We start from the raw sequence: 60,948 nt of genomic DNA, 5'->3' as shown, positions 1-60,948 counted from the left end.
TCTCCCACTTTCTTAGTGTTACCGAATACTTTCTATCCCAAGCAGAAGAGAAAACGTAATTTTGCTCTAGACGTGTGGTCTAGCAGTGGGGAGACTGAAAACCAGCAGGGTGTTCACAATAATAAACACGGAGACAGCATGACGCTGTTTACTGTAACAACTTGCTTTTCTGTGCTCTTCGTTTTCTCCATCCTTGGGCAGCATCAGCCCAAGGGCTCTTTGCTTGTGCCATGGATGCAATAGATTTCTGTGAAGTGCTTGGGAAGAGAAAAGGGTAGTGACAATACAAATGAGTCCAGTGGTTATGCTCTGGACCCATCCAGTGGTTGTGTTGCAGATCACCTCAAGAAGGAATTGAGTTCCTGGCTGTTGGTCTGGGTATAAGGGCTCTACAGCCATAAGCTGATGACCACAAAACAACAGATCTCAGTGGCTGATGTGATTCTGGGTGTCCATCTGCTGTGAGTGGTAGTGTAGCAAATGGAGAAGATTTATTCCTTTTTAGCTCCTCAATTAGAGAATGGCCATGGGGCAAAGATAATGTTGGGATTCTTAAATGAGGAATGTGTTAGATAGAAAACACCATGTCTTCGTTGTATACATAATCTCTGTTGAGAAATTATTATGTATTTGAATTATGCTTTGTAGTTTCTAAAACCCAATTCACAGTCAGTGTTTTGATAATTAGAGTTAAAACTCCACCCTTGATGTTTCATATTTCTTCTGTTTTACATTACATTGTACTACGTGTAAAAATCCTTGTTAATGTTTTTTTCCATAGGAAGAAAAAAATCGTTCTGTTTCTGTTATTTTAAAAGCTCATTTCAATGGGGTGGGTAGAAAATCTTGTGAAAGGTTGATAGTAGTTTAAGACTGATAACCACTCCACCCCTTCCACCTCTTCAGTGAAGATAAAATAAGCCCGACAGGAAGAGGGTTCGGACAAGGTCTGTATCTGATAGGAGTCTTCTGAGCAGACTGCTGTGAAAGAAGACCAGCAGATTGCTTCCTGGGAGCCTCTCCCTGCCCTCAAGACCTGGTTTGTACAGCAGTGCCCAGGCTGGGAGAACAAGGTTGTGCAGGCAGGACTACTGTAACTCCTCTATTTTTTTTAGCCTGTGTAAGCTACATTAGAGAGATAATTACACGTTATCATATCAGATTCAGGGACCTACGTGAGTCTGTCCAGACACCCAGCAATCAAGCATCCCTAAAAGCTGTCTGTAGATGGGTGCTAAGATTTCACCAGGCTGTTGTGAGTACTGTACCCCACATGCTGCTGGGAATCTTCTCTGAACAAAGGACACATCTATAGGGATATGAATATTTCTATATAGAACATATAATATACGAATATATAGCATAATATATATTTATGCTTATTAAATAATTTTAATATCTTTATTATAGAGTGTATATATATATATATATATACATATTAATGAGATACTTGAATACTACAGACATTCACTGCAATAGGAGGATTAAGCCACATCAATTTCTTTTTGCTGTGAAGCGCTGAAGAAGATCACATTTTAACTTGAGTATTCTCAGACCTCCCCCTTTTTACCTGCAAGTACCTGTCCCCTGAGTTAAATCCTCACCAGAAAGAAACATATCCTGTTGGCCATCATATCCCAAACAGAATCTAAACTGCAGCAAAGAGCACATCATCACAAACACTGTGACCAGCACTCCAGGCAGCAAGGCTTGAGAAACACAAACACCTTTGGAAAAGCGAGACCAGAACACCACCAGCAGCCACGCTCTCAGCAAGCGGCAGCATCCCTTGTTTCCCAAGGCAGACTTAAAAAAATTAAAGAGGGAATAAAATTCACAGCTAGACTTCACAGCGAAAACTACAGACTTGGCAGCAGCACTGGCAGCCCAGAATATCACAGCTTTTCCTGATGAGTTTTTTGTTGCTTGTACTCCGTCTTTGCGCAGCAGAGGCCGCGGCTCTGTCATCTCTCCTCTTCCGAACTTTCCTTTGTACCATAGAGATGCAAAACTGTCTGTTCCTTTCGAGGCGTTAAGTGGTGAAACTGAGCAAAGACTGGGTGCCCGGGGCGTGCTGAGCTCCGTCCGTCCTGCCGAGACCCCGCTCTGCTCCAGCGCTGCCCGCTCCGTCCCGGGCACGGCGGCCGCGGTGGAAAAGCGGCCGCGGTGGAAAAGCGGCTGCCTCTCAGCAAACCCGACCCTACTCGCATTCCCAGCCCCTTACGGCTACACCCCCACAAACACTGCTGCCGCTCTGGGGGGCTCCTCTTATCTATGAGACGTGTCAATCTGCCTCTGTTCTTAATGAGAGGCTGGATGTGCAGGGCGGCTCGGGTGGGAAGGGGCCCCAGGGGCTCTCCAGCCCAGCCTTCTTCTTCTTCTTCTTCTTCTTCTTCTTCTTCTTCTTCTTCTTCTTCTTCTTCTTCTTCTTCTTCTTCTTCTCCTCCTCCTCCTCCGCCGCCGCTCAGCTGTGAGATGGAGCTGGATTTAATCATCCTGCCTGGCGCTAGGACGGGGCTGAGCTTTAAAGGAGGCATACAAAGGCAGAAATGCTTTGAAGAGCTTTTTGCGTGTGCTGAGGTTACCCGACCACGGTCAAATTAATACATTTCACTTTTTCTCTTCCTGTTGGGTCCATATTGGGTAGGAAAAACACAAGACAGATGGAATTGTTTCCTGCCGACCTGTATTAATGTTGATGCAGACTGAGGTGCTGAGATATGACTGCTGGATTCTCCTAATTGGAATGCTGCTTTCAGATCTACTGTCCCACATTCTACATGCGTATTCAGTTTCGTCTCAGAGGAAAGCTCCTTTCTCCTCCGAATTTTTTTTTTTATCTTTCCAGATTTATTTCCTAGGAGCCTTGAAAGCATGAATATATTACAGAAGCATTACCAAAAATCCAAAGGTTCTGGACGCTTTGTGTTTTAATTTTCTTTTGCTGCTGTTCCCAGTGTGAGTATTTATGGCCCTTGAATGCCATCCAGTGGTGGAAAAGCAGGGCATCTCCCAGCCTGCTCAGAAACTGCCTCCAGACACGGCAAGTTCACACGGAAAATTATTTTTACATTAACAGCTTATCATTTTCGTGCCCTATTTGTAGTGAGATCAGAAACCATAAAAATATATTTTTGTATGGCAGGGCACAGAGACAGAAAAGCCATCTGGCGTTTCACAGTTCTTCAAAATGTGAAACAGAAATAGAATGTATTTATAATTTGTATTATAATTGGCTTTTAAGCTCAAGCTTCAAACAACTGCAAGGGCTGACTTTTTCATTTTTATCATGATTTTTTAAGGCAGAATTTTCTCTTGGGATTTGCTTGCTCAAGAGAGCTAAAATGTGAGCTGCCGTGGAGGGAGACAGCTTTGTTAGCTATTTCCATGCAGGGTTTTGGAACAGCTGGGTGTTTTGGAAACTTAATGTGCAGAGATTGCAAGATATGCCTTGCTGGGAGTACATTGTTACTTAAGTGACATCACTTTCTGCCTTTCTTATGGTGTGGATTCAGTAAGTATTTGATTCTATGCAATTACATAATATACAAAGAATACAGACTGCAGATGACAACAAAGACAGTTCAGCCTGTCAAATAAACACCGGGTTTGTTTGGAAGTCAGAATATATTTTGAAGGTTTTTTTTTTTTAAATTAAAAACCCAGAAATAACAAACATACAGAATAAGTGCAGTTCTTCAAATAGTTATATGACTCAGTTCTTAAAACACAATTTAAAGTCACATTTTCACTGTTTTCTCTCCTCACACAGTTTCTGCTTTGTCCCACCACTGCCATTTAATGATGGCAATATAGAATGAACGAAGAGGAAATGGCTGGAAAAACAGAAGAAAGAAGTTTCAAAAAGCCACTCTAAAACAACAAAAATACCCCACGAAATCATCATTTTTAAATTTCTTCTAACATAGAAGAATATCTTCTTTTTTCTACCTATGCAAAACTGAGTTTTCATTCTTTTAAAATTCATTAAATTTGGCGATTTTTTTTTAATTTAAAACACTCTCTGCCCAGTCACTTCTGATTTTCAGCGAGCTTATTGCCCAGATTTCTTGCCCTCCAGTGGGATTCCCCACCTGCACCCTGAGGTGTGACCAGTTATGGTGCCTGGTGCTAAATCACTGATTCAACAGTGAAGGTCAGCCCTTGTTCTGAAGCCTCAGGCTTCTATGTGTACCTTCCTCATGGACTGCCTTGCAAGGATTTGGGGAACAGAGATGAGTGGATATTCATGGTGTTCCACCTAACAATTCCCTCCTCCCTGGCTACTAGCAGACAGTACCAGAGCAGATTCCAGCTACTTGAACATTCATACTGGTGGCCTGTTGGCACACCCAGGATGCTGTGCCACTTTATGCCATATAGCCCAAATCCCAGATCTGGTTCAACAGAGAACACCTGGGACTGTTCCAGTATGGTTCCTGTTTTGGAGGGGAAGTTTGGAGAGGGACAGAGAACTCCTGAGCTCGCCTCAGGAGCTGGAAGCAAGGACCACTGGTGTTGGCTGAGTGTCTGTACTTTTTGTGTATAGGTCCTGATCTTCTAGAATACAGTACTCAAATATCTCCTGAGTCCCAGACACTGTTTATGGTTGTGTTTGGCATTGGCCTTAATGGCTACTCAGTCCTTAGCTGTTGTAGTGAGGCACAAAATAAATTTTCATTTCATCCTGAATGTTTAAAACAATTTAAATGTTTGTGAGGATTGCTATGGGTTGGGGACTTTGGGATCAGAAATGCCACTGAATTCCCTAGGTAAAAATTTCAGGGAAACTATTGCAGCAACAGTGACATACATTTTGGGATTCACACTCCAGGTATGCCTGTCACTGAACACTAATCCCAGGAAAGAGATATCACTCAACTCTGTTGGTGTTACTTTTCTTTACTCTTTGCTCTGACAGACATATTCCCAATGCCTTTTCCATTACTATTTTGCATACACTTCTCTTGATGGGGCAAATTGCATCTCTCTTTTATCTGCCACATCTCTCAAGGAACAAAGTGCTCTTAGAAACCAGGATTCATAGCAGTTCTCCGAGTGCTGAAAAATAAGCATGGATCAAGCCTCAAAATTTAAGAACAGAATGTAAAAGTAATTAAATTCTTCACAGCAATAGTTTGTAAGTTTATTTGCTTGCTATTTTTACAGCCCTTAGCAGTACCATACTTACAAGCTTCCCTGCCTTCCTTGTACCCTTGCACCCAAGTGCAGAGACAAAAGCAGAGACTGGCAGGGCTGCCTGTGGTCCTGCCACCATCTCCCTTGGCTCTTCATTTCAGGCTGTCCAGGGGGTTCAGTGTCTCACTCCAGTTTCGGGGTTAGACACTAATTCATAGCCAGAGGGTAAAGGGAGGTGATCTAGGAAGCAGGAAGGGAATGTAACTGCTACGCTGAGTTAATCCTGACCCAGGTACCATGTGTGTGGTGGTGTCTGTGCCTGCCTGGAGAGTGCCCTGCAGCCATTGCCACGTGTCCTGCTGGTGCTCAGGATGGTGGCAATACCAGCAGGCAGCACAGGTCTCCAGTCCTAGCAGCTGGTGCCAAACATGGCATTTTTCTGTCAGTCCTGAACAATCAGAGGCCGTGGTTATGTCTGAAGAAGCTGACAGACACACGGTGCAGCTGTATCAAGACTCATGCTATTCTACTGCCACACAGGTGTGTTTTCTGCCTTTCAGCTGGGCTTCAGCCTGGGGCCTCTCCTCAGATTTCTGACTCTAGGTAGCTGTGCTGCTTGAAGTGTTCCTTTCTATTTGCATGTAGTGCAGTTAAAGTCTTGTTTCCAGCAGCATAGAAACAAGTTTGGGTTCTGGGTGGAGATAGTTTCCTCACAAGACATCACGATTTTCAACAGGATCTATCCTTTCAGTTCTGTCTTACTTTGATTTCTGTCATGGGGTTGCAAATATTCCTGTTGACAGCCTGTGTCTGTCTGCTGGCTCCTCTCTGCTTTGCAGTGGCATATCCTGTGTCTGCCAGCAGGTGCCATCAAAACTAGTCAAACATCAGAAGCTACATAGAATCACAGAATATCCTCATTTGGAAGGGACCCACAAGAACCATCAAAGCCTGACTCCTGTCCCAGCACAGGACCATCCCAAAGAGTCACACCATGTACCTGAGAACATTCTCCAAACATCTCTTGAACTCTGTCTGGCTTGGTACTGTGACCACTTCCCTGGGGAGCCTGTTCCAGTGCCCAGCCACCCTCTGGGTGAAAAACCTGTTCCTAATACCCAGCCTGAACCTCCCCTGACACAGCTTCAGGCCATTGCCTTATGTCCTTGTCACTGGTCACCAGAGAGAGATGAGTGCCTGATCCTCCTCTTCCCCTTATGAGGAAGTACATATCTGTGGGGGGAAGGACAGTCCTGATTCTTTTGCACTTTCTCTGCTTTTCTCAATATCAAGGTCAGAAAGGTGAAGAAGTGATCAGGAATAGAATAAAAATAATTGAAAGAATGGGTAAAGAACATGTAATTTTAATGTCAGGCTGAACACATCTGACTGAAGAAGTATAGAAAGAACTAGGAAAAGCCACCTCTGTGTAATAAACAACTATCTCAAATGAAAAGGGCTGTCACAATTGTACAGTTAGTCCTAGACCTGCTGGATACCTGGATTGCCAGCCATGTGCTGGGAGTGGGTGAGTGCCACCCATGAGTAGGGAGTCACTTGTGCTCTCCTTTCCTAGTCAGTGCCTGCTAGGGATATTTGAGAATGCCACCTGAGGATAAATGGTTAGTTTATGTGCAGGGCTTATGTACTTCACCAAAAAGAAACCTTTTCATGCACATTTGTGAGGCATATGAAAAACAATTTGCTGTTAAGCCTGGAGCTTAGATGTATGCATCTGAGACTTCTCTTGCTGCTAAAGGTAATTTTTTTTTTTCTGGTAAACACATCCTTTCTTAAGCTGTGTGTTTCCCATAATACTTATCTCCAGGAATAAAAGTTGTTGAAGACTGCTCTGATACTTAAATGTAGGCTATGTGGGGCATTTCAAACTTGTAAGTACTTCTTGTAATAGGCACCCAGCTGCAGAGCAATAATAAGAAAGCGAGTCATTCTGAACTGTTTACTGAATGTTGGCTGGTTTCTTGTCTTCTATTCCCATTGACCTGAGGTGAAGCTGATGATCTTTTTCACTTGCAATTCATGGGCCCTCAGGCTCCCTGTGCACTGAGATCCACAGAAAAACAGGCGTCTGAAGAAAAAGTAATTGTCTATGCAGTGAGGCTTTGATGCTGACCTTGCCCTTTCCATTGTTAGGTGTGAGATAGTAGTGTTTTCTTCAAACATTGCTTCTTGCTTGAATTTTGCTAGAAACTGTGTGAAGTCCAATGACTTTGGCAATGATGAAAGAAACTATTTCTCTTCACTACTAGGGGAATTTTTTTATTTGCCTCTGTAAGTGGTACAGAGAGACATGCCCCTGTACAGGGGGTCATTTGTGCCCTTGTCTTGTGAAAAAAATCGTGTGAGTAGCTCAGATGCCTCTTTTCTGAGTGGCCAAAACTATGTGAAACAAATCCCACCTGAGTGTTGGCTAACTGGTGAGATGAACCTGGAAGTGCTGCCACCATTACATACCATGATGGTGGAGCAGCATCTGCCCTGCTGAGCAGTGCCAGACTTGCTAGTTTGGCCTGTGCAGTGGCACTGCCTGGGGCCTGAGGCAGAGAAAAGGACACTGAAGAAGATGAGGTTGTTGGTGGTCCTTCAGGGAGAAGGTTGATGGGTCAGGAGGTGGAGATTACTGAGAATCTCAGGAGGCAGACCCTGGATGAGGGTGCAGGTAGGAAGTGACTGTGAAGAATGATGTTAAATACCTTATTTTGCAGTGCATGGTTTCCTCCAGTGAACAGCAAAATATCTGTCTACAGCAAACTTTTCTGGCTCACTTTCCATGTACTTTTTTTGCAGCCAAAGCTTACTCATCAATTATTGATATTAAGCAAATTTGAAGTTTGCTGTCAGCAAACACTCTCAGCAGAGACGGGAGTATTAGTGCCTCCTTCCATGGCTGAGCTGAGAAGAAGGGGTCTCAGGAGGTCTGTGAAGCAAATGCATCATAGCAGCAGTTTGCACAGTGGAAGCTTTTAAAATACATGATATTTTGAGGGAAATTTTTCAGATTGTACTGTCCAAATAGCTGCAACATACCCGAATATGAAGGAAGATTTGTCAGATGGTAAGGGTTCAGAGGCTGTTGCAAAGAATAGGGCATTTTTTTTTCTCTTTGTTGGTGGTAGATGGGATGCCAGTGTAGCAAATGAGGAGATTCAGGTTATATAGTGAATAAAGCTTTCTGTTGCTGAAGGACATGAAGCAGGGAAATTGGCTGTCTGAGGAAGATGAGGTATCTCCATCACTGGAGAACTCTGAGAACAGATTGAACAAATATTTGTCAGAAGTGACAGAGCTGTAGGTGACCCCGCCTTGAAGCTAGGGAATGGATGAGACCCTTCCAGCCTTACGATCTGCTCCTTCTATGATGGATTATCCAATTCAGACAAGTCTGTTGGAATACACACCACAACAATGTGTTTGTCAGACTGTTGGGCCACTGTGAGTACAAATAGTCATGGACATGAGTTTAATGCTTCACATTTAATTGAAGTTAACTTCCTAAAATGAAGAAAGGTATGGAGGAAACTATTTAGGAAGCCCATTTTTAAAAGCCTGAGCGTAATACTTGCTGTTTCTAATATTGCAGACTGGCTCATACAGCACTACAGTTTTCAAAGGACTGAGTAGGAGAGGGGAGGGTCAGTTATTTTTCAAGTGTGGGTTACTCTTGATTCAGGACATGAGGGGTGTACAACAGATCTGTGAGAATTACAGCATCTTCCTGATACTGCTAGTGCATGATACCTCTTCCCTGCATGCTCCCTGTACTTCCCTTGCTGTCCCTCCTTCTTTCACTAGATTTTTTAAGAGAGCCTAAGGTGACATGATGTGTAACTTTTACAGAAGCCACCTGGACAAAAGCTGTGTTCAGGGTGGTCAGCTGGCTGGGCAAGTACCCTTCCCAGTATCCAGTCAGCTTCCACCCACTCAGCATCTGCTCCCCACAGTTTCCTATGGTGTGTGTACTGCAGTTTGGTCACAGTGATCTAGGCAGCCTTCTCAGTTCTCTGTGGTTTTGTAGTTAGTGCCAGATGGCCTTTGGCCACCAAGATCTGTGCTTGACAGCATCAGCTGGGAAATGACAACAAGGCTGGTCTTCCAGGGAACACGAGGACTGCTGGGGTGACAGAAGTGGTGGTAAAATTGGCAAGTGTCATCATTACTATACCCTAGGTGTCACTATAGGTACACGTGTTGGAGGAAGAACGGAGTTCCAGAGTATGCCAGCACCATATCTGAAGGATTTTGTGAGTGAATTTGGCAGTGACTGGTGAGGCCTCAGTCTAAGAAGAAATTGTGATTGCAATTACCACTGCTTCACTGGGAGGGACGTCCAGTCCCACTGGCTCCAAAACAGTCAGACATACTGCTTACATGGGAGGGGGTGGTGGGACCTGGGCTGGGACAGGGGGAGTGAGCTGCAGAGGCAGCAGATGACAGCATGTCTTGTAGCTTCTGTGGTAAGGATGCTGATGGTTAGCACCTACATGGGGCAGTGGGGGTAGGTTACTGATGTGAGCTTTCAGAAGAAAGCAGTTGTCTATATCTGTATGGGGATTGAGGCTGGGCATTGCTGACCTGCCACTACAAAGCTGCTGCCAACTCTGCTCTGAGCCCAGGACCATGAAGATCCACATCCTCAGCTGAGGAGCCTGGCACTCTCCTGAATCAGGATAGTCCCAACAGTGTGCTTGTGTTGTCCACAGTGGTCAGGACATAGTAGATTTACAACTGATGGCAACAGTTCTCATCAGTGGGTCATACTTCTGGTGTGTGAAAGACTGACTGGCGCTGGTGCTGGTGCTGGGGATCCAGCACCTAAAATAGTCCTGGGATATCTGCAGTGCAGATGACAGAGAATTGTGGCATGCCCCTGTGCCTGAGGTATGCAATGATCACCTGCTGCTTTTCTCTCCCTTTTTGAGCAGGTGGGGAGGCCAACACAGCAAGATCAGCAGTCTGTGGGTAGGCACAAGCCTCTGACTGGAGATGGGACAAGGATGGGAACTAACTGGAAAGTTAGAAAACATCTGTGGGGGTGCTTCTGTGACTGATGTTACCTTGTCTGTGGAATTGCATGATCACATCATGTATTCATGACCACATCAGTATCAATGCTGTCCTGAAGACCTGATAGAGCAAGGTGAATCCATGGACCTGTGGAGACAAATGCCTAAATCATGCTGCTCCCCAAAGCACTGGCTCTTCTCTCTTGTGCAGCCGTGGAAGCTGGGCTGCCCTGGAGGGCAGCAGGCTGGAGCTCACACACGGATTCATGGCTATTGCCAAGATAAGGAGCTTCCACCATGTTTGCATTTCCTGCCTCTGCCTGTAGACCAAAAGATCATTAACAAATATTTCAACAACACAGATACACCATCAGACAAGAAACCCCATCTTCAATAAGAACTGCATTAACACAGCTCCACATGTATCACGTGAGCTTGTGAGCAGAGAAGCTGTACTGTCTTACCCTTTCACAATTATTTTTAAGCCTCTCTTTTTGTGTGTGTATGTGCAGAAACTTATTCTTATCTCCAGGTTTTGGAATTAGGTGGCCTGAAAGACTGGTCTTGTTTGCATCCCTTTTCTCTAGCATGTTCTTGTATTCATTACAAAAATCTGGCTATTTCCTTCATCTGAACATATTTTTTCATCTTTATTTCCTTGGATAGCCTTGCTGTTTCTAACACCCTGTTGATCTACACATGATAAACTTCAAAATGTGCAGTATAAAATATTTTATGTGATTCAAAGACAGACAAAAGCAGGTGCTTGGTTAGAAAAGGAAGAGAGCTTTCTTTCCCTATGGAATGGGCTTTTCACAGGTAGTGTAGGGTATTTTTAAAAGACTTTGCTTTTAAAAGGTCAAAGTAGAAAACTTATTCTTGCATGACTGTGTTTCAGTGTTCAAGTATAGATGATGTGCTGTTGCCTGCAGGAGTCCAAGCTCCCTTGGAAGATGTTGAAAATTTAGGGGTTAACTCCACTGCCCACCAGTAGGCATCTTGTGACACCTGAGGTGTGCCCTAAGGTATCCTGCTTTTGCTTTGCAAGTCTGTGAGGCCTGTGTCATGCCTGCTTGCAGGTGGATCTTCCACGATGAAGCGAATCACAGCCCCTGATTCCAAAGGTTGTGTTGGACAAATCCCTCTTGGATGTAAATCCCTCTTGGAGCAGACAAACACAGATAGATGTTTCTATACATCTGAATTTTGTGTTTTCATAAGCACCCATATCCTGTCCCATCTGTCTCCATTCCAGACAGTCTCTGATATTCATCCCCCTTGTGGTCCCAATCTCAGTCTCATTAAGCTGGGGATATGATGCAGCCTTGACAATTTGGTATTTCAATACATTTTGTATCACTGGCAAAGAGCAACAGAGCTTTCTTATTTTTAGGCAGAAGGGTAAGTGAAATGATCATAACTTCCTTTTTTGCCTTTAGAAAACCAAGCATTCATGAAATGGGCACCAAAAAACTTTGAATCCCAAGAAAGCCAAGACTACACTTCCTGTACTAGCAAGAAAATTAGGTTATTGTAAGGCAAAATGTAGTGATTACATTGGCAGGAATTTGAAAGATAAGTGGAAAAGCTACTTTAGAGCCAAAGAGAGGTCTTCAATCCATGGAAGTATTTGATTTTTGCTTTTAATTAACATAGCTTCTTGAGATGCTTACTTGTCAATCACCTTACATGTAATAGTATATAGGTCAAAAAGATCATTAAATGGTGGGTTACCAGGAAAAATGGAAAGATTTATGTGAAAAACTGTGTGACTAGCAGACCTGATGAGCTGTGGAAACAACTTGTGTTTTAAGTGTTTGAAAGCCATAAAACTACCATTAGAAATTATTCAGTGTAAAGTAGCAGGAAACTATAGAACATGGAGGCAGTTCATCAACCTAAGTGAAAGATTCATCTCCAGAGCACCCCTGGCTGTTTCCTTCTACTTAGCTCAAAATTTCCTTTAAAAAATAATGATTTTTCGGATCTATTTGATTTTTAGTACATGTTCATTTTTGATAACATGTTGGCAAGTTACATATCTAACAAATTATATTTGAAGACTGTTTGTGAAATACACCCTCCTAATAAACAGAACTTACTAGTTAACTTAATAAACTAGTAACTTAGGAGCATTTCTGAAGATGACTGACTCATGGCCATCCTGAGAAATGGAATTTCAGGTGTGAGTGCCAGGCATGAAGCTGCTGCCTTCCCATTACCTGCCCCAGCTCAGAGAGATGACATCCATGACACTGATATGCACTGAGGGCTGGCATCTGTGCTTTTGAACCCAGGGATTATGCCTGGTGGGGCTGGTCACTGGCTGCCTCTTCAAATCAAACTCTTCAGTGATGCTGTTAAAAATATGTGATGTCAGTTGCAATGGCAAAAACAAAGTCAAACCCAGTACAGGTAAAAGTTCTTTGTCTCCAGCTTATAGCACAGGAGACAGCAGGATGCATAGACTCTATCCAACTTCCTTGGGATCCACAGCAAAGTCCATTGCAGCTGGATGAATGTGGAGCAGTCTTTGGCAGGAGGTTCACTTCCATAGCTTTGTTTTCCCTGCAATGTGTTATCTCCACCCTGCAATCATTCTCCTGTGCAGAGGAAGACAATACTCAGCAACTGTGAATTAAATTCAGACTTGAGCTGTGACATTGTTCAATCAGAGCATCCATCCCTGGTGAGTGCTGTGGGGGTGGCAGTACAGTGCCAGTCTGTTCCCTGACAGCCCAGTGCCAGGGCTGGGGCCAGGGCTGGGCAGCCCTCTCTGCCTCCTGAATTAAGGGTCTCTGTGGGGCATGATATTTCCTCTGCCTCCAGCTGCTGGCCTGCCAAGGAGGCAAAAATTTTTATTAAGAAAATGCTCTTTTTTGCTCAGATGACAGCAGCCTGTGGGTTTCATGCTGGTGATGTCACTTCTGTCCTTCATGGTGCTTATATATATATATATATATATATATATATATATGTGAAAGCATAATACATTTCACTTGTCACTTCTTCACTTCTTCAGTTTGCTTGGCATTTTCCCCTGTCATTATGATGACAGAACAGCTAATCTCAGAGTGCCACCAAGTGCAGAGTGCCTTGAAGAGATACAAAATTGTTGGGAAAATACAGTGTGGTCATGTAAGCAGCATATTAGAGGGCACATCAGCCCTCATCCAAGGTATGCTCTACCTCTGCTGCTTTTTAACATCCTCCTTCTCAGGTTTGTTGTGGCTTTTGGTTAAAGTTTGAGGAATGCACATTCTAATCTCTGTGCTGCTGCCAAAGCCAAACTGATCCATTGGATTGAAGATAATGGTTCACAGTAAAATATTAATGAAACAGTGTAATGGGGGAATGTATGGAGAAGGGAAAAAATAGAGAGGACCAAGTAAAAGCTATTCATCTAAGGTAATCAACATCCAGACATTACTGGTTATAGTAACTCTAAAATGCGGTGTATACGACAAGTTTTCAACCAGCCTTCAGAAATAGCTCCAAATTTTGCACACCAAGAGCCTCATTCAAAGGTAGTTGAAGACAGTACTAGGTCTAACACTGACTTTTTGAACTTTGGATCCAGTTTCCAAAATTTTATGGGGGTAAAATATATAAAACATCAACTTGATGAAGAGATCACCACACTCCAGAACTTCTCAGTACTTTGTCCTCTCAAAAGCATTCTCCTTTAGAAGATACTTTACAAGCTGTTTCTTTAGTATGGAAATAACTGTAATCTCCAAAGGGAGTGCAGCTGGCCCAGAGGACCTCTACACTTTGTGTGCTGTTAGTCATTTCCATTGACTTGGTTGTCAGACTGTTGTCTCAAATGTAGGCTTATTACCTAATGCACCAAGGTGAGGTATTTCCATTTTTCGTTCTAGTTTGTGCAAAGTAGGGAGCTAGGTGGTAACCCACAAAAGGCTGGCCCACTGGGCATCAAAACTTTACACTATTGCATTTTAATAACAAAGGCATCAGCATTCACTAGTTACAGATTACATATATATATATATTTACTTAGCACTCAAATCCCTATTTGCTAGTTAAATCTTTTGTTTCACATGCTAATTAGCTTGCATGTGCAGTTTTCCCCTCCCTTTGAGTCTGGGGTCTGTTTTGAGTAGGTGGTCAGTGAGTCAGGGATTCCAATCTTCCACTGCCAGAATTACCTTTCTCCCAGTTAATGCTCAGTTCTGCTGACTTCATTCCTGGTGGCTCCCAGACAGACAGCCCATTCATCTTGGGATTGTCTTCCCTCTTCCTTAAAACAAAAGATTAGCCAAGCATACAGTGTTCACAATGCAGTTGCTTAATCACAATGGTCCCACTACAGCTACTTTTAAAAATTGCAAAGTTTGATTCTAACCTTGAGGGGTTTGATATTAAGACTTATGTGTCAGTGTCAGACTGTGCTGACTCTATCAGGATCCATCAGTAATGACTGATTTTCAAAAGAGGGAGAGGAAAAAGAACAAACTTAGATGTGGAAGGAGGTGAGAGGATGTCAATTAACCAGGAGAGTCAGTGGGAGCTGCTCAGTGCTCTCTATGCCCCATGAGTTTTTACACACCTTATTGTTGCTGAGTGCAAAGGCTGCCCTTGGTGGTTGCCACATGGGGCATTTAAGGTGAACTAAGGTATCAGTTCTGGGGACCAAAACTGCATTATTCCATACTTGTGCCCATCCTGAGGGTAGAGAGCAGCAAAGCCACAAGTCTGTGGCTGCTCTGGGGCTGCAGTGGCAGCAGCTTGTTGTTCCCCAGCCTGGGCCAGAATAAAGGGCATTTGGTGTCTTCCATTGTGTTTCCTCAGCTGTTCAAGCTGGGCACTGAGCTGAGAAGTTGCTGTCACCTCAACGTAAAGCCTTGCCAGTGGCTGCTGTTGGGAACATTGGCGGCTGCTGTGCGAGGTGGCGGGAATTCCAGCCACAGAACTTGGGGATTAATGCTGTCACTGGATGGTGGGTTTTACCAGCCCTTCCCTTGGTTTTGCCCACACAACCTTTCAGTTGTCTCAGTGTCTTTGTGTGCCTTGGCTGTCTTTGTGTGGGAGCTAGGTTTGGTCCCAGTAACACCGTTGGCACCTGCCAGTCGGAACAGTCACAGCAGTGTCTGTAGGAGTGACATGGCTTGTTTCCAGCCAGGACCTCTGGATGTGGAAGACAGCAATGCTTCCTTTTACAGGAGGGTTGAATCTCCTGCTTGGGACTGTTTTGATCTGTAGACTGTGAGAACTTGTTAGTCTGCTTTAGGGAATGGGGAGGTTTAGAAACTGTCTCTTCTGTGATTGTTTTACCCCATGAGTTGCTCTCTTGTTGCCCTAGGGCTGTGTGCCTGCCTGCCATACAAAGAAGGGTTTGGCAGCAGAAAGCAGCCCAGCTGAGCAAGGTGAAGGCATCCCTGTAACGTGCGATGTGTCCTTTCTGCATTAACTGGGGTGCTGCTGGTCAGGATGCTGCAGCCCAAGCTTTCCTAGGCTGACACACAGGCACAACCCCACTGAGGAATGACGCTCAGCCCTGGCTGCTGTGTGCCTTGCTGTAATGTGCTGCCACCTGATGAATGTGGCATCATGTGCTTGCTCCAGGCAGGTCTGCTCTCCTGGGGGACCCTGCTTCAGGTCTGAACGGAGCTGCTGCTGTGGAGCACATTTGGTGTGTTGGACCATGCTGCAGGGAGAGGGACAGCTACTGCTTTGGGGACAGTGCCTTGCTGAGAATTGCCCAGGGTGTGGTGATTGTTCAGGTGGTTTATTTGCAGTCTGTCACTGTCCCGCTCTGTAACATGCCTGCTGGTTTGATGGCATTGGGGCATGCAATTCCAGCCAAGAGTTTAGTGCCCAGGAGGAAGTGTGGGTCACTTCTCACTTTTATTTGGTCAGAGGTGCCCTGAATCCTCTGGGTGAACGTGGAAGCCATGGTTTGTGTGGGGGAAGACCGGACTCTGAGGAAGGCAGGGAGCAGCAGAGACACCACATCCCCAGGGCAAAGTCTCTGCCAGCCATAAGGCCCCAGGTCTCAGTCCCCTTCCTGCCTGTGGGCTCTGCATGCATGGTAGGAAAGGATACAGCCTCCTACCAATCCTAATTAAAACCACAGATAACCTACTCTTCAGCAAGTAGCAAAACTGCTGTACTGAAAAATTAAAGGATTTTGATCTGTGACTTGCGTGTATGTGCAAGCAGCAGACCATGACAACCATGCTTAATTTTGCAATTCTAGATTAACTTCTGTGAATCTAATTGGATTAATTTTTTTCTTTCTGCCAGCTCCAAAATCATTGTCCAGTCATAATACAGAAATGTCCTGAAATTGAAAAAATAACAGAGAGAGTATTTTCTTATTATTCTGAATTTAAAAAGTGATTATTTTAATTTTTCATATGCGGGCTTGGCAATAAAAAAAAAAAAAGAGGAATTGTACTGAAATATGTATGAACAAAAGGAAAACTCTAGCTGATAGACTTTATTTTAGTGGTCAATTCAATTTAAAATCCTCAAGCTGGACGTGTTAGCCTCGTTTTTTATTCATTGAAGAAATAAGCTTGTTGAGGCTTAACCCTGCAGCCTAGCAGCTTGGCAGGCTGTTCCTCCTATAAAGGACTGAGATAATATTTCTAGTGGCATTACAAAGGTGAAAGTCATTTGTGTGGAACTTGTTATTCCCTTGGAAAGGTCGCGATAGAATACTTTGGAGAGAAACAATCTTCTATTGTAAAATCCACTGGAGGGTCATTCTTCTTGTTGGAAGTTGTTCGGGCATGCACATGGGATTTTATGTTTTGTTTCTTAGTGCTCTTTTAAAATTAATACCCGGAAGTAATTTCAAATTGTACACAAAACAATTTACAAAGAAATAGGAATTCTGTCCTCCCTCTCCCCAAAAGTTATGTCTTGCTTCTTAATTGACAAAACACACATCTTTTATAAAGTGTAGCTGCAAGGAGACAGTGCTTTATGCCTCACTTCGCAGAAATGTGTGCCATTTGCAGTCATGTGGTGTACAAAGTGAATATGGGAGATGCAGTACTTTTAGAAGATTTGAGTACCCCAGTGACAAGGGATCTCACACCAGGCAGAAACGAGGCAGAGAACTTGTCATGCAGGAAATTAACCCACAAAAACTTCAGAAAGCAGCTCTATATGCTAATGCATTTTAAGTATGCAGTGGAAGCAACAGAAAGACCGTGAAATATGAGGGGCAGCGGGAGGAGTGGAGTGGGCATTTCCAGCACCACTTATTGCATCTGGAAACCATGCTAACTGTGCATTTAGTTTTTATTGATAGAAGCCGCATGGGTGAGGAGAAGAGAGGTGGAATTGTTAAAAAGATAGCTTCAAAAATTTTGATACATGGGAAGAAACCATGGTTTAATACAAGCGTCTCTCACTTGGAAGAATCTCGACGTACATTAGAAATATGATTTGTAGTAAAACTGCAGTAAAGCTGAAGCACAGGCTGTGCACAACAGTGCCATGGAAGAGAGCCTGCGACCTGATTTCTTAAAACCAAGAGCAGATGCTTGGGTGATGTGATCAACATAGCACAATGTGGCCTTGCTTCTTGTTACAGGTTATTAGATGCCGCTGTGGTGCTGAGGAAGGCTGCCAAGGAAAAGAAGGAGAGAAAGATAAACAGGGGGAAAATTAATGAACAGGATTCACAGACCAGGAAATAGTGAAATGAGCAGGAAAGAAAAGTGATTAAGAAGGTAAAAATTTGAAATGAGTCTCTCTCCCTTAGGTCTTTGAGACGTTCATATAATTTTCTAATGTGTTCTTTTCACACAACTCATTCATGGATACATCTTCTACTCACAGCAGAAACATCAAAAATTTATATTTAAGCACTGATTCATATAAGCATAGAAATTAGCTGAGTAGGAAGGAGTAATTCAATCATATAATGTCACCTATAGGTGATCACCCGCATGGGATTAATGAAAAAGTAAAGATCCCCTGGCAGTGTAAAAGAGGAAGGGAGCAACGTTTGCAAATATACGTAGAGTAAAATAGAGAATGCTGAAGAATAATTTTACAGCTGATAAACCTGGAATTTATCCAAAGTCAGGTAATTAATTGGCACCAAGTGAAGAACAGATAGCAATTAGAAAGGGTGACTATATATTGCATAGGACTCTTATGAAATACTACTTGAACAATAAAAGATATAGTGAGGTTTACTGTGTCTACTTAAGCAATAAAGCAATTTGAGATAATTCTTCATAGAAATCATTTGGGTGTTTAGAGGATGAACATAAACCAGCTTATATGTTATTGATATTTGCAATGGTTAAACAATACCCAGGCACAAGGACTATCACTGTTAAGTGAGAGATTACTTAAGCTGGAAACTTGTATTTCCCCACAACACTTTAATGCTCTTTACTTTTTCATAACTGAAATTCAAAACAGAAGAGTGAAAATAAAGTCCTCGGAAAAGATTCCTTTATTCTTTTGATGTCTTATCTTGGATAAAGCAAAATTTTTAAAGTTGGTTTTTAATTTGTTTGAGGTTTTTTGATTATTTTTTGTGGGTTTTTTGGGTTTTTTTTTGTTCCTTCCTCACACATGTAAAGGACAAAGAAATAAGGAGTGATAACTGTGGAAAACTGGATAGCTCAGGTGCACAGCAGTGAAATCTGAGTAGTGACAGCCTTTTATGCAACATTGGTGAGGCGGGGGCTTTGTTTTGAACCTTTTGGGAAGTTCAATCCCTTCATCTTTCTCTGTACAGGAAGATCAACAAAATTAATCTAGTGTTGTGAACAACTCAGTACATCATTGTGGTGAGGAACCCACAAGTTTAAAGTACTGTGCATGAGCCAAATCCAAGTGGCTCAGGGCATATGCAACTCTTAATGTGTTTTTGCTGTGTCTGTGTGTGCTGTGCACTAGAGAGAGATAGCTCACGTGTGAAGAGGATGTGATCTGTGTGGGAAAGGTGGAGAAAAAAAGACAATATACACACACAAATTCCTCCACTGTCTATGGTGACCGCTTTTCTTTCAGGAGTTTTACCGTATCAGAAGGGGTTTTGAGAAGGAAAAGAACCCATCAGCTGCAAGGAACAGGAGAGATGTGGAAAGATCATGGAGGTGGTGAGGACAAAAGTTGCAGGGAAGACAGATGTGGTTGGTGCAGGCAGAAGAGCAGGACCTGAGTGAAACCAGAGTAACCTGTGCAGGGACAGGTCCCTAAAACAAAGTCCATAAAGTAATAATACGAAGGTCCATTTTAATGTGGAGGAAAGGGAACAAAAGGAGAGGGTACAGAAGAAAGACAAGAAGATAAAAAAATAGGTAAAACAGCATTTGAAGAGTCTGTCTTTTGGGGAGGACAGCTTGTTGATTGGTGCAATCTTCAGGGATGTATGAACTCACTCCAAAGCACTGTCTGCTTAGAGAGCAAAAACCTTCTGGATATGGCCTGGATACAGGTAAGACAGAGTAAAATCTTGCAGGCTTGAACAGCCACAATCATGGGAATTCTGGTAACTGCTGAGAGAGGAGGAGAGAACAGGGGCTTGCTCTAGCAGGACCACAATAAATTTAGGGATTAGAAAGAGTCAGAAACCCAAAGGCAGCGAGTTAGGGTTGTAAAGCAAGGCAACTTTGCAAGGACACCACTAGAGAAAATAAGGCTTGGAGGTTGCAGGATTGTTTAGAGAGGTTAAGGAAGATGGAGGTACTCTGTAGGTCTTGAATACATCACTGAGAGCTTGTTGGGAAGGTCTTGTATTGCAGAACATGGTGTGGGTGGGCCTGATGGAGGGTAGGTGTTAATGGGGAGTTGTTATGGACAGGTCAAGAAATGTCTCCAAACCCACTGTAAAAGCAGCAAAAACTTAACATAGAATGAAAGTGATGCTGTCACACAGTGGTGTTAGACTAGCAAAAGTTTTTATTTTCATGAGAAGACTGGTAATTTCTGATCAAGTTGAGTTGTTTTAAGTAAGTTGTTGTTTTAAGCCAATCCTTTATATTGTTCCTGACTTTGATTCTGAGCATGGGGAAAACATACATCTTCATCAATCTAGTGGCATTTGTTGGAAAACATTCTCTGTGTTTAGCTAATGACTTAATTAGAAAATCAGTAGTCAGCTGGCAGTGAATGGTGAGTATTTAACAGGAAAGCAAGGAAATTAACCATCCATCTGTTTTTTCCTGTTAATTACCTCTAAATATTAAAATTGAATGCAGCCTTCAACCTGATTGGTAGTTTGAGTGGTAATAGCAGTGTTCACATACTAACAAGAAGCCATTAGCAGAAATAAAGATGATGTAGCTCCTATATTTTACAGCTTTTATCCTTGTTTCTGAAGCACTGCTACCTGCCTATGACAGCTGCTGGAGGTCACACTCAGCATTTCCAGCCCTTCAGCCACACTCAGGACTTTAAATGAGCATCAGTCTTGGCAACAGAGTTAACTGAGCTGTTTTTTTTTTCCATGAGAAACATGACTGTACACAGCATGTCAGAGCAGTGTTGAGCTGTGAGGCTGGTCCCACTCTGAGGTTTGTTGTTTGTAGGGGGCTTGGACTAGCTGGCCTCCAGAGATCCCATCCAATCTAAATTACTCTGTGTGCCATGTGCCCTTAGAAGCAGCAGCTGGAGCCTGAAGCATCTCTCATTTTGTTGGTTTTCCCCTCTGAAACACCCTTCACCAGCACTGTGACTCCCACCCCTTCCCTTCTGCTAGCAAAGACCCCTGAGCAGCCCACCCCATGGTTGAGCCAGAGCCCCAGAGACAGCCTCAAAGAACCTGGCTGGGGTGCAGAGTACCTTGGGGTGGCTCAGACAGTCTGCTGGGGCAGTCTTGCACATTTACTCTTCCCTTTCTGGTTGTCACAGCAGTTGTGCACCCTTGTGCATGCAAGGAACACCCAAATCTACTCTCTCCTAGCCGTAATTGCTTGTGTGTCCTGTTTTCTCTGCCACAGTTGTTACAGAAATTGTGCTGAACCCTTGCTCTTTAATAATAAATTCTATTGCATTTTCTGAAAGAAGAAAAAAATTCTGGAGCACTTCTTGCAAATACCACATTTTTATTCTAATTTCAAGGGTTATTTTTTGTTTGTTTGTGTGTTTTCTTCATAGCATATGTACTGAGGGGAGCTGCTTTGGAGGCTTTATAGATAGGCAAGGCCAGGACACACTTCCCTGATTTCAATCAAAAATTTCCACCTCCAACAAGCTGCAAAAAGGAAAAACCATAATGGATGTTTGTGCTTTCTCACTAAAAGAATTTTGCAGTGGCTGAGATAATTTTCCTCTCTTTTTAGGTATTAATGTTTGCTAGTAGGGAACCCAAAGACATCTGCAGGAGGCAAGCTTCAGAAGGACAGCTGGAGATGAACCAAACTCGGGCAGGGAGTCCTGAAAGAAGAATCCCACTGCATGTGGGTAAGCCCCAGGTCATGCTTTTGTCACCTTCAGACTTGGTTTACGCTCAGCTTGTGGCACTGCATCTTTCCAGCCAAATGCTTTCTCTCGCCAATACGGATGTAATTTCTCTGTTCTATTTGCAGTTTATTACTCAGATATTACTTACACTTCCTTGACTCTTGATAAGAAAAATGATTGTCATCTTGTAAATTTTAAAAACATTTTTAAGAGATGGCTTCCAGTGCTGTTACCACACTTCTGCTACCTCTAGTATTTGTTTTGATGGATTTGGAGCTGCCATACTATAGTTTTCACTGTTATTGCATGTCAGGTTGACATATGTGGTATTTCCTCTGTTGTGTGTCGGTGTAATTCAGAAAGAATTTGTCCAGAAAAATGGACAGCAAAGAAAATTAGGGTGCAAGGTGAGTAATAAATATTTAAATGGTGCTTAGGAGTTGCTAATGCACAATACCAAATTTTCAGCTTTGATTTTGCCCCTTCCCATACTGATTTCCACAATATTTGAATCAGAAAATTTTAACTTCTAGAAACACAAAAGACAGGATACAAAGGAGAGATCTTTATCTCTCAGGACAGAGGAAGTGGGTCTGTGAAGGACTCCCAGAGCAAGAAATCCTACTAGAGCATCTGACCATAGGTTAAGTGGGCAAGATTGCCATAGCAAATTGTGAGATGACAACAAGGCATATGTGCAGACTGCTATTTAAAACAAACTAGTTTACTGATTTTTTTTCTGATATTCAGAAATAATTAGGTTTTAGCTGATGTTTTTGGATTTCTATGTATTGCTTGCCTGCTGAGAAGATATCCAGTTGTTAAAGTTGGTGGGGGTAAGATCCATAGATCCTTGGGGTGGTGCACCACCAGATTCAGGTGAAGTGTGGCACAAGTGAATAATACTACCCCAGAACTGACTAAGGCACAAGGCCTGAAGAATTAGGATCAGTGGTATTGAAAGTGTGACCACTCAGATGTGCAGTTAGTTTCACAAGTATGACACTTGCTAGCAGCATCCTCTCAATGACCAAACAATCTGCACAGGTGTCTGCCCAACACCTTGAATGTAAATCTGGAATATTGCACAAAGAGAGCCACTTAATTAATTCCTCTGGGTTATGAAATGGGATCATTTCTAGATGCAACTTCCAGAAATCAACTTTTCTTTCTGTTTTGGGAGTGTATTCCTGAAGAAAGGAATAGTTTATTCTGCCTCAACCCAAGGTGGAAATGGTGATAATTTTCCCTCTAAATGGCTGTTACAGCTTTCTCAGAATGCCACAGAAAGGAGGTGCTGTTTAGCTGTCATTACCATGAAGTGTTTATTAGTTTTTGAATATGTATTTATGGGGTTCAGTTTATACAGTACATAATTTAGATGTTTGATTCTTAAATGGAAAAAGTATAAAAGTGAATATTGTTGTTTGCTTCTTGAATCATTGATTACACAAAATGTCTTAGACGTGAGTACCTAATACTAATAATATATTTTTTGTTGTTTCATTTCTAAAAAATCTTCTCCTTTGTAGAATAAATTTATTTCAAACCCTTTACCATGAATAACACTAGAGATTAAAAAATGGTATAACGAATTACAGGCTGAGGAACAGTCAAGCAAATAGGCAAACACAAAAATCCCCTTTATCAAGGGAAACGATGGCAGTCAAATAATTTTGCTCATTTTTAAGGCCAGGAGTCATGCCAGCATCATCATCTCTCAGTACTTTTAAGTATGTTCTCGACACCTGATGAGCTTTCTGAAGGCCAGCTTGAAATCCTCATTAAAGCTCGTGTACAGCAGAGGGTTGATGAGCGAGTTGACATACCCAAGCCAGGTCAAGAAATCTGCTACTTCTGGAGAGACAGTGCAAATGTGGAGGCCCACAAGCAGTTCCTTGATGAAAAAGGGCAACCAGGACAAAATGAAAGCACCTAAAATCAGCCCCAAAATGCGAGCAGCCTTCCGTTCTCGTGTTGTGGAGATCTGCTGCCGGTCGCCAGCTGGGTCCAAGTCATTCTCAAAAGGAGGGATCCTCACGGATGCGTTGATTTTATCAAACTCTGTGGTTGGGTCAGATGTGGAGAAGTCCGAGACACAGAAAGTCTGTGTGAGCTTGCAGCTGGCAAAAGAGTTCTGGCTGTCGGTGCTCCTGTTGCTGAGGTGGCGGCTTGAGCCCCGCTTTTGGTAGAGGCTCTTTGCAGCATGATAAATTCTGTAGTACAGGATCAGGATCAAAGTCAAGGGGATGTAAAATGCCCCGAATGTGGAATAAATAGTGTAGATGACATGGTCATGCTGAATGCGGCACTCACTTGGAATACTGATGCTGTGGTGATTTCTCCAAAACAAGGGGGGCATTGATATGAAAACGGAGATAGTCCACACGGTGACTATCATCAGCCCAGCCCTTTTTGCCGTTCTCTTCCTAGCGTACTCGATGGCGTCTGTGATGGCCCAGTACCTGTCCAGTGCAATGACACACAGGTGAAGGATTGAACACGTGCAACACGTCATGTCGACGCTGAGCCAGATCTCACAGATGAAGTACCCCAAAGTCCATTTATCTATCATTATGTAAGTGATGCTCAAGGGCATGACGAGAACAGCAACAAGGAGATCTGTCACAGCCAGTGAACATATGAGATAATTTGCCGGCTGGTGGAGCTTCTTGGTTGTGGAGATTGCTGCAATTACAGCAGAATTCAGCAGCATAGTCAAGGTTGTGATTGTGGCCAAGGTCAGGGTAACGAGCATCTTTTCGGTTACTGTTTTTGGCTTTGCAGCCACACTGGCTTCAGTGGTGCAATTTGTGAAATTCATTTTCCCCTCCAGGATGCAAGAAGTTGGTAATGAAGAGTTCCAGGTTCACAAGTTATCCATTTGAAAGAGATGCCCTATGTGCGATTTTAAAGTTGTTTTATAATCCCATATTCAACAGAGCAGTAAAAAAACATCCAGGTTTCTTCCTGTACATTATTTTCCTAGAAGATAAAAACACACCTGTTAGTCAATCTAGGATAATCCCACCTTTTGGTAACAAAGTTTCACATTTCAAATACTATCAACTCAAATAAAATGCTGGTCTGTTTTCCTTTCTCTTCTCTTGCCTTTTCTCTGCATTCATTGTTCATTTTTTTTCTTCTCTAGAGGGCAATTTGGGCCAGATTTCCTGATGTGAAATGGCTATTCCTTCTGTGCTTTTGGAGATTTTACTTAAAGTAGGAGGCTGGACTAAGGGACTTCCAGAGGTTCCTTTTCACAAACATGTCTATGATCTTTGTGATACTGTTACCAGGAGCTAGTCCTTTTCCTGCCTGTTAAATACACTCCAGCAGATGAAGAGCTGAGGGAATTTGCCTTTTCATTTTAATTGCTATATGAGAGGAGGCATCAATTACTTTTATATACCACCTTTGGAAAAAAAGCAGCAGAGCAGCCTATCTCAGCAAAGCCATGCCAGCATTTCATACCTTTCTATTCTGCTTTTTCATATCCATGTCTACACTAATATATTAGAAACTGTACTTAAAAATTTCTCGGGTTACTTTTATCATGCAGGTTTTCAACAATGTTTAAAGCTTTATGGCAAATACTTGGTTTTACACAGCACATCAGTGTTGCTTGGAGCCCATACAGATTTGTCTAATTATTCCTGACATTTCACATATCCCACTGTGAGTGTCTTTAGAGGAGACAGACAAAAAGCTTCTGCCGTTGCTTTGAGATTTCCATCTAATTGTGCTCCTTGTCAGGGAGTCCAGTGTGATGCAAGTAATAATAATTTTAAAAGAAGTTTAATTTTGTTGCAGAAGTTCACATGTCTTTTCCATACATCCCAAATGCTAACTGAAGGCAGACCTAACAGTACATGAGACAAAGCTTGGGATAACCTCTGGGACCCTGCTTACTCATTTGTGATTTATCTTGGCATAAAGAATGTAGAAAATGAAAAGTCTGAATCCTTTTCCATCAAAATAAACATAAAGATTCCTTCCTCTGGCTTAATTTGTCAGAGTAAGGAGGCTTCTAGGTTAGTTGTACAGGCTCCTTTACAAGTAGGGAAAAAAGACAGTGGCTGCTGGAAATACACTTGTTCCCTCTCAAGACAAGCTTTTAAGGAAGATGATATGAATCATATCCTGGAAATGCTGATCTTTCTCTATTTTCACTACAAGTGGCTCCTCCACAGTTGCATTTAGAATACATGCCTGATTTTTAGAAGGCTAAATCTGAGAAGTAAAACCCATTCTTACTGACACCAGTGGGACTTGGATTAGGCTCTGGGTTTGCACATGCAAGCTAATGAGGAATTAAGAAATTGAATGAGGAATTATGCATTTAAAGCTAGTTGGATGCTTAGCTCTGTGTACATATGCTCTTCTTCAGAAACTGGAGTGCCATCTTCAGAATGAGCTGAATGAGGAAAAATTAAAAATAGAAACTTTAGATAAAAACTTCTATTGGTGGATAGGCTCTAGGAAAGCAGAGTCTGCCTCAGTCTCTGGGTTAGAAAAATTTGAGTTTTAATTCTGCCCAAGCAACAGCAGTACTGCATTACCCCCAGAGGGTACTTTACTCTTAAGAAACTACTTTAAACAGCTTTAAACCTATGAATAAATACTTGGAAGAAATATTAGGCCTGCTTATTGGAAATTGACTGGAGAAGTCAGATAGAAATCCATCCATCAGTCTTCATGTGGTTGTGGATGGCACAAGGAAATGTCAATTCAGTTGTTTAGGCCTAAAGCCAAAATATATCTTCATAAATTGTCCATGGGAGTCTTTTCTGTCAAGCCAGATTCTGATTATTTAGTTTGCACCTTTATTATGTCTGATGCTTTGAACAGAATAAAACAAAGAGGCTTTCTCTCCCTCTCTCCCCTCTCGCACTCCTGGAGCACAGACCAAAACCAATTGTAATCCTTATCCTTTCTTCAGCACTTTCATTTAATGAGTGTACCCCTGTCCACAAGCACACTCAAAGACACCATAGAATTCACATCTCCTCCACAACCACTCACTGATCTGGTGCACACACAGGAGATCTTGTGATGCTTCTTGATGTAAGCAGCACTTCTTTCTGCTCATCCTTCACTCCTCTGGGGCCCTGAAGTTTCATGGTCCTGGGACATCTCCCCACCCTGTGTGGTCCTCACCCTTTTCCCTGCTGAGCTCTGCCTATGTACATGTTTAATCCAGTAAGACCTGAATTGCTGTGGCTCTCCCCCCCGATGGCCTGCACTGAGGCATCCCAAGGAAAATCCTTTCTGAGCTCTACCTGCTCCCTGTACCATAAGGATAACCTGAAAAATAAATTATTGCTTTCCTTAATTTACTTGTATTTAAACAAACTTAATCAGATCCAAACATCAGGTTTCCTTCAGGATATCCTAAAGGATACTGCAGATAACACAGGGGAGTTTGGCTTTACAAGTCTGCTACTGCTCAGGAGGGCCAACATTGTTTTTGCCTGGAAAGCACTGTAATAATTGAAGACAGGAAAAAATATAAACAAAGCATCATCCCTGCCTGCAGGTATCTCAGACTCTGCAAGCCCATAGTTTCATGTCCAAACCCATCACTGGAGAGTAAAAAAAGTTTTAATTCCTGTGTTCCTTATAGGAAGTGAGCCTAAGCAATTCAGACAACATAAATACCACGTAAGAAAGTGGCATTAAACTGGTATTATTAAGGACGTATATTTAAATGCTGAAAAGTCATTTCAGCTTTTGAGAGCTGAAGGTGTCTTCTAGAGCTGGAGTTTGTGCCTCTTGTCCTTCCTTACCCACATGATGAGGATACACACTGGCATTATAACTAGTTAGTTATATTTAGCTGACTGTAGCCCTGGCTGTTCACCTCCCAGATCACCTCCTGTGCCAGAGCAGCCTCTCCTGACTCTCCTGAGCTGCTGCTGCCATCTCAGCACTGCCTCCAGGGGCTCAGCCCCGGCTCATGTCCACCCTCCTGCAGTGCCTCCTCCCCAGCCACTCTCCCATTGTCCTTGCTTGTCCGACTGTCTTCTCTCGACTTCTGAGTTAGAAGACACAGAGAGAGAGTACTTTGGCCCAGGAAAGAAGTGATGTTTTAAACTGGGAAATGATTTACAAAGAGATGCCAACAATTTACCTTGCTTATTAATAAAGGGATTTTAATGCTACTTGTCATCAATCTTTTAATAATGCAGGTGTTTGTGGTCGTAACATGAGTGTTAACAAGGAGAACTGTACTATGTCTAAGCAATAATAGGTGGTTTCCAGCATCTCTATCACTTGCATACAATTGCTATATATAGTATTGCTATCACTACAGTAATTGATTATGCTTTTCTAAGTGACATCTTGGAAGGGACATTAATAACAGTTATTTAAAGTGCTCTCACTAAAAGCACTGCTGTGTTTATGTTTTTGCAGCTGTATCGCTTTAGGCTGTCATTCATTTCCTACAGAGAGAATTTTACACACACAGACTAATTTCCCACATTTGGTGCAAGAAAATCATCTGGCTTCCTCCAAATGGGAATCAATCATGTTTCATATTAGCTGATTATTGGTAATGGCTTTGAGGGCTATTTAAGAGGAAGAAAGGGGAAAGAGTTTGATTCATTGTTCCTTAAAAGGAACTGGACAGCTTTAGGCTGTGAGATGGCAATGTCCATGCATGCTCTTGCCAAAAAAATATCTCCCTCCTCTCAGCAGAGGACCACAGTGCAGCAGAATACTCTGAATTTCTGCTGGACAGATTGACTCCCACTCCTTGGCCACTGAACTTTCATAACCACCACCATTTCATAACAAATGGAATAATATCACTTGGAACAAACAAGTGAAACTGGCATTGCACATGTGTATGCACAAGGCAGGTTAGTTCCTTTACATCCATGGTTTTACATTTCCTCTAAGCAATTACTGCACTGTACAACTGCTGTATCTTTGTGCTCTTGACAGCAATAAATCAGTTTGACTCTGTTAAACTCTGAATTGGTCTGAGTGCTTTTCACTTTCAATATTTCCATGATTGGAGCTCTGAAGGGCAAGAATCTGTGCCATGATTTGTGAGACAGTTTATGGAAAATATGACTTAGCAAATTTATGATAATGCTACTATTTCAAACTAAACTTTCAGTGCTCTTCCTCTTCCTTCAAAGAGGTTTTCTCTTCCAAGTTTATGTGCAAAGCCCTGAAATTCAGACCTTACACTTGCAACTTTCTAGTGTTGCTTTTGTAAAGTCAACAAATCTTGGATTTCATGGCTCCTGTGTAATCAAATGATACAGCTGAGTTTAACTGAAGATTATAGGTTTCCAAATAATAAGTATTGTACTGTGGCATGGTGGTGTTGCTTTGGATTTCTAAGGATGCCAGTGCTGCAGAGGTCATGATATGAATTTATGTAGGCACTGATGCTGTTTGCAACATGTCATATCTGAAAAAGCAGCATGCAAAAGCTGAGCAAGTGGAGATGGTCAGAATCACACCAATGTGCGGCAAAATTGTCAGCTAAACAAAATCTTCTTGTCACCAGGCAGCTCATATTCACAGCCACAGCATGGGATTTTGATGCCAGTTGTAGGCAAAATGAAGGCAAACTATTAGAAGGTGCATTGGGGTTGCCTTACAGAAGCGTAAACTGGGGTAGGACAATAAAAGAAATCACTATTTTTGTGTGAAAACCAAAATTGTACAAGAACCTGTCTGAGGAATTCCTACCTGCATTATGGGACCGTAGATTTAGGGATGCATCCTTCTCCTACACAGACTGAATGAGGCCAGGAATTAAATTACTATGAAATCTGTACAAATTTACCTATAAAATTGGCCTTCAAGTTAAGATTTACCCTGTGCACACCACTGAAACAAGCAACACAATGGAAAGATGGGTTGGAAGGACTCAACAGTAAGCAAGCTGTGTGGAGGCATAGCTGTGTGTTTACATCTGTGGGCATCCTACTAACATTCATACATGTAGTGACCCTGCCATAAATAACCAAAGCACAGTACGTTTTAATCAAGGATATAATGGCCTGCAGCCTGTCTTTGTGTGACATAGATTTCTAGGGATACAAGGATATCTGTGCTTCAGCTCAGTCCTGGCCAGAGAGGATGGGCTGAGTGAGCAGCACTGGGGACACTGCTGGGCACAGCAGAGAACATGATGGACGTGGCAGACACCAGTGCAGGCACCTGGCACAAGTCACAGATGGCCAGGTTTTGCAGGTGGAGTTACACGAGAAGGGGTTGAAATTCACAGAAGAGTGGTGGGGAGCACTGGAACTTTTTGAGAGCACAGCCTTGCAAAACCCACAGCACCTCAATCGCTCTAACAGTAATCGCATACAAAGCTGAGCATGCCTACACCAACTCTGTCAGAAAACAGATTTCACTGGTTGTTGCAAAACTGGGACTGATGGGGAGGAGGTAATTTAGCCAGAGCTGTTATTTTGGGAGGAGGCTGAGATGGAGAAAGGGAGTGTCAAGCCTGGTGAAAAGGACAAGATGTGGAAGAAGAGAGAACAAGGGGAAAAGTGAGCTTGCCTTGTTCATCCGCAGCCCAAATCAGGGCAATAACCTAACTTGCTGTTCAGATCAGAGCACGAGTCGGACCTGACACCATTTTTGGGAGGCTGGGAGGACAGGGTCATTCCCATGCCAGCACAGGACCCAGAGGACAGAGGGACGCAGCACTCTGGTGCTGTTGTGTTGATGCTTGCACCAAGCCTGATGGCTTTGGAAGCTACCCATCACCTGCCCAGGGCAAAGAGGTGAGTCTGTGTCCTCTTGTCCTCTTGCAAGAGCAAAACCAAGTGTTCATGCAGGCCAGCTGTGTGTGTGTGTGCAGAAACCCTCACAGCTCTGGTTATTTTCTATTGAAGACCAAATTCTGTCTAGGAGGTTGCTAAAATGCCAAGCTGTGAAGTGGTGCTTAGGCACTGTTATTTGTGTCTTGTCACAGTATATTGTGAAATTGCTCTCTCTTTTGCTGAAGGGCCCAGGATAAATGCCAGGGTGGTAATGATGTTTTAACTCCCTCAGCATCAGAAAGAGGATCTCCGCTTGCATATCTGGAAGATTTTACCTTTCTTCCCAGTGAACCTTGCCAGTCTGGAGGATTTCCTTCTCAAGTTAGAAGGCTAGGAGAAAACTGATGGGACAGGGGAGATGTTGCCTCCAAAAACCCTTGGTGCAGTTTTGCAGGTTTTTTAAAAAAATAATTCCACCAGCATTATACTATAGAGGTAAGCTTTTGTGGTGCAGATCTCAGCACATGCAAATGAGAAACAATAATTTGTGGTGATCTTCAAACCATGCTCCCTCCCACAAGCAGTGGTAAAATTATCATTCACAGGTGATTACTCATTTTTATCTACTTTCAATATGAAAGTTAGTAAATCTTAGACAGTGAAAGCTCACAAGATGCTGCTGAGCTGCAATCTGATACAAACTAGGACTCAATGCAGATTTAATCCTGGTTTTCATTAATAAATAAAATTCTCTGGGGTAGTAAAACACACAGATTTCTCAAAAAAAAAAACCCAAAACCTAAAGTAGCATCCTACTGTAGTTGCAATACCTTGTAATTAATAACAGTCTACATTTATAATAATTTGCTTTCGAGAGACTATCAAATGAAAAACCAACTTTAAACTCATCATCTCATTTAGACCATTTAGACCCTTTAGACCCTTAGCACCATACATGTAAAAAGTCTCTTTCCTTTTTACACTATACAAAATTCCCATGTAAACTTCAGCTCATTCCTGGTAGTTAATTTCACTATACCCTTTTCATGCCCTACTTTATATCCTGAGATGTTTGACTTATGGACACCAGTGGCTCTAATTTCCCATACCACAGAGCCAAGAGACGTGGGTGGCTGGATCCTGCAAAATCTTTTGGGGTAGAATTTATAGTAATCAGTTGTACAGCCCTACAGAGTCAAGACATATAAGTGCTGCCTTTTCCACCATGTTGTGTCAGAAAGAACTTCTCCCTATACCTATTCTTCCTCCAGAGATGATTTATGGTGACAGAAACCTTCTTTCACTATAAATCTGTGCCTGAAAGAACAGAAAATAAAAAAGATGTTTCAATTTGTGTCCATTTGTTTTGCAGATTGCATTTGTATAGGTGCTGAAATGAGCTAGCTCGGGTGGACAAACATCATGTTATATTAGCATGGAGTGCTGAATGGGTTAATTCACCCAGCCAAGAAACTGTAAATTCTCAGTCATGGAGTTCCTGATTCCCACAGCTAGACAGCCTTGTTACGTGAGTTCACTTGATTAAAGTTAGCTGACATGTTCTCCCCTGGTACGTGCATGACATCTCTATTAACAGAGGCAGCAAGCTTGTTTGATTGCCCCAGAGCAGCATCAAACTACTCCAGAGGTGTGCTTCTCACCTGATCTTGTCTCAGTGCAAAGGTGCTCTTGATCCCTGGTGATCTAATTTAGTAAATAAATTCAGTAAAAAATTTAGTAAATAGCCAGGCCCGGAAGACACGTAACCTACACATTAACCTTTCATCTGGAAAGAAAAATACAATCTGTACCTGTTACTAACCCTTGCAACCTTCATGCTTAGCAGTCACTCTCACGGAGACATTATTCTCTGATTAATTTTTTGTTTTAGAAAACCTGCGGTTAAAACTGTCTTTCTTGAACTTCATATTTTTAAATGTTTTTCACTACTAAAGAGGACTTTTCCTTTGTGTTTTAGGTTCTACCTCACTTTGTATATGCATCTTTATAACATGCTGTGTCACCAAAATTCCCTCTTCTCTCTTTTAGGTGAATTTTTAAAGCTTTTAATTTTTTTTAGCCTACACTGTTTTATAAAGCTGACCATGTCATTGATCCCTGCTATGGATGTTTTCATGCTTCAGGAAAACATAAAAACTTCAAAGACCTGGTGACAGACCCAAATCACTTGCTGTGGAGAAGGGGGTTATCTCCAGGGAAGGCTTTTGCCCTGGGTTTTGTGCTGCTGCCAGTGACCACTGCTGCTTTTGGCTTTTGGCTGTTTTGCTCTGCGCTTCCCTCTTGTTCTAGTGAATGGTTCAGCAAGGCACACAAAGGCACAAAAGAAAAGAGCATCAACTTTGGGTATTGGTGGGTCCTGGGCCCCTTCATAATCCTTCCTCCTACTGTTCAGCCTTCCATTCAGACTATTTATTCATTGACTGTATGACTAAAACCTGCAATCAGATAAAATCCAGGTGGGAGGACAGCTTGGATAATGAGATACCCTATCAGACATTGGCAGCTAACTGTGAGAGATAGCTCCCTGTAATTCGTAAGGGGAGAGGGCAGACAAGTGTGCCATCACCAGCACTTACAGCCCTCCTTAGAAAAACAACACTTGGGACGATGCTTCACTGATGAGTGGCCCAGGGACAGATATTCATGAAGCTGGTTAATAAGGTTTAACCGTAAAGTGAAGGCTCACAATGTCTGAATGGTCCTGAGCAGGTGAGTCCATCCCCCAAATCTGCAATTCTTCCTGCAGCCACAAATCAGTCTGCCAGACAGCAACCAAGTTGAAGATCCATCCATAACAACTCCCAGAAACATTTTTGCCAGAGCAAAATAAACTACAGTTACATTTGCCCTAGAAAACCCCAAATAAAATGACAGCAATTCCAACTGTAGAGACCACGTTGTCACGGCACTGGAAGACTGGTGGTGAAGTGTACTCTTGTGTCTTAGCTGGGAATAGCAGAGACAGCATCTTGGTGCTTGAAGGAATACAGAATCACCTAAAAGGTGCTGGAGGACTTTGTAAGAGAGGAGTTCACTCCATTTCTTCTGAAAATAGTTATACTTTAAAATGTGGAACCAGGGACAGATTGTTTCAGTGTCCCCTTGGTCACTAGCAGTGTAATCTCTCTAAGTGAAAAATCTTTGTTTCTCCTTTTGAATAGGCTTATGTAAAGAAAATCCATTATTCAAACTCATTTTGAATAATGTTTACTCTTAAAAAAAAAAAAAAAATCTTGACTTCCCCAGGTTGCTTTTATGTGGAGAATGGAAGAACTGTCCATAGACCTCCAGACCTCCAGGTGACTCCAGGTCACTCCTAGACCTCTAGGTAACTTTTAAAATAATACAAGTTATTTTGAAGTTTAGTATCCTTTGAACTAATTTTGTTTTATCTAGTTTGTTTTGTAACTAGAAACAAAACTGCCTTTCACTCTCCTCCCATAGTCTTTTGGAACAGAAATCACCCAGAGCTTGTGAAATTGTATACCATGACTATTTTGCTGGCGCAAAATCCTCTGTGGGAAAACTATTTTAAAACAATAATCCTTCATTAGAAAGAAGTCTATTGCATTTGCAAACTATTAAAGCACCTCACTGGAACATCTTACAAATTACTCTGGAGAATAACAGGACTATGTCCAATATAACTTGAAAGAGTTGCTGTGGAAACGGGTTTTTTTACATGCTGATAATCCTTATTTTTACTTCTTTGAGTTGAAGATCCCAACACAGTTTACAAGTCTAATACTTCACATACTGTACACAGGCCTGCTGGGAGGCACAGTTCAATGCCTTGTTTACTAGCACCTCCAGGGAGGGAAATGCAGTTTGCGAGTGGGAGACCATGTAAAGACAGTGGGATTGACTTTTTTTTGCAGCTCCTGTTGCCTGAATGCTGAGTTGGTTCTAGAAATTCAGCAGCACTATAAGGTGCCCATGAACTGGTTTTATCATCTCTAAGCACATGCCTGAAGTCCTTATTAATCTTTATTGTTTTATGGTTTGAAGCAAACCTAAACATGATTCCAAGAGTGCAACTTTATAGGGAAGACTCGTTCCCTGTGGTGAACAGTTACTGTCTAGCCACCTCTCCTGTGTTACCAGTGGCTTTAAAAACCACTATTGTAATCATTTGGGCCCTGAGTCTTCTCTTTCCTAGCTGAAGAGCCTGAAGAGTACTCATTCCTCATATTGATGAACTGTGCTGCTGTTCCTCATATAGAGGAGAAAGCATCTGCATCTACTTTATACAGGCGCTACATTATTAAAGATGTTTAGGTCACGCTGAAACCCTGGTCCATAAAATCCCTAATTCTCATATAAAGATAGATAAATGTTAGCTTCCTGGTGCATAAATCTCTTCTGAGTATCAGTATGAGGCTCCTAAATTAATTAGCTACTTTAGGGTTTATTTCTGAGGAGTATTCTCAGGTTTGGAGCCCTGCCATGTAGCACAGCGTGAGTGGCAGGGTCAGGAGACTACTGACAGGAACTGAGTGTGCTATGGTCTGCTGTAGTTCTGATGCTTTGCATTTAAGCCACTAACTAGAAAGGGAAGCATCTGCTTTTCAAGGTCTCCCAAATGCATTGAGAGAAAAACTTCAAGAAAAATCTGCACTGAATTCTCACCTGTGAATGCATTTTCCATCTCAATTTCTCATCTTGCTGCTTAGAGACATGTCAAAGACACACAAATATTTACCAATGAATATCATTTATTCAGCTCTGGGGAAATGGTGCTATTTGCATTTATATGGAGACTATCACTTTATACAAGCTAAATGTCACTGTACATGCGTTATTTTTCCAGTCAATATTTGTTTCTTGCTGCTATTCTGTGTCAGGAGACTGATGTCAATGGAGTTTATTTAATCTCCACATGACTTGGTTCTGTACACAACTGCTCTGCAATTCATAAAGGCCTCAAATGAACAAATCTGACAGACTAAAACTTAGTAATTCTTGAAGCTTGATCTGAGATTCTTTGAAATCAGTGGAAATGTCTCCACTGTGAGCAAAAAGACTTCAGATTAAGCCTTAGTGAATATACACCCTACTTCTCACTGATAAAATAAAGGAGATGACTCACACAATGTCTCTAGACTTGCTTTGAAAGGAAAAATCTGTGTGATTGGACAAATAGTTTTATTGTAGCAGAAGGTGCTGTGTGTCCCTAATCATGTAGGAAAATGTCTCATGTTGGTGAGAAGCACTGGGCTGATGGCATGTGCCTGCTGCCTGGGACTGTGAGCGTGGGATATCCATCTGGGCAGTGTGCTTGTGCTGCAAGCACAGGAGAAAAGAATTACTGACATGTGGTGTACAGCAACATAAAGGTCAAGGGCAGACTCCTGTTTAGTATGAGAAAACAGATCTTGTACAAGCCCTAGGTGCAAATCCTGCTGAGGCAGAGGCTTTCAGATATTAGACTGGCTGAGTTCTGACTTCCATGGTGGCCTGATGCACTTTCAATTTGCCAGGTGAAGAGGGTCCAAAGTTTCTGTGGTACATTTATGGCAGTATGATTTTGTGTTTGAACTGAATTCATGTTACCATATCGTTCCTAGGGCAAATGCTCCAGGGGTGGGGGGCCTGAGCCGTGATTTGAACAAAAATCTCCAGCTAAATGTGGTCAATAGGTCCTGAAAAACCCCATGAAGAAGAGTTCCTGCTTTTATTTCCAGAACTTTGCTTTTGGTAGTGGAAGCCATGAGCTGAGCTGACAGCACATACAAACAATTTCTTTGGTTACCCAAATAAAATAGCCACTGTTGTGATACCACAGTTACATTATTCAGGGCCTTAGAAATAACTATGTCTAGCCTTAGCTTTCATATGAAGACATACTTTTTCTCTGAAGCCCTTATAATACAAACAACCAAGCTAAAATGTTTACTTTTGTCCATAGCCTGGAATAACTAAACTATATGTCTGCTTTCGGAGACTTTTAGTTGTGACTAAGCTCACATAACTGGCACCTTAATTACTTGTCTGGAGCATCATGTAAATACAGAATAAGCAAAAAAACATTTTGAAAACTGTTCAATATCAACTGTTTCAGACATGTCATTATATGAATTAGCGATAATTTGCTGTCAAAAACAATAAGCATGTTAACATTAACCAACAGATACAACACGCATATGGAGTAACTACAAAATTTCACTCACTACAAAGACTGAGTTGTCCTTTAACAGGTGCAATAAAATATAATGAATCAAAGTCTGTTAAAAGTAGAATACATTAAAATAGCAGGATTTTATGTGTGTGATGCAGAAAAAAAGGCAATGCCCCTGTTTTTCAGCTACAAACTGTATATACTACTTTCCCCTTCTGTAGTAAATTAATTATACTGAATACAGAACACTGTGGTTCATGCTCATAATATCCTATGATGACTAGTACATCATAGACTTTTAACTCAAAAAATACTCATGTGACCATTTGTCCTGCCCCTGGCTGGATTCTGCTGCAGGAGATTAAGAGATATTAATTGTTACTTAATAATTTGTTAATTAATTAATTGTTAATTAATTAATTGTCTATGCTAACAAGGACAGGGTCATGGGAAAAAAGAATTAACAAGAATTCCTCCTCAGTGCTCCCCGAGGTGCTTCTCTCAGTGGTAGAAGACTGATTTTAAGGGCATGATATATTCCACACCTACTGTGTTCATTTCAAATGTATTTTTTCTCACTAAGAACAATATTAATTCCTGGATTAAACCAGAGTACTTTAATCAGCAGCACAAGCAAAGCCTTGATTTACTCTGGCTCAGAAATGAATGGGAAGATGAAGGGATAGAAGATGTTTGTCTCTTTTGCTTTACCAGACATCTGCTTCAGGAAGTTTGGGTAGATACAGGCTTGGGTAGAACTTATTGTGGGATCAAAGGGATAGAAAAGTGTTTTAAAATTCATCAGTTCTATAAAATTAAAGCGGCATACATTCCATACCTCATACAGGCACTAAAAATGTATGCACCATGTTTTGTACATACGCAATTATGGTGAAATTGCACAACCTTTATTCCTTAAATACTTAATGAAAGTCCATGAACCTGAAGATCCTCATCAGTTTGAGAATTTGAATTCTAATCATGAATACTACAGCTGTGCTGACTCATCTGCCCCCCAGGTAACAAAAGGAAAGGAGCTGACATTGCATGATCTCTGACCACCCCAAAAAGGGCTGGAACAACACTTACACAGCATTTGAGACTTCCTCATCCCACGTGGGAAGAAAAGTCACTGTCTCACTTCCTAGATTCAGCTTTGCAGTTGATACCCAGCCCAGCATTACTTGCAGTGAGAGATGCTGGGCAGCATCCACATGGACAACACTAATCCTTTTTCAATAGGCTGCCAGGCCTGACACCCCTCCTGCTTTGTTAAATGTGCACATTGCTCACTAGGCAACACTTCTTTGTCTTTAAAGCAAACATATACCAACCTGGGTGATGTTAACAGAGTTAGATTCTGAACAGCATGGTCCTGAAGACCCTACCAGACCGAAAAAAAATCTCCTCTGTCAAAATTTGTGCAAGGTAAATATTCTTCCTTCACATAGCAGAGTCTCTAGGGCATTGTACCAATGAAAATGAGCAGACTGGGTTAAGAAAAGGAGATGATGTGATTCTGTGCTAGTCCTATTTGGGCTTATTTCTGGGCTTATACGGTACCACTTATGATATGGAATTTAGAATTCAGAAGTCACCAAAACAGAATATATCCAAAGGAATGTGGAATTGTGACTGCCCTTTGCAGGAGTGCTCTACCCTGTGCTGGAACACAACCCTGTTCATCAACACACCTGCCCTGGGGATGAGGGAATTCTGTTTGTCCTGTCCTGCTGAGGACTTCACCAGTGAGTCCAAGACACTTTCTCCTGGGAGGTGGTTCTGGCCCTGCACCACCTGCACACACTGAGGGAGGAGATGGGAGGTTCAGAGGCAAACTCTGATATGTAGTGGCTGTCCCCTACTATCCTTTGTCTCCAGCTGCAGCATCCTTGGTGGCACTGAATTACAAAATAATTAGGTTAGGAAAGACCTTTGAGATCGAGTCCAACTTTTGATTGGACACTCCCATGTCAACTAGGCCATGGAACTAAGTGCCATGTCCAGTCTTTCCTTAAGCAGTTCCAGAGACAATGACTCCACCACTTTCCTGGGCAGCCAAAGTTGACAACCCTTTCTGTGAAGAAGTACCTTCTAATGTCCAGTCTGAACCACTCCTGGAACAGCTTGAGATTATATCCTCTTGTCCTGTTGTGGATTCCCTAGGAAAAGAAGTCAAGACCCACCTGGCTACAACCTCCTTCCAGGCAGTTGTGGAGAGTGATAAGGCCATTCCTGAGCCTCCTTTTTTCCAAACTCAACAAGCCCTCCTCATATGAGCTGCTCCTCATAGGAGTCGACCCTTCACAAGCTTGCTCCAGTACCAATAGGTCCTTTTTAAAGTGAAGTGCCCAGAACTGGACACAGCAGAGATGCAACCTCACCTTTGCCAAGTGCAGGGGGATGGCCACCATCCTGGTCCTGCTGGCCATGCTACTGCTGATCCAGGCCAGGAGCCATTGGTTTTCTTGGCCATCTGGGCACAAGCTGGCTCATGTTCAGCTGCTCTTGACCAGCACCCCATGGTCCTTTTCTGCTGGGCAGCTTTCCAGCCACTATTCCCCCAGCCTGTAGCACTGCAGGGGGTTGTTGTGGCTGAATGGCAGGACCTGGCACTTGGCCTTGTTGAATGTCATATAATTGGATTTGGCTATTGATCCAGCCTCTCCAGATCCTGCTGCAGAACCTTCCTACCCTGCAGCAGATCAACACTCCCATCCAATGAGGAGATGGATAAAGTCCCAGCTGTCCCATGCCAAGAGACCTTTAATCTCCTGAAAAATCATTTCATGTGATCCTTCACACGGCACAACATAATTGCAGGTGACTAACCTGTCTTTTACATTTGGAGAAGGAGGTTGAGCTAGATAGCCTCTGGAGGTCTAACCTATATCACTATGATTACAGCCACTGCTGCCCATATTACAAGAAAATACAAGAGGGAACCAGCTATCTCATCTTATTCTAGTTTAAATAAAAAAATCCATGTCTACCTAGGGAAGTTTTTTTAGATAAGAATGAATAATGTTAAATTGATGACAGCAGCATCAGCACCACACCTCATATGGGCAGCATCTAAAGTAACTGGCTTCTCTTAGGTAAGATTCAGGTACATATTTCTGTTCCCTAGATCCCAACACGCCTGTTTTGCCACAGCCACCTGCTGTGGCACATAAACCCATCTGACAAACTCTGAGAGACACGGAGTGCATCCTGTGATACCCTAGCTCCTGTGAAAAGCTAGGTCCCACCATCCTGTGGGCTGGGGGATACCAGTGAGTCACAGCTCTCTGGCTAAGCATTATTACAGGGCACAGGCAACAGGAGAGGCTGCTGGGGTAGTGCACCATATTCCTCACAAATCACGAAACCCAACAGGGAGATAACTCTGGCTAAATTCCTGGTGAGATGCACCAAACTTCTGCACAGCCTGAGCAACCCCAAAGCTCGTGTCCCAGAAGGGGTTGCATCTGTGGGTGGCCAAAGGCTGGGTCTTCCCTCTTGCATGCCCACTCTTTGTGGGGATGACCAGGTCACAGATCCCTTGTGGCTCTCCCCATAGTGGTGAGGGCACTGATTGACTTGGGACCATAACGGAAAATGAGAAGCAACCAAATGCTCTGGAAGCATCACTGCCTGATGATGCAGAGGTGCTGGTAACAGAGACTCCTCAGCTGGCACAGCATTTCTCTGATGGTTGCAAAAGGAAGGCTGAAACTTGGATATCTCCAGGTTGTTGAATAAAATTAAATATGATGAAACATAGTAGATATTTTTATATGCTCTATTAACTCTATTAGACCTTAGTATTGGAATAATTTATTGCTGGATTCTACACAGCACAGATAAAGTTCCAAACATTCTCTGGTACTTTGCAGAGCCTTGGCATCAAAGATACATCCAGTAAGAACCAGTAGGAGCTGAAAGTTTGTTCAGGAGGCTGTCCCAACAATGCCAAAGGAGCAGCTGTAGCCCTTACGATTAGTTGTCTTCTGTCACACTTACACAGTTGGCACTCTTGGTAGAAAAACCTATTCCAGAAGAGTGTTGGAGTTCTGTGACAACTGTCCAGCAAATTGTGCTCTTCTCAATGACCATGTGCAAAGTACTCCATGTTTCAAATCAGTTTGATTTGCTTCTCACCCAGCAATCTGCTGGAACAGCCCAGGTTTTAGAGAAGATGACCTCCTGCGTACTCATGCTGGTGGAATCACTGTCTGCTTCACCTGTTGCTGCAGGCTGACAAACACACCCCTGGGCTAAGTGCCTGCAGGGGGAAAGTGAGGCATTCCAGAAGTTATTTGTAGGTGTCTCTCTGCAGTGGTTGCAAACAGGAATGCTTGTGTTGCTCCTCATGCTCCTCTGCACTGAGAAGGTGCAGGCACTCACCTTGAATGGATGATTACTCTTGGATGAGTTTGCTAATGGCTTCAGTTGTGTCACTCATGAAACTTATCTTCATGATTTCTGAAAGATCCCATTAACACCGCATTAGAATCCTGATGGCTTTCATCCACTGAATTATTTAGTTACCTACATTTTTAAAACATATCAGAATAGCTTTAAGTCAAATGTGACCTTCTGGTCTTCTTTGAGAGGGATTGACCTTGAGCATGCTTCAGAGGGCTGTTGCAGCCTTGCTTCTGTCTTCACACGTGCTCTCACTGCAGCACTCAGCCTTGCACTTTCACAAAAAGGTGTTATTGAGGGAAGCAGCATGCTAAGTGGTTTTCTTTTTTGTGATTTATCCAAGTGCCTGTTTGCTCCTACATGCTGTGAGTGGATAATAGCAGTTCTCAATCAAAGTTAAAATTACTAATGCTCTTGTCTGTGGAAAATTTAGTGCAGGAAAGAAAAAAAGGTTAATGATGCTGCCATACTACCAATCTTACTATGGCTTGTCTTATCTTCATCCATGCATCTTTGTGAGCATTATTATAATGACATGTTATTCCAGTTGATCTCTCCCCTGAAACCAATGTAAGGCAACTGTATCTGACATCTGGTGAAGCTAATATAAAAAAAGCCATGTAAACAGAAAAACAATGTTTTTTTCTTTTCCTAACACTATGTTCATCATCCACTAAACACTCACAGCTCAAGAGTGTGCTGACAGCACAGTGATTAGCACAGAGAATTACTCCATCCTCCTCTTGAATATATGCTTACAACAGTAAATTTTGCCTATGTATTTTCTCATAGCTGGAAGCTGTTGAAATTATTTGGCACAGGATGTTGGAGTAGCTTGAAAAAAAATTAGCAACAAACAGCAGCCACTCTCACTTCAAGTTACTGACACTTCACTGTCTGTAGTTCCATCATATGGAGGCAATGTACCATCATTTCTCTTTTTCTAATTGTGCTCACTCAAGATTCTTTTGTGGCACAAGTTATGACTACTTTTTAATTGTAGTCTGCTACAACCTTTTGCCAGTGTAAAAGGGCAGAGAGTTGATCCTTTCACTTACATATTCTCAGTCTGCTACTGAATGCATTTAATTTATGAGAATTGGAAAATGGGACAGCATTAGGGTTTCATATATTCATGTACAAAAGTCATTTTTAGTTGAGATTGATGAACTCTGATGGATTACACAATGTCAAATTATATGCTTCAAATTATATGGTGTAGTGATCGAGTAGTTTGACCAAGTCATGCTAGGCTCCTTATCTGAAAAGCTCTTATATCAGGCATCTGAAACCACTCTTGGGTACTTAATCAAAACCAGTCTGGTTTGTAGGGGTCATCAGCATGCATAGATCACTGCCTAAATGACTCTGTCTGTATGGTGAGAGTATCTCAAATGGCTGCTTGATAGGTAGTCTGGGATCAAGCCACCCTTTTGTGTGCCTGGTCTCTGACATACTGAAGCCTCCAGCAGATGGATGAAGTCACCTTTTGGATGCCTCAAGCCCAGCCAGAATCACACTGAATACTGCAAATTCCCTGTGGTGCTTTGGAGAATAATTAGCAAATTTCACAGTTTACCCTTAAGATATAGCTGTGTTCAAAGATTGTCCTCCCCTGCATCTTGGATGTCCTCAGTGTGCCCTTGTATACACTTACTTGTTCTGCGTGGAAGCTTTGCTGTTGTGTGGTTTCATGCTCTCCAGATATGTAGGCACATGCCCATGATAACATTCCATACCTTTCTTTCATAGGACTAACACAAAGTTGTTGGCAGATAGAGGGAAATTTTAGATTTTCACACAAATTTTGGAATAATCACTCCCGAAACTTCCAGTTTTCCCAAGACTCCATGTTTGCTGGAGTCTTGCTGCAACACAAACCTAAATTCAGAACTCCTTCAGCACAAGCCTAACGTGGAATGTGGCAGTACTTCCAGAGGCAGTTGCTGGATCTGCTGCCATGCTGAAGATGAGACACATATTTTGTTCCCAGTGAATCACCCTCCATGATTTCCTGCATAGAACCAGCACAGATGTGGGCGGCTTGGGGACTAGCAGGCAAGGCACTGCCCTAAGCCCTGGGTCTTTCCTTCCCAGAGACCTTGCAGCTCTGGGTGTGTTTGCCTTAGGAGGCAAAAAAGAAAGCTGACTTAATGCATGTGATCAGGCACCCCTCAGACACTTCTTGCCTTAATTATATTTACATAGGAGTAACAACAAATAGAAGGAAAACTGCTCTTTTCAGCACAGCTTGACATTCTCAGCGCATTAGCACATGAAATGATCTGGTGACAGAGTAAAAAAAAAATGAATTACTTTTAAAAAGCTTTTACAACAAATTCTAAGATATTTCCATCTCAAAGGTGACCTGCAATTGATAACAATTTGCAAAAACAACCCCATTAACAAAAATTAGGATTTCAGTAGAATCATTATAAATGTTTCAAATTATCAAGTTAAAGTATTCAGCACAACTGGTTCCAAATAGGCCTTTTCATTTTCATCTAAGGCCCTACACAACTGGACTGCCTCCACACTATAGCAGCCAGGAGAAAACATCTCTGCAGGAGCCCTCTGCTTTTCCAGAGGTAGAACAGCTTCCCCACTGAGCCCAAAGGTTTTTGAGAGCCCTTAAAGAACATCCAACATTGTAATCCTTCTGGAAGCCCCATGGATTGAAGATGGATGTTGTCCAGTTGTGGCAGTCATAGAATCACAGAATGGTTTAGCCCTTGGAAAATGGAAGAGCCCTTCAAGGTCATTCATTTCAACCATTAACCCAGCACTGCCAAGTCCAACACTCAGCCATGTCCCTAAGTGTCACATCCATCTACATGTCTTTTAAGCACTTCAAGGGACAGCAATTCTACAGATTCCCTGGGCAGCCCATTCCAATGCTTGGCAACCCCTTCAGTGAAGAAACTGTTCCCAGTATCCAGTCTAAACGTCTCCTGATGAAATCCGAGGCATTTTCCTCTTGTTCTCTAACTTATTACTTGGGAGAAGGGATCAACATTCCCCTCCTTTCAGGTAGCTAGTTGTACAGAGTTATAAGATCTCCTCAGAGCCTCCTTTTTTCCAGGCTAAACACCCCCAGCTCCCTCAATTGCTCACATAAGACCTTTCATAAGGCTCTTTTGCTCCAGACCCTATGCTGGTTTCATCATGCCCTCGCTACTCTTTGTCTGAGTCACAACAGTGATTTAATTTTGTCCCACCACCTCCCAAGGTGTCATTTGGGCAAGAAGCTGGCAATCTGTCCTGGACATCTGAACAGCAAATCCAGGTAGGCAGAAATGGTCCACATCAGGGTGCAGCACTCTGTGAGACAGCTACTGTGGCCAGGTGTGCTGGCAGCAGTGCACACCACTCCCACTTTGTTCTGGATTCAACACCTTGATGGGATATTATGTACTTTTTATTGCCAGCTTCATCTTATATACAACCAAAGCCAGTATTTAATTTAGAACAGCTTTATTCAGAGGTATTAAACCACAGAGTATCTCAATCTGGAGGTGTGGGAAAAGAGATCATTTAAAACTTCTTTAATTTTTTTTCTGGTTATTTTCAGCCATCCTTTATTCAAAATAACTTGGAGCTATGCACAAAGGCTGATTATAAAACCTATCTAGGGGATTGAGTCACACAGCTGTGCATTTAAATCTCCTTCAGCATGTTTCAACACTCTCAAATACATGATGCTAAATTGGAGATGGGATTTTTGGATTAGAGATGGTGAAATGGTAGAGGGAACACCAAGGTTAGAAACTAAGTGAAAACGTGAATTCTGCACAGGGCTGTGAGGTTTCATCAGGAATGCTGGTTTGGAGGAAGGATCTCCTTGGCCTAAGAAAACCAAGCAGTACAAATTGCACCAGGCTCTGTGAAACTTCCCAAGGTGCATGCACTACGATAGCAGCGCCACTCTTTAAAAAGTATATTCTGCACCTGAGGAAATAAGAGTTTGATTATTTAATACCTTTGGAAGAAACTGTGGATGGCATGACCTGCTTGAAAGAACTGCTGTGACCTTCAGGAGCCGAGTTGAGACCCAGAGCTTCATGATTAATCTGAAACCAATACAGTAGAGCTACCTTTTCTCCCTGAGACCCAGGCTCACAGCTTTGCCAGATTATTTTGACATATTTTCTCCACCCTGAGGATTTTAACTTTACTTTCGACAATACCTTTTAGCTTGGAAACACTGTTGATTTTCTCTGCAGACTCTTGCCAGAAAAAAATAAGAGGGAGGAAAATATGAGTTCATTTCCAGACACTTGAGAGTATTGGAATTGTTCAGGTGCTGAAGTCAATGCAAGGCATCATCTGATAAGTGGGAGGCTTAAATGCTAAAAATCTCAAGGTAGCAAGACAATGATTTGAAAAGGCCTTCTTTCTTCCGATTACTACTGAGAAAGGATGATATTACAGTGAACCTTGTTAAAATGGAATATTCCCAACAGAGAATAATTGATGTTAGTGCTACTGTCAAACTGAAGATCTGAAAGGGACTAATTACATTTTCTACTAGGAATAACTTTCTATTTTGTCACTACTTCGATACCTGAGCAATCCCATTAATCTCAAACATCTGAATCCCAGATCTTCTGCCTAATTTCTGTTGGGAAATAGCAAAACCAGTACTACCTAAGCAACAGTGGCTGAATTTGATGCCTTTAAATCAGAAGAACATGTAAAAACATTCTATACAGTCTTCAGTAGCTCATTCTAAGGAACATACAGGTAGAACAAAGCAAGCATCCATGAAGCAGGGTGTCTAATAGTGGTTGCTATTCACTGCTGGGACAGGGAGCAAGGGATCCTATCCCCACACTCCTGCATGGGGCTTTGGGGAGATGCATGGGCTAAAAATGGGAGCTCAGGGGCTCTGCTTGCTAGTGGAAAATTTCTCTCCCCTCCTGTCTCACTGTCATTAACTCATGACAGGGGCAATATGCTCTCCCTCCAGCTTCATATGGCTTCTATCAGTGTTTCTGTTTGGTCCTGGCTCCTAGACTAAAGGAAAGCACTTGACTCCCTCCCTTGAGTGTCTTTGCCTGCTAAGTCCAAGAGAGGTGCATATGCTGGTCTTGGAGGGAGCATGTCAAGAGAAACACCACCTTGTGTTTCAAGAGAAAGCATCCGCTAGAAATGAAGGGCATTAGCATATCATTTACACAACAGCAGCTCCCAAGTGTTCCAGCAGTATTCCCTCACTCAATGTTTAACCTGCTCCTGAGTGCTTCTTTGCGGTAATGTTCATATTCCCTGACCACGTTGCAAAGAACGGGAGAGAAACTGGATGAGCAGTTTTCAGACAGTGTGCTAGTTGTGTCTCCTTTCACCATGGCTGGGCTGCCAGGACCAGTCCCCTCCCCCTGGGCATGAGTGGTGTTGCTGCTTGCCTGCAAACAGTGACCAGGCATCACGGGACTAGGGGAAATTGAAAAAAACCCCAACGCCTAAGGAATACTGGCGTAGTTTAAAAGTGTCACCTCTGCCAGAATTCTGGAGAGGCTGAAGGAAATCAGAACTGAGTTCTCTGCTGCCTATCTGAACATCCTGGAAAGATGATGCATTGAGAAATCTCAAGAACAGAAGAACCAGAAGGTTCGTCCAACTGAAGTTTGCCAGCAGGATTTCTCCTTCAACCAAAGCCAGGCCCTTTCCTTCAGTAGTCCCAGAAGCAGTATACAAAATACCAATATTTTCTAGTAATTGGAGCATCAGCCATTTAAAAAAAATGCTGATGTTAAATATATTTCACTTCTGAGGACATTAATGGAGTTTTCAGGTGCCATTAAGAGAACAGAGCTCATTTTTGATTCCCCATCAAACCATAGGTCATGCTTTTCTCCTTAGCTAGGTTATGTTTGGAACACAAAATATCAGAAAAATTCAAGGTTTTTTTGAGTCATAAGAAAGTATTTTTCTTTGCCTGGATGACATTGATTTAAAAAAAAAGAATCTACAGGTGAAGGTATAGATGAAGGTGTAGAGATCTCTACATAGTCAGAGGCATCCTGCTTCTTTCCAAAGGTGCTGGATACATCCAGATCCACGTGTGAATTAACTACAAAGGATAATGCAACCAGGGATAAATGCTGGCACAAAAAGGTTAACACTAGAAGGCAACTGGAAGCAGGTGATGCATCAACATATCTGCCCAAATTGAATATGAAGAAGAGAAAGTGTGATGGAAATGGCTTCAAGGAAAATTTATGCCTAAATAGGCTGACAAAGTCAGCAATTTGGAGCACTGGTTTTTAGCACATCTGACAGGCTTTTAATGGAAATTGTACAGAAATTTTGAGGGACTGACAGTATTAGGTAAAGAGACAATATTTTTGAGATGTGTTAATAGTTTGTTGTCCAGGGACATTTCAGAAGGCAACGCTGATTCCACAAGAAGCACTATCTAGATCTCTCCAATGACTACCTAGATCTACATTGACACCTCAGTGCAGGAGTGCAAGAAACCAAAGAACTTCGGGTAGTTTAACCCCATAACTGTAGGCAAGTCTAGATGGCCAGGATGGGGTAATTATCAGTAGACATAACCTGCTGATGTTTTTCCTACCATCATCTTGCTGGTAATCACTGCCCAACGTCTACTTTTACATGCATTGTGTACTTCAAGCTCCTTTCAACTCTGTAACGTCCTTTTATTTCTCTCCCTCCCCTCCTCCCCCCACCATTGCCCTTTATCTGCCAAGAACCATTCTAGCAAAAGTGAAAATTCAGACCGGTTGATTTTCAGAATGATTTTCATGATCACGCAGAATTGCTCAGCCTTGTACTGCACACAGTTTGAACCACACATGCAGGATTTCATGCCTCATGGAACAGCTCAAAAATGCACTATCTAAAATGGCCCAAAATTAGACCAGTGCTGGTATTGCTGTACTGGGTAGTGGAATTGTTTAAAGGTTGTTACATTAAAAGTTCCATTAAAATATCTATTGGGTTTTTTATGCCTAAAATACTAAAAATAAAATTACCATTCTTTCCTGCTGAAGGCAACATTTAAAAAACACTATTTTATAAGCCAGTTCCAGAGAAAAAAAAATTTTTCTGAAGATAAACCATGGTATCATCAGTATCATGAATTAAACACACAGAGAAGAGAGATATTACAGGCATCCAAAATATCATTTCTGAAAGAAAGATATATTTTCCCCGCCCTCTTGAATAACGCCCATTATGTGCAAAGCAATAACTTGGTTATGAAATAATGGAAATTTTATCCATGTAAATGCCACCCGCATATTAAAATCATCACACACAGCTCACAGAGTGCTGTCTGCAAGATTCTGGCTATAAATCTATCAGTAAATAAGGACTGCTTTACTGTGGCTCATAATGTTAGGTGAATTTCTTATTAAATGGCTGACTAGAATGTGCTATACATGAAAAAGAGAAGATCAAATTAAGCTGTGCCATAAAAATTAAGCCACAAGATGAGACAAATGCTAACTTCTGCATTTTTAACTGACTTTTACATTTTCCATTCCAAGTTCAAGCTCCAAAGCCTGTGTGATAACAGCTTTACAGCTTGCTTCTGGCAGTGGTGCATCTGGAGGTCCCAGGGCACAGCTGCACAGCAGGGAGAGCCACAGGCATTTTAAGGAACATGCCTATATGTATTTAACGGAACATTCCTGCATGGGGCTGATGACTGACACAGGAGCTGGTCACACTTGGAGCACTCGTAAAGCACAGGAGATGGATACAACTCCATGTCATTCCCTTGTGAGAAGCTGCTTTAGTTAAGGTGGCAAACTCTCTGAGTTCTCTGAATCATTTGAGTTTGGCTGCTCTGGAACCACCCTTTCAATACGTATTTTTTTCCCAATCCTCCTTTGGTGCTCAAAAAGAATCACTGGCAAGGGACGGCCAGGGTGAATACAGACAGGGATCAATGAGATACTTGTCCTCTGGGCACAAGCCTTACTGAATGGCGTTGAGTGTGGCCAGCAGATGGTGACGATTGCCAGCTCACTCTGTCCATGAGGAAAAGCTACAGGATCATTTTAAGTGTGACAACCTGGATCTCCTATACAGGGCATGCAAAAGCTCCTTCACATATTAATACCTTGGGAAAGACTCTACACTTGGATCTAGTCACATCTTCCAAATTCCCCAAACTATACAGGAACCAGGATAATAGAGTTTTACCTTGGGAAATTTCCTCCACATCCAAAGAATATCGTAAATGATCTTAATTTAAAAATAAAATAAAAAATTAGATATTTTAACACGGTAGGGAAGAAAACATTACTTATATGTCTTCCACATCTGATTATATATTAAAGTTCATTTACATGCTCAGCAGTTCCCAGACCTTTATTGGCTTCAGTGGATATCACAGTGCCAAAGACATATGGACAAAACCCCAAAGCATGTGAAGTTAATTTGTAGAGATAGCAGGGACTAGAGAAAATTGGCAGGATAATTGTCTTCCAACATCCTGCTGTGACTGGGCAAGGTCCCTACTTCTCCCCTGGCCCTGGTGTTTGGACCATACTCTAGATTTAAGCTTTCCCAGGAATGCAAAGTGGTGCCTTAGCATAAGCCTCAAACTCATCTCCCTCCCTAAGCTTGGATGTCCCTAAGGCTTGTTCAGGATGTTCTGACTTGTTCTTCTGTCTGCTCTTCATCAGCACTGGGCAGGGTTCTCTGCTAGCACTGATTAACAGGAGTAGTTAGCAGAAACTGCAGGATTTTAAGTTTCCAAACTTTCATGCTCTGCTGTTTGACAGCAAGTGAAAACAGCTACAAATACCTCCACCAATAAATCCCAGTATATTTATCACCCACCCACATATCAAACTTGCCTCAAAGCAAACTGTGCTTAAGTCTCTAGTGTATCTAGTTTGTTTTTTCTTCCTCTGTGAAATATGACAAGTATTCTCTTTTTTTTTCTTTTTGCATGTGTATGATTTTTTTTTTGTTTTAGTGAAGTGTCTGCAAACATTTCTTGTATTATCAAATACTTGGGAAACAAGCAAGCTTTACTTTTGTATGATATGTATTTACTTTTAGTAGCTTTATATGCATATTTAAACATAAGTCAGAGCCTAAAACCAACAGTGATAGAAAACTGGTATTTTGACACTAAATACTGTAGCCTTTTCTAAGAGACAACTGGACTACATTAAGTGATTAAGAAGAATCAATTTCCATTTAATATGAGAAGGTTTCAGAGCATATTTGACACAATTGCTGCTCATGGAAGATTTCTCCATTTCGTGTCTTTTACAGATACTTCTGCAGCTACCAGGGAGAAGAAATCTGTGTTTGCTTCAAACTCCTCAGGACAGAGATAACTAAGAGGTAAAATGCAGGGCTTGTTTCACTTCTTTAGCAATAATAATGATAAAAAAATCTGTGTAGAGATTTCCCTGCTTTTTTGTCTCCACAAGTAGGAGCAGCTAGGACTGTAGTCCTTACACCCAAACAGCATTTTGGACCCCTGAGATCCCAGAGAGGCCCAGCCAGGCAGCACAGTCCCATCACAGAAAGTCTTCTTTAAGCACAAATTGAAAGGATCTTGGATAACTACTATTTCTCTTACTATACTAAGACCTTACCACTATTTCTTACTAACTTTTTTTGTTTGTTCTGTAAGAGGGGGGCTTTTTCTTCTGCGTCCATACATTACCTGACAACTGGAAAATATCCAAAAAAGGAGACCAGAGGCTCCCTAACAGCAAAAGGCTCAAATAGCTAATGAGACCTCCCCAGCCCTTCTATGTGTCCAATGGGTGAATTTTTTGAGGACCCATGGGAGGAATGCCAATATGGGCGAGATGATTGCTGTTTTTCAAAGGAATACTTTGTGTTTTAATATCTCTGAAAGCTCTCCTAAGGCTCAGCAATCAGCTGCTGAGTGAAATGCAACTCAGAGAAAGGTTTATAACACATACAGCAGGAAAGTGCAATTGTAACTCAGGTGAGTGTTCCTATTCATACCAGTCACAAATGTATAATTTGCCAATTACTCAGGAATTTCAGTCCAGTGAACAAAAGCAGTGATAATCTGGGCTCTTAATACAAGAAGATAATGCACAGCATAATTTGATTTTTAGCTGTCTCCACACTGAGAAGTTCACACTCAGACTGTGCAAAGCCATTTTAGCAAATATTTACCACTCTGTGAGACCACTTGCCTGCTTTATGTTGGCCTATGAAATAAAACAGCTAGAAAGGCATTAGTCTCAACAGAAAGGATGCTTGACTGTCACAACTCAGGGAAACATGAATTGTGTGGAAGACCACCTGAGCAGTGACAGCTAACACAGCAAGCTGTGTCAAACAGGGCTGGGTGCAGCATGTACCCAGCTGGGCCACTTCACTCTGGTCTGACTGCTCTGACCCTAACAAGTTTGGCAGAATCATTTGGAAAATATCTAATGAACAAAACATGTGTGCCTGCTTGTAACCTATTTCAGACCTCACTCTTTCCAAACTGGATGCTAACTACTAAACTATTTCAGCAATTAAAAAAGCACTTTGTTTTAATGTCCTTTAATGAAATGTCATTGTAAATAGATCAAAATTAAGTTATCTGCTGTATAAACATGTGAACTGTGCCTGTGTATTATGATCACCCACACTCATGACAGGATCTTGCTTGGCAGCCAACTTAGGTTTTGCGCCTTTGGATATTTTGGGATAAGATCTATGACACAACATGGACACAGTTTTGCTAAGTTTCAAGTATTTCTCCTCATGCAGAACTTCACACAAATGAGAAATGCTACTGCTCAAAAGTATTACTGCAAGAACAGAGTGGTGTTGATAGGAAGCTGTCCAGTTTAAAATTGAGATATTAATTTGACTGGCAGTCGTGTGTTTGTAAGTCAGGACAACATACTTACAGCTCAACAGTCTACAAAACTCTCTCTGTGAGAAAATGGAAAAATTTTCATCAGCAAAACACTTGAAGCAAGGCACAGAACATTCAATTCTGTGAAACATGGGATAGTGGAATTATCCTGGCAATTTACATGTGAGCTCTGAGTCAGTGCTTTCAGGCAGGGAATAATTCCACATATGCATCCTAATGAAACAGGATCATAAATCTTTCAGTATATATGCTTGGCTTCAAAGTTGTCTGCTACAGGAAAGACACTGGAAGACAGAAGCAGCACAGGGTCCAGCCCAAGGGGGCTGTTCAAGAGAGCATTTTGCTATGTGGGACCCCATTTGTATGCTCTTATCTGAAATGGGTATTTATATGAGCATTTGTAACGCGTATTAAAGAAGAGAAAATAAAGGAATGGACAAAAGAGCAGAACAGCAAGCCAGGTAGCAATGTCTGGGGTGGCAGATAGTCTGGCTCACTTGATTATAAAAAAGAAACAAAACAAGTAAATCAGAAACACTAAAACCTTAATAGGAATATCTGTCTAATTTGGCTTGTGGGGAGGAATAGGTTAATCTCAAAGTAAACAAACGTGTAGGTCTATAATAACTAAGTCTTTTTGTGCAGCTTATGCTATAAGTATAAACCAAAATCTTTCCAAAGAGATTAAAACAGGGCTGGATCTGGAGCTAGGCAGTGTATTTGGACCCTGGGCAGAAAGTCAAAAATTGTGAGATACTGCTACAACACATGTAGCTGCAAAAACACCCAGAGGCAAAAAGAGAGTGTCTGGAGGGACAGGAAACAGCCAAGGGCTCAGGTAGCCATGCTGGGACTGGGGGATGTCCATCCTGGAGAATTGGATGTCTGTTACTCCCCTTCTCTGAAAGGCTCTGCCAAAGAGATGCCACTTCATCTGAAATGTGGGCTCAGGAAAGAGATCTTTCCTGGCCTTCATTGACTTCTAGCTTTTAAAAGAGAGTAAATTTGTAATACAACCAGTAGCATAATTAGAAGCTGTCAGCATGATATTCCTCCAGGATATCTGAACTTGGAAAGTCTTGCAGGGAAAATGGGAAAAATTCTGCAAGTGTGGTGCTAAAGGACTCAGTGCATCCTGTTCCCTGCCAGACTGAAGGCATGGCATGTGGCCAGAAGTGTAAAGGAACAGGATTTCCAGTGGTAGCAACCCAGTAACAATGCTGGGTACTAGCAATAAGCTGCCCTCCAAACATTTTAAATTGTATTTTATGAACTGCTGATATGGTACCACTGTGTATATTTTGATAGTACTGCAGAGACTGAATGATGATGTGGGTCTACCAAAAACTCCTTCATTTTTAGAGTCCCAGACAGACCTCCAGGAGAACATGGGTGACTCTTAAAGGCAATTTTGTTATGAACTTCTGCAACAGACAAATACTTGATCTGCCTGCTCCCAAAGGAGATATCCCTTTGTGTTTTCCTGCAGGAAAGGGCCTGAACAGGAAGAAGCTATACCCCAAGTCCCACAGTCCCTTTGGGAAGGGAAGCACCCAGCAATGGGTGAAGAAGGAAACTCTGGCAGTGTGGATGGTGTCCAGAGCAGAGGCAGGAGTGGACATGTCCCCTGCCCCCAGTAGTCAGATGCTGAGGTGTTTCCCCGCAGGTTTAGGGAGAGCAGGCAGACTATGGATTGCCAAGAAACTGCCAGATGGGCAAAAGGATCCAGCCAGCAAAGCAAACAGAGGGAAAACTGGCATTTAGAAAGCCCCATGCAGCAGCCACAGCCTTGGCAACTGCCATTTGTAAGATTAAGTCTTGTCTTCAATAGGGTGGCCTTACTGTCAGCATTTTGGCTCCTTGTTCCCATTATGGATTTGAGGAAACAGTACGGAAAAGGGTAATTCCACGTGAGCAGAGGAGTTAGATGTTGGGGCTGATGAGTTTTCTTATTGTGTTTCTAAATTCAGAGGCCCAAACTGTTTTGCCCAAGGTAACTTTGCTGTCCAAGAGACTAAAGAAAAATACCCCTTTGTAGGAGTAGCTCCCTGTTACTAAAGCACCCTTGCCATGTGCTACCCAAGCCCAGGATATCTAAGGATGTACCCTGTGACTTTTTCAGGGTATTTCCTTGACTGGATAGGAGTACAACTGCTGCTTCCCTATGGGAAGTTTCTCAGCAGTCCAAACCATGGTTTACAGCAGGGCTTGAGTCCATACTGGCTGCACATAGCTCCCTTCCTTTTGGAGCCAAGTTATAAATCTGGACACTACAAGCATGTCGTGCTTCAGTTCACTCTTGAGGTTAAAGAGCCTGAATAATGTGCTTCAGACCATGTTTTTAATCCCTTCCCTGTACCCTCACCAGGTAATTCACAGCAGTATCCCAAGTGGTAGACTCCTTCAGCCAAGACCCCACTAAGATCAAGCTGTGGGACCAAATCCCACCACGTATTTTGTAGGGTGCAATCCTCCTTGTGCTGCACTGTGAAAGGTCTGGCTTTGTCTCAGGACTGTTTTTTTTTTTTTTACTGGTAGAAGTGCTACCAGGCAAGCTGCTTCCCATACTACATTTGTGCAGCAGATTATTCCCAACTCAGCATGGTGCTGGCTACCTGACCTTCCTGAACTCACTTCTGCAGATCACATCTCTATTTCACCTCAGCTACACTCAAATTCTGATCTCATCTGCACCTGCTGAACTTCCACCACAGTGACCTCTAAAGACCCCACATTTGTTACTACCAGGACTGTCAAGCGCACAAAATTATCTGTGAAAAAAGGTTTAGAAGTTCTAATCCACCAGCTGTTGGCAGAAGTAAAATCTTGGGCAGGTGTTTCATTTTACGCTGGCCAAATGCTGTTGAGAGGGCTGTTCATAAACAGACAAATTTACACGAGCATGTGGAGAAATAGGTGCTTGCCTTTTAAATACACTAGTCACTTTATAAAGAAGACCCAGATAAATATTTTCAGTCAATGGATTAGTTTGACAGACTTGATATAATTAGATGGAGATGGGTTTGGCCTGGTGACCCTTTTATTTCTCCTGGTGTACTCCATGTGTTTGACCAATGATTCTCCAAATAGCTTTCAACTGATTTAAGGCTTTTCTTGCTATTTGCATTGAGAATTTTTTCTCCCTTTTTAATATACAAGACTGCTTCCTTTGTGACCTGGAGGAGATCCTTATGTCTTAAACATATCATTCTTACAGGGAAGTTATTCTAAATCCAAACCCCTCAGACAGAAAAGGGGTTGTTGCCAGTTTCCTCTTTACTTACTGAAGAAATTGCCAGAAAGGGCACCAGGATTTTGGCAGAAACACGAGGACCAGGGAAACATTAATTTTAAAGCTGACATCCACTGTCTAGGTAGCCACTTGGTGAAGCCTGTGGGTTTTTCAGAAAAAGAAAAGAGCTCCAAAAACTGCCAAAAACAACAAAGGCACATTATCAACAGCAACAGGCTAAAGCTCAGAACAGCAAAACCAACACCACCTCTGTCTGTACACTCCTGAAGCTGCTACAGAGCAATACAAGCAAACATACATCTAAACTTTATTAAAGTTCTTAAGACAGACAAGTTTATTGGCATCCTGAAAAGTATGGGAAGATACCCAAGGATACAGATTATTTCAGCATGCACAGGACTTTGTCAATAGAGGAAAAACAAGGAACAGTTAAGTACAATTTTTCTATAATTTTGTAAGAATCCAAGAGTAACTTGCAGAACCAAGCTATATAGAAATAAATGCTACTCTTTGGACATATTAATTACATAATGTTGTCCTTTTTTTCATGCTGGTGTATACTCTTGTTCCTGAAAATTATTGGTGTATCTGGCACCTGACAATCTATGCTTTTGTTGCTTATAAATGAATTTGAGATCATAGCTCTAACAAATAAGAGATTTTCTGTGTATTTGTATTTTTTACATTGGGCAGATCACATGAAAGGTGCCCTCCCAAGTCCCAAAGTTTGAGAGATGACTGAAATGCTAAGGTAGGCTGAAGCCAATCCATGATCATGGAGGGCTACTGGCTCTTAGGAGATTGCAATCCACATTTCAAGACAGGCAAGAACAGCTCACTCTATACTTAGAGACCTCCTAAAAAACCCCAGGGAAAATCCACAGGGCTGGTGATTACCTAGTTCTTGTGCAGAGAGGCTGCAATGCTGTTCAGTCCATGTTTTTCCTGATTTGGTCTGCCTTGAACTTTTGAATGACTGTGATTCATGCAACTGAATACTTCAATGAATAGTACTTAAGACCTGGTTTGGGGAATCACAGAAGCACATTTGCCTTCAGCCTCACCTTTAGCTTCTGAGTAATTCCACTGAAGTTCATGGTATGCAAGCTCTCACTTGAATTTAACAAGCACATTGCTGCGTTGATGCTATTTTTGCATGCATCTCTATGGGAAAGGAGTGCATGATTAGAGGTGCAGATTTGGTGGGATTTTCCCTTTTTCTTTTTAACTTTAGATCCCCAGCTTTTTGAATGTATGATCCATGGCAATTCCAATCCTTTAAAATGGAACATTTCAGATTTTTTTTCTGTCAGATTCCCAGCCACCAGGATATAACTAAACACAGATAAATGCCTTATGCTGTTACTAGCATGTTATGTAGTTGCCGTGGACCCAAACTTGAAATGCAAGGTTGGTTACAAACAAGAAAATGAACTAGCCCTCTTCTCTGCTCACCATCTCTAGATACTGAAAGCCCGTACAGCTGTAGCCACCTGCTGCTCGTTTTGAGTCACAAGGACAATCAAGTAGATGGACAGTTCAACACCTGCATTTCATGCCCCTGGAGGTCCATTCCTGAAGCAAGGAATACAGTCTACCTCGTACAGTCTATTCTCGTACCTTACTGAGAATAACTATTTTCACACCCTGTGCATCATTTCACCATTCATCCCCCACTGAGGTGTGAGAAAGCAAGGGGAGAGCACTGACCTTTCGAGAGACACTTTAGAGAGGACCTCACAGCATCACGAGCAAAGCCTGAGGATGCCCGGACAAGCCCGGGGAGCACAGGGCGCCGCGGGGAAGCCGCGCCGGGTGGGGAACGCCAGCCACTCACCCCCTCTCCGAGCCTCCCGCCGTACCACAGCCCACGGCAGAGCCCCGCAGCCCTCAAGGAGCCCTCCGGGACCCCGCTTCAAAGCTCACGAAGGAAAACTCCACGGTTCACAGGGAAACCGTAGGGCAGCATCCTCCTGCCCTCCCGCCGTGCTAGCGGGGTTCCCCCTCGCAGCCGGTCCCCTCGAGGCAGCAGCGGGGGATGCCGGACGAGGCGCCCCGCACACTCCCGCAGCTCCCTACAACCCCCGCCCGGTCCCGTTCACTGCTCCCGCCCAGCAGCCCCGGGCGCTGACCTGAGCTCCAGCTCCTGCTGGGGGTCTGCGGCCGCGGGGAGGGAGCCGAAGCTCCACCGCCTCCCCGCAGCGCCGAGTGCCGCGCTGTCCCCGGCACTGGGATTTATCGGCGGCAGCGGCGGGGTGGGGGAAACGCCGTGCGGAGCCACTTCGGGGCGCGCCGCGACCGCGGGCAGCGCCCGCTGCCTTCCCGCCCCCTGGGCGGGGGGAGTGGCGGGGTTGCGCCGAGGGGTAGGGAGGGGATGGGAGGATGAGGATGAGGGTGAGGATGAGGATGAGGATGCAGCGGCTCCACTCCGCGGCAACACAGCCCCGCCTCCGCCCTACCGCGCTCGCCGGGGAGCACCTCCGCCAGACCGCCAGCCCCGCACCGCCGGGCACCGCCGCCCTGCCTGGAGCCCAGCTGCGGTGCTGGATCAGCCTGCTCCCGGCTGGAGCTCAGCCCGCCCTGGTGCGGGCAGCTGCGCGTTTCCGAGGGCTGGTACCTGATGCGGGGACTGTAGGGAACCGGGAGAGCCTGCTCGGGGCTTGCCCGCTCCTCGCAGTCCGTCCCTGATCACCCGGTGCTGATCGATGCCGGAGATGCGCTCCTGGAGCAGGCGGGGCTGGAGTGAGAACCATGTGGGTTTGTGAGCGTGTTTTGGGATTGCAACGTTTCGTCCACGCTGTCTGAACACGCGGGAGTGGAGTCGCTCAGTTTTGCAGTGTATACACTTGCACAGAGTGCCAGATACCCTAGGAAGTACCAAAGAGCTTAAAGGCCACCAACGACTAAAAATCATTAGTCGCTCCCTCTGAAAATAGCATAATTTCTACTAGTAATGTTAACTTTGTCAAATGCAACTTCTATGCTGTATTTTCTACCAAAATAGGTAGAATGGAAGCTTCCCCACATAGCAAGTAATTAGGATAAAAATCCCACAGGAAAGTCTTAAAAGGCTTCTGCTTTTCTAGGGAAGGAAGGATGCATGGGATGTGAAGAAAACAAAAGAATGGAAGTGGAAGAACCTCTGCTTTGTTCTGATGAGGTTGTCACTAGTCATAAATGGTATTATTGTGCAGTTTTAGAAACTCATGTTTTAATGTGGAGTGTTGGTGTAAAAATCTGTTCACTAACTCTCTGTTCCTGTCTCTCCCGCTTTACCAAAGGGACGGAAAAATTAAAGAGGTCTGTATGGTGAAGTGCGTTCAAGACTGCTGGAGAGCTCCATGATCTAAAATGAGAATGGAAGATAGCATACATAAAGAGCAATCTCTGGATCTCATTAATGATGTGCTAATAACGCTTCTCAAATTTTGGACAACAAAGCAATGAGATTCCCAAACATTTTTTATGGTCATCAGTGCTGAATAAAATTTCTGTCTCAGGCTTTGCATAGAGTTTCTGACATCACTTACTTCTCTTTGGGCATTAGAGGAGGATGGTAAGGCTGATATGTGTTCATACATCAGCCATAGCAGGACCATAATCTTCAGCAGGGCCATCATCATGATTAGTATTTATTTAGATGTGTGCATGGTTGTATAAAATTACTTGTTGTCTGGCTCCATTCTGACATGTGTCACAGGCAGTGACTCTACATCTCACCCATCTTCCCCTGACATACTGCAGCTACAGGTAAAACAAACTTTCAGGAGCAGGAGGTGGCTGTATCAATCCCACATGGAGAGCCCTTCATCCAAGGTACCAGACAACGAAAACACAGACTGAAAAATAAAAGCAATATTATGCAAAAATTAAGCATAGGAAGGAAAGATTTTAACTGAGACAAAGTGTTCTCAGTGGAAGGCACAAACATTGGTCACCCACAGCTGAATGATTTCAAGTTGATCGGAAGCTGGGTGGAGTCACAGCCCAGAAAGTTTCACATTAAGTCAATTAAATCCCATTATTCTTTAGATTTTAAAAACTAATTAAATTAATCTCATGTGACTGTGAAAAGAGCTGAAATGACTGCCAAAAACTGTTCTTGTGACAGGCTACAGAGGCAGCATTAGTCAGGAATTATGGTACCAGACTGGTACTCAAGAGAGTTTTGTGTCTTATCTGCCCAGCTCTGAGTGGTGATAAGGGGACTCTTCAATTTCCACAAAGTGGTACTGGGGACAAGTACTCAACTTGCATGGTGGGGAGGAATCGCTATAACTGGATCATCTCTTACTGCATCCCAGCAATACTCCTCCAACCTGATTAGTGATTTCCTGGGCACATATGTAAGTAGATGATGTAGAGCCTGCTGAGTTGCTTCCTTTCAGATATCACAAATGTTTTGCCATGGAAAGGAACATGCCTTTCAGACAAGACTTCCTATGCATTCAGGTATGCGTGCATGCATCTGTTCAGTCTACCAAATTTCCATCACGGCAGAACTGTGGAAGCACGGGGAAAAGTAGTGTGAGACAATCTTGTGGGCTAACCACAGTCTGCCCTACTTCAGTTCTGGATCATTCAGATATAACTGGTCATGCTGAGCCATGATGTTTTGGGCAGGAAACACCCAGCAGGGAGTGGTGGGGTGGCTGCTATCTGCACACATTTCTTTTTGTCTTTCCTTAATGTAATGCCCTTTTCCTTTCCTAATCCATTCCTTGCATTTAGGTTGCTGTTTCTTTCCTAGGTGGCCATTGGACATCTCCGGGTACATCTCTGCAGTGCTAGAAGGTGTGCTCTGTAACCCCAACCCCTCTGTCTGCAGGGCTGGCTGCTCAAATGCTGATGCACTGCACGTGGGATTCATCTGCCTTTAGCTTCTGACATTGTGAGTTAATCATCAGAATGCAAGCACATCACCTCAGGCTCTCTGTATAGCTAATGGAGAGAAATAGACACCTCCAGAAGGCAGCTCATCTCATCCATCTTAGGCATCCTCTATGGGAAGATGAAATGAGCTGCCTTTTGGAAGGGTCAATTTCTCTCCACTGAGTCAGAAGGGACCCCAGGGTGATTTGCTTAGATAAAGGTGATTAATGTTTAGATATGTACAGTGAAGTGAGATGAATTTCACTTCTTTTGAGTAATTCTGGTAGCCATGACCTAGTGGAGATTGAGAACCTCTTGAGACTTTTCTGCATATCCTATAAAATCCTAGCTGGGGGCAAATCTCAGCTGTTTTGCAGTTTCCTAACAAATAAAAGCAGTGCTGATCAGTCAGATTAATCCCAGGGCAGCAGGATGATGCTAATCTAGGAGGGACCAGAGAAATGTTGTTCAAGCAGGTTCCAGAGGTGGCATTTTGTACTGGCAGCTGTCTGCTCCCACCCACTTGTCCATCTTTATGTGTTGGCTGGCTGCTCAAAAACAGGTGTGTACAGAACCACTCTTGTCTGTGCTAAATCGGGTTCTTGTTCTGTACCAGAGTTATTCAAACACCATTTTAAGGGCTCTTGCAGCTCTCTCTGAAGCACCTTGTGCTGGCTACAATGAGATGCTATAAGAGACTCACCATAGTCCTCTTTAGAGCTTTTTTCAAAGCTGCCTCTTTCTGAGCTCTGCACGACACCCTGCTGCCTTCCTAAGGAGATAATTCTCTCTGAAAAGGTGATCTGTTGTGCTATCAGTAACCAGTCATCCACAGCACTGCATTTACTTCTCATAAGCAAACTAACAAAACAGCATCCTCATTTTATTTGGATTAACTTCTGCAGTTAACTGTTGACAGATGATACCACAAATACTAGTGTAAACAATGTGTAATTTTATGTTTGAGCTTCTCACAAATATTCTGAGGCTTGCATTTTTCATGGGTGGTCCCTGGCCATTAGTAGGCTCCTGAGGTATAAACAAATGCTATTTCTGCAGGGAAAAGCAGAGATGCCCTTTTTAAAAATGCTGTCCTAATAAATCTACTGCAA

At 42.7% G+C, this 60,948-nt stretch overlaps 1 protein-coding gene across 1 annotated transcript; it reads right to left on the bottom strand.

Annotated features, from left to right (window-relative positions):
• Positions 1-23,295: 23,295 nt before the first annotated feature.
• On the bottom strand, positions 23,296-24,402 carry HTR1E (5-hydroxytryptamine receptor 1E). Its single transcript, XM_062488654.1, has one exon. It carries the CDS (start codon positions 24,388-24,390, stop codon positions 23,296-23,298), a length of 1,095 nt encoding a protein of 364 aa, XP_062344638.1. The 5' UTR covers positions 24,391-24,402.
• Positions 24,403-60,948: the final 36,546 nt, after the last annotated feature.

The sequence above is a fragment of the Cinclus cinclus genome, chromosome 3, assembly GCF_963662255.1.
Source record: "Cinclus cinclus chromosome 3, bCinCin1.1, whole genome shotgun sequence".
NCBI lineage: Eukaryota > Metazoa > Chordata > Aves > Passeriformes > Cinclidae > Cinclus > Cinclus cinclus.
This window is presented reverse-complemented; position numbering and strand designations above follow the sequence as displayed.

Bases quoted from the DNA above. Each gene is read 5' to 3' on its own strand.
- HTR1E (XM_062488654.1), bottom strand. From the start codon at position 24,390: ATGAATTTCACAAATTGCACCACTGAAGCCAGTGTGGCTGCAAAGCCA.